The 72,089-nt window shown below is 35.8% G+C and overlaps 3 protein-coding genes and 3 pseudogenes across 3 annotated transcripts; 1 reads left to right on the top strand and 5 right to left on the bottom strand.

Annotated features, from left to right (window-relative positions):
* Positions 1-7,223: 7,223 nt before the first annotated feature.
* LOC122424611 (olfactory receptor 4A47-like) lies at positions 7,224-8,141 on the bottom strand. Its single transcript, XM_043442609.1, has one exon. It carries the CDS (start codon positions 8,139-8,141, stop codon positions 7,224-7,226), a length of 918 nt encoding a protein of 305 aa, XP_043298544.1.
* Positions 8,142-10,413: 2,272 nt separating this feature from the next.
* Positions 10,414-10,923, top strand: LOC122424612 (annotated as a pseudogene).
* Positions 10,924-22,626: 11,703 nt separating this feature from the next.
* Positions 22,627-23,532, bottom strand: LOC122424448 (annotated as a pseudogene).
* Positions 23,533-31,612: 8,080 nt separating this feature from the next.
* LOC122424814 (olfactory receptor 4A15-like) lies at positions 31,613-32,530 on the bottom strand. Its single transcript, XM_043443020.1, has one exon. It carries the CDS (start codon positions 32,528-32,530, stop codon positions 31,613-31,615), a length of 918 nt encoding a protein of 305 aa, XP_043298955.1.
* A 9,285-nt stretch (positions 32,531-41,815) lies between these two features.
* Positions 41,816-42,742, bottom strand: LOC122424406 (putative olfactory receptor 4A4). Its single transcript, XM_043442146.1, has one exon. The coding sequence runs from the start codon at positions 42,740-42,742 to the stop codon at positions 41,816-41,818; it is 927 nt and encodes a 308-aa protein (XP_043298081.1).
* A 21,272-nt stretch (positions 42,743-64,014) lies between these two features.
* Positions 64,015-64,916, bottom strand: LOC122424272 (annotated as a pseudogene).
* Between the last annotated feature and the right edge of the window lie 7,173 nt (positions 64,917-72,089).

Here is a 72,089-nt window from a genome sequence, read left to right as displayed (position 1 = left end):
CAATCCCTCCTAGCCTCAAGGTCTTTTCCAATGAGTCAACTCTTCTCATGAGGTGGTCAAAGGATTGGAGTTTCAGCTTCAACATCAATTCCTCCAATGAACACCCAGGACTGATCTCCTTAGGATGGACTGGTTGGATCTCTTTGCAGTCCCAGGGACTCTCAAGAGTCTTCTCCAACACAGACATACAAATCAAAATTACAATGAGGTATTGCCTCACACTGGTCAGAATGGCCGTCACTGTAAATCTATTCATGTGGGATAAGGGTTCACTGTGCCAGAACAACTAAAGAAGCATGGTATCTGGGAAAGCATCCTAGAGAGAACAACGCTTCTCTGAGTTTCAAAGGAGAAATGAGAAAACAAGAGAAGATAAAAAATGATTCCATAAAGAAAAATGCCCATGTATAGTCACAAAAGTGTAATATCTGATTGAATAATCATTTCAGTTAATTTATCCATTCAAAGCAAGGGTAACAATTTTAGAATTCATCTGTATTCAGCTTTTTTTTTTTTTTTTGGTGTTAGTTCTAGAAGGTCTTGTAGATCTTCATAGAACCATTTGATTTCAGCTTCTTCAGCATTAGTGGTTGGGGCATAGACTTGGATTATTGTAATGCTGAATGATTTGCCTTGGAAACTAACAGAGATCATCTGTGGTTTTTGAAATTGAACCCAAGTACTGTCTTTCAGGCTCTTTTGTTGACTATGAAGTTTACTCCATTTCTTCTAAGGGATTCTTGCCTACAGTAGTAGGTATAGTGAAGTCGCTCAGTCATGTCTAACTCTTTGCAACACCATGGACTGTAACATCCCAGTCTCCTCTGTCCATGGGATTTCCCAGGCAAGGGTACTGGTGTGGATTGCCATTTCCTTCTCCAGAGGATCTTCCCGACCCAGGGATCAAACCTGGGTCTCCAATATTGCAGGCAGACACTTCACCATCTGAGCCACCAGGGACGTGTCCATCTAAATTAAATTTGCCCGCTCCATCCATTTGAGTTCATTGATTCCTAAGACATTGATGCTCACTCTTCCCATCACCTGTTTAACCATGCTACCTAATTCATATCTCCAAATATTTATCAATTTAACATTTATTAAAATTATTTTTAAAATTTCACAAATAACATTATTCCTTCCTAGATGTTCTCCATCTCAATATATGGTATAAAAGTGTTTAATGAAAGAAAATATTATCATTGCAAGAAGAGCACCTATCATTTATTGTGCAAAATTGTATGCAGAAACTGTATCCATATAACATTAATTATATATATATATGCATTTTTAGATACACCTATATACATACACACACACACACACACACACACACACATACACATAATCACATTTAATGTATAGCATTCTTTACAGTAACAAGTATTATGATACTTATGTTATAACTGAAGAGACAGCTAAGAATATTTAATTTTCTTAAATCACACATTTCTGAAGGACTAATTAAAAACTATTTGACTTCAAAACTCCTGTGATTCCAGAAGTTTGTCAGCTTTTATAAACTTGAGTTTAAAATAATTTCCTACATGATGAAGCAACTTACACATTTGAAAAACTTGCCTTCTATTATTAACTATTATAGATTTACCTTTCAGAGACTTGTAAACAGTCAGCAAAAATGTCTCTTCAATCCGAATGTGACCATCAAAGACAGAAATCTGCATTGTTTCTTAAAGACATATTTGATGTCAGATGAATATGTCTGTCCATTACAAAGTATTTCAAATATTTTTTAAACAGTTATTATTATCATGGTAGCTCTGACTTTAAAGGAATTCTATGATTTAAACAGGAAAAAAAAATCCATATTAGAGTAATCCATCAAAACGGCAAAGCTATATCACATAAGAGGTTAGTAACTATTTAAAAGAATTATTCCCTGTAATTAACTTATTTTGTAGTAACTTCAAAAAGGAAAATTTTCCACTTTTTTTCTGTGTATCTCATTATTCTGGGAAAATATGGCAAAACTAACTGTACTGAGCTTTTGAGAGGCATACTTGAAACAGCTATTGCACCTCCTGAAAAAGTTATGACATTTCTGAAGAGTATACCGTCTTCTCCCTAGAGAAACAAAGATCATGGGACATTTTATATCTTCCAACCAGATATGTCATAAAGTCACACAATCAGAGTCCACCCAAGGCAGATTCTTACTTCATTATATTTAATGTGATTTTCCACCAAATTTAAGAATGACATCTGCATGTAATGATACTATTAGACTAATCATATAGTTAGGGACAAAAAGATGTAACAAAGGGAAAAAACAAAGCTTCAGAAACATTATGGAACATTTGCTGACAGAGAATAAACTATTAGTCCTGTCATTTTGTTCCAAGGTAAATGAATTTACTACTTATTTCCCCACTTAGGTATAAAAATATTTTATTTCCTTTTGTCTAATCCTTAATTGTTTCTGCCTATAACTCTGGGTTAAACTTTTTTATTTTTTTTAGTTAAAAAAGCACCCATTTCATAAATATCTCAAAATTAAGGTGTGTGTGTGTGTGTGTGTGTGTGTGTTAGTCACTCAGTCATATCTGACGCTTTGTGACTGCATGAACTGGAGCCCACCCTGTTTACTTCTGTCTATGGAATTCTTCAAGCAAGAATACTGCAGTGGGTTTCCATTCCCTTCTCCAGGAGATCTTCCAAACCAAGGGACTGAACCCTGGTCTCCTGCATTGCAGGCAGACTCTTTACCATCTGAGCCTCCAGGGAAGATGATACCATATCATACGAGGTAACAACTCAAAATTAGTTCCTTGAGAAATGCTATCAAATCATGTGCTATAAGATGGTAGTGCCAGGACGTAAAGGATTCTTCTGTCCATTTATGTTTCTATGCCAGCAATAAACACAGTTACCACACAGCAGGTATTCAGTAAAAATAATGACTATATGAGTAACCGTTTATGGTATCTATAATTTTCCTCTGAGGCCTGGCATGCCACAGTCTATGAGATCACAAAGAGTTGGACAGAACTTGATGACTGAATAACAAAAACATCCCCAACCGTAGTGAACACTGGAAGTGCATGACTACCCAAAACTCTTCAACACAACTTGCATAAGCTATTAGTCTCCAAACTTTAAACCTACTTTCCTAATCTAAAATCCAAAGAGTTATGTTTCCCTACTACCCTGCGAATTGGATGAAGATATGTGATTTGAGTTTTGACAACCAGGAACATTTGTGCAAGTCTTTGAGCAGATATTGCCTTCTCCAACTGTGGTGTTGGAGAAGACTCCTAAGAGTCCCTTGGACTGCAAGGAGATCCAACCAGTACACCCTAAAGGAAATCAGTCCTGAATATTCATTGGAAGCTCCAATACTTTGGCCACCTGATGAGAAGAACTGACTCACTGGAAAAGACCCTGATGCTGGGAAAGATTGAAGGCAGAAGGAGAAGGGGATGATAGAGGGTGAGATGGTTGGATGGCATTGCCTACTTGATGAACACGAGTTTGAGTAAACTCCGGGAGTTTGTGATGGACAGGGAGGTCTGGCGTGCTGCAGTCCATGGGGTCACAAAGAGTCGAACATGACTGAGTGACTGAACTGAACTGAACTTGAGTGGATATTAGATATCTTAAGCTAAGTAATTCTGAGAATCAGAGTGGTTCTGAGAGTGCTCAAAAATAGGACCTCAGTACCCAAATTCCAAAATCCAGCACATTTGAGGGAAAAATCCAAACTTGGTGTGGGAAAGCATGTAATGTATCATTTTCTATATGTCTCAATCTGCTCATTGGAAAAAAAAAAAAAAAAGGAGGATAGAGTTAGACAGATTCAGAACCCTTTCAAGTCTATCTGTGATACTTTTTGTGCATCCTTGCATTTTTTTTATAATTAAGTAACAATTTTCAAGCATATCACTGCTACATGGAAAACATCATGCAGTGGTAAGAGGATTGGATAATTACAGGGACCAAATTATCACCACAAGTTTCTCAGTCAGTGTGCTCCTGTTTAAGACTCAAAACATCCTTGGAGAGAGAGCAGAGCACAGTGGTGGATAATGTTTGCTCTGGAAATTGACTGTCTGTGTTCAATTCCAACATCATCATTTATTATCTAGGTGGCCTTGGTCAACTTAAGAAACATCTCTGTGCCTCAGTTTCATTATTATTAGGATAAGGATACTAATAGTTTCTTTGGGTTTTCCAGGTGGTGCAGTTGTAAAGAATATGGCTTCCAATGCAGGAGACCCAGGAGATGTGAGTTCAATCCCTGGGTCAAGAAGATTACCTGGAGTAGGAAAGTGGCAATCCACTCCAGTATTCTTGCCTGGAAAATCCCATGGATGGAGGAATCTGGTGGGCTACATTCCATGTGGTCACAAAGACTCGAAAACGACTGAGCAACTGAGCACACACAGATGCACTAATAGTGTCTATCTCTTAGGACTGCTGTTTTATGGCAAATAAAGTACTTAAAATTTCCTTGACATCTCAAAGGTTGATAAACAATGTTGCTAATTAACTTTTTGGAGTGTTTCACTATGAAACAGAAGGTTCGGATTTTGCTAATTTAATACAAAGCTAGTGAAGGTAATTCTAGTTGAGCTATTCCAAATTCTTAAAGATGATGCTCTGAAAGTGTTGCACTCAATAGGCCAGCAAATTTTGAAAATGCAGCAGTAGGCACAGGACTGGAAAATGTCAGTCTTCATTCCAATCCCAAAGAAAAGCAATGCCGAAGAATGTTCAAACTACTGCACAATTGCATTCATCTCACACGCTAGCAAAGTAATGCTCAAAATTCTCCAAGCCAGGCTTGAACAATACATGAACTGTGAACTTCCAGATGTTCAAGCTGGTTTTAGAAAAAGCAGAGGAACCAGAGATCAAATTGCTAACATCCGTTGGATTACTGAAAAAGCAAGAGAGTTCCAGAAAAACATATATTTCTGCTTTATTGACTATGCCAAAGCTTTTGTCTACGTGGATCAACACAAACTGTGCAAAATTCTGAAAGAGATGGGAATACCAGACCACCTGACCTGCCTCTTGAGAAACCTGTATGCAAGTCAAGAAGCAGCAGTTAGAACTGAACATGGAACAACAGACTGGTTCCAAATAGGTAAAGGAGTATGTCAAGGCTGTATATTGTCACCCTGCTTATTTAACTTATATGCAGAATACATCATGAGAAACGCTGGGCTGGAGGAAGCACAAGCTGGAATCAAGATTGCTGGGAGAAATATCAATAACCCCAGACAGTCAGATCACACCACACTTATGGCAGAAAGCGAAGAACTAAAGAAACTCTTGATGAAAGTGAAAGAGGAGAGTGAAAAAGCTGGCTTAAAGCGCATCATTCAGAAAACAAAGATCATGGCATCTGGTCCCATCACTTCATGGGAAATAGATGGGGAAACAGTGGAAACAGTGGCAGACTATTTTTTTTTTTGGCCTCCAAAATCACTGCAGATGGTGACTGCAGCCATGAAATTAAAAAACGCCTGTTCCTTGGAAGAAAAGTTATGACCAATCTAGATAACATATTAAAAAGCAGAGACATTACTTTGCCAACAAAGGTCCGTCTAGTCAAGGCTATGATTTTTCCAGTGGTCATATGTGGTTGTGAGAGTTGGACTATAAAGAAAGCTGAGCGCCGAAGAATCAATGCTTTTGAACTGTGGTGTTGGAGAAGACTCTGGAGAGTCCCTTGGACTGCAAGGAGAGCCAACCAGTCCATCCTAAAGGAAATCAGTCCTGAATATTTATTGGAAGGACTGATGTTGAAGTTGAAACTCCAAGACTTTGGCCACCTGATGTGAAGAACTGACTCATTGGAAAAGACCCTGATGCTGGGAAAGATTGAAGGCAGGAGGAGAAGGGGATGCCAGAGGATGAGATGGTTGAGTGGCATCACCAACTCGATGGACATGAGTTTGAGTAAACTCTGGGAGTTTGTGATGGACAGGGAAGTCTGGGGTGCTGCAATCCGTGGGGTCGCAAAGTGTTGGACACGACTGAGCAACTGACCTGAACTGAACTGAACTGCATTAGTACGCACGATGTCAAGGATAGAAGAGAATATCACAACTCACAAATCGCTATTTGGGCATAGGATAAGATTGTCTGCCTTAGGAATGATTTTATTATACATGAGTATAATATTTACCTGTGGTAAAATATTTTGACCTGTAGCAAGAAGAAAAAGAGATTAAAAAGTACAAAAGAATGAAAACACAGAGCACATTATAGTAAAGCAAAGCAAAGCAAATTCAAAAAGAAAACAAAGCATTGATTCCTCAGAGATCCTTCATCTGATGTTAAGGATAAAGTGAAACAAGAGAAAATAATCATACTATGACAGATACAGAACCAAACTTTCAAGTATTAATAATTCATTTCCTGGGAAATTATAGAATCATTAGACGGACCTTTGTTAGCAAAGAAATGTCTCTGCTTTTTACTATGTTCTCTAGGTTGGTCATGGCTTTTCTTCCAAGGAGCAAATGCGTTTTAATTACATGGCTGCAGTCAACTTTTGCAGTGATTTTGGAGACCCCCTAAAGAAAGTCTCTCACTGTTTCCATTGTTTCCCCATCTATTTGCCATGAAGTGATGAGAATGGATGCTCTGATCTTAGTCTTTTGAATATGACAACTCTGACATTAACCTTTTTCAATATTAACAAGCTAAGCAATATGGGCAAAATAATATAAGCATCTTGCAGATAAAAAACAAGACATACACTTTAAATGTTAACTTGAGTCATCCATGAGTGAGGAGGAGTAAACCAAGATTTTATGTCTTATTTCTTGCTTTAGTTTTCTGAAATGTCTATTGAGTACTAAATTCTGAACGATTACATTAATTGAGAGAGAATCATAAGAGTATCTTTCACTAAAAAATAAATGTAACAATTTACTAGTAGCTTAACTCAACATTTAGAATGTAAATCTATAGTCTCAATAGAGATATTTTACACCAAAAACTAAATATATTCTCCTAAGAAACTGTGACAAGTTTGAAAATATACATCAAACAAAATACAGCATAGGAAATTAGGAAAATCTTAAAAATATACTTGGATCATTGAAAGTATTCACATAATAAATGTTTTTTATCATGCCTAAGGTATTAATTCTGAGGAGAAATTTAATACACTTACATAATTAAACATGACTTTCCTTGAAAGAGCAATTCTTCATTAAAAATAGGTCATACATTTCCATGCTGCCTCATTTTCTTTTTCTGATCCAGAGCTTTTTCATGGCACTTTGCATCTCTCCATTTCTCAGAGTGTAGATTAGAGGGTTCAACATAGGGGTCATAATGGTGTAAAACACAGCCAAGGATTTATCAATGGATAAGGTGGAAGGAGGTCTCACATACATAAAAATGCAGGGCACAAAAAAGAGGAGCACAACAGTGATGTGGGAGCCACAGGTGGATAAGGCTTTGCGTTTCCCTTCCTGGCTAAGATTCTTCAGGGAGCGCAGAATGACCCCATAGGAGATGAATAAGAGCACAAAAATGACCACACAGATCGCTCCATCATTGAAAACCACAATGAGGCCAATAATGTAGGTGTCAGTGCAGGCCAGTTTTAACAAAGGGTACATGTCACAGATGAAGTGGTCAATGACATTGGGGCCACAGAAAGGAAGGTTGTAAGCTAAGAGTAGTTGAACTACAGCATGTAAAAACCCACCAACCCAGGCCAACAGCAGCAGCAGAACACACAGCCGCTGATTCATGATTGTCAAATAATGCAAGGGTTTGCAGATGGCCACGTAGCGGTCATAGGCCATGACCACCAGGAGTAAAATTTCAGCCCCACCAAATAAGTGCTCTATAAAAAGCTGAGCCATGCAAGCTTCAAAAGAAATGGTTTTCTTCTCACACACTAAGTCTATAATCATATTTGGAGTGATCGTAGTAGAATAAACAGCATCCATAAATGATAAGTAGCCAAGAAAGAAGTACATAGGGGCATCCAGGGTTGCACTGAACACGACAGTCGTGACAATGAGTAGGTTGCCCACCATGGTCACAATGTAGATGAGCAAGAACACAACAAACAATATTTTCTGACCCTCAGTGCTCTGAGTGAGTCCTACGAGGACAAACTCAGTTACATTGTTTCTTCGTTCCATAGGTTCTTCTTCATTTTATTTCAGAGTTTAAGACAGAATTACTTGTAAATATAATCATTATTAGTGACTTCCTGAAGCCTTAAGTTAATTTGTTTATTTGTTCAAGTAATAAGTAGTATGTTTTATTATGCTCCAGTACTTTCAGACATCATAAGATGAGGCTGATTCATAACTTCAACAATCTTGTACACTAATGGAGAAGCAAGTCATTAAGAGACATGTGTGGGAAAAGAGCACATAATTAAGTAAACGAGTTGCCACAACTACCTTCCCATCTGGAAGCTAATAAAATTGCACATGTAATTAATAACATATAAAAACAAAAATTCATAAAAGTTTAATAAGAAAATTAAAGCAAAATATGTTGCATATTTGCATTCTGGTCAATAAAGGAAATGACTTTCTATATTCTCATGATGAGGGATGCTTCTTAACCAATCACTGATATCCCAAATAGGTATATTTTGACAATTTCAAATTTTTTTAAGGATTTAGGAAGATACCATGATGTCAATAGGTGAAAGTAGTTTGTGGAAATCATTTATATTTTAGAGGATATATGCAGAGTTAATATCTAAAATAGACAAATATCACTAATAAATTAATAAATAAAAGACATAAATATTTAAGAAAAATGTAAACAAATAATTAAAGAAAAACATATTTAAATATCCAAGAAACACATGATAGGATGCTGAAACTCACTTGTGAATAGAAAAATATGAATTGAAGTAACAACTTGCTTACTATAGTATTATCTTGAGGTCGTGAAAGCCACTCAATCAAGTTCTACAGATGTTATGTCATCCTCTAATTTTCAAGCGATTAGTAAATAATGCTTAGAGAACATATCATTTAAACCTAACATGAGACAAGAAATATCTGTTCATTAAAATGTCCTCAGACAGACAATTTCTTAGAATACTTGATGTTAGAGCTATGAGGGAAGCCCTGATGTTAGAGAGGGTAAATTTATTATGAATCTTTATAGTATGAAAATACCCAGATGAGCATTACAGTATTGAATCAATCTCCACACATTTTAGTAGTCACAAAGGATCCCTAAAATTGTTCATTAAGAGAATCACGTAGAAGAAATTTTGAATGTCTTGAATTCATGCACCACCAGTGAACGCATGAAAAGTGTAAAGCTTAATTCAGAAACAAGTATATAAATGCACTTTCTGGATTACCTGCATGAAACCTTCATTTGATCCATGTTCTTTTCTGTGATTCCTTCTCTCTTGTTCTTCAGGCACTGGTTATATCTCCAAGAACAAAGAAAGACAGTTATATGCAGCATCATTGGACACTGAACTTTCTCCACTAGACAAGCTCTTTTGATGCTTGCAGGAAGTTCACTGTCTCTGTCATTCAGAAAAATATTACTTTTCAAATTGCTGGGATTTTCAAAATGAATATGAATACTTTATTATACAAAGAACTATGAATCTTAATTGTGAATAGAAAATAAAAATAGTCATTATTGGCAGGTTTTGTCCTGATGACAAACAAAAGTTAAATCAGCATTTTGGTTGTAGAGAAAACTCCAAATTGTATATGAATACTTACATTTAAATTTTGCTAAATTTCATGCATTTTGAAATAGTGAAATAGCCTCTACAACATTTTGATTTTCAATCAGTTATACTGTCCTATCTTCATATGGTATTGTTGACTTCTGGGTTTCCTGCAGGGTAAATAATAATTTCATAAACATATTTCATTTTATTATTGAATCCATTATTTCAATCTGCAAAGAAGTCTGCCGTGTGATTACAGGTACAAACAAATAACCTCTGAGTAAAGGCAAAGGTGTACAAACCCTTTATCTACATCTAACTGCATCGCATATTACTGAGTTATTCAGTTGGTCCATCTCCAAGGTTGATTCTTCTCTAATTAAATCTTTGGGACCTTCCTCATAATTTTGAGAGTTGACTCTTTACCTCCAGAGATGCCACGAGGATAATCACCACATAGGACATGACTTTCAGATCCCTATCCTCTGGGGGAACTATAATCTTGAGCTACAGTCTCAAGAAGCTAGAAGAAGAAAAGCAAAATAAATCCAGGGACCCTTGTAGAATGGAAATAATACATTGAAAACAGAAGTCACAGAAGTAAATGTAATTGGAAAAACTGAGAAAATACATAAGACCCAGAATTGGTTATTTTAAAATTTAATAAAATTGATTACATCCTAGCAAAACAGACTAAGAAAAACTAAGAACAAATTCCCAGTATCAAAAATAAAGACGGTGGGGTTCTGATGCTCGCTGCCGGGGTGGGAGGCCAGAGCGAGCGTCTCGCGGCCGGAGAAGGAAGACGGCAGCGGAGTCGTGCGTTACCCAGGAGGGAATTAAGGAGCCGGAGAAGCCATCGATCAAAGAAGACCCGCCCGCTGCCCCTCGCGGCTTCACCACCAACAATGGCCGCCCCACCACATGGATGAGGTCTCCCGCAGAAATGTGCCTTCTGCGAGCTGCAGGTCTACACTCGGATGGATGCAACCTTGAAAGAATTGACTAGTTTGGTAAAAGAAGTATACCCAGAAGCCAGATGAAAAGGCACACGCTTCAATTTTGCAGTTGTCTTTACAGATCTTAAACGTCCTGGCTATAGAGTAAAGCAGATTGGCAGCACCATGTCTGGGGGAAAGGGGACTTATGACTCCCTGACCCTGCCCTTGCAGAAGTTCCAAATGGGAGACTATCTGGACATGGCGATCACCCCTGCACATCGGGCACTGCCTCCTTCAGAGCGCATGAGGCCCCATTAAATTGTACTTACTCTTCCCAGTCAATTCTGTAAAATAAACTTTCACTTCTTCCTCCCCTCCTTATTGCCATTAAGCCTTTAAACTCTGTAAACAAATTGTAATGCATCTATTTAGAAATTAGATTTGGCTTTTCTATGGTATGACGATTAATAGAAAATCCATATGTTTCAAGTTCTGTAAAATATGAAAAGTGCTCTTAGCATTCTATGTAAAACTGGAGTGTTAAATTTATCTTGCAATCACCCTGAGTATGAAAGTTAATGGGGCCTGGGTTCCAGGTTTAATATAGTACTGGTTGTTTAGGCCATGAATGGAGTTGGTATGTTTCAGCCCAGATGAGGCAGAACAAGAAAGCCATGTTATATTAAATGGAACAGGGATTTGTCACCTAGATGCTTTATGGACTTGGGAAGAGAACCTGTGGGAATGAGGGGGTGCAGCTTCCCTGTTTTGGAACAGTCTGAGATGATGCAAGTTGAAGAAGCTGTCTGTGTTTAAAGAGAGTGGCCTGCCTGAATCAAGGTGTGATGACAAGTTAGAGAAAAAGTGCCACAGTGAAGACTTTGTATACTTTGAAAATGGGGAGAATAGAGCATTTTGAGGGCAGGGAGCAGGATAGAGGAACAAGGATTAGAACTCAGGAAAAGGATAGAAAGATTTACCTTGAAGATCTGACAATGCAGGGAGAAGGAAAGAGGAACCTTAAGAGCAAGGGAAAAGGTTGGGGATGAGGTCAAGTTGAGTAAGCAGAGATGTTCATACACGATCTTCAGTGCTAGGGCTGATTCATGTCTGATTTGAGGCAGTATACAGAGTGGTTAAAACCAAGTGGGCTGAACATTTAAATCCTGTTTATACTAGGAACACCTTGGACAAGTTATCTGAATTTGTTTTTGTTTAAAATTTGTAAAATAGAAGTGACAGCCCACAGGACTGTGAAGACTAATGACAACATTAGACATGAAGTAGGACTTCTAGAAAACATAGACTGTATGGGTGCCATCTTTTCCACAGAAGAGTTGCAGTCTCAGTGTGCAGTATGTGATTAAGGCCTATTACCTTCAGTCTGTTGCATGGAAAACTTTAAAAGTGTGTATCCCCAAATTGTGACTGTTGATTGTGACAATCACTACAGAACTGAATGCATTTGGTCAAAAATTGCAGAAAGTAGACTCAAAGGACAAACAATGCACTGTGAAAATTATACGATACTACTCTGTAAAATGGAAAACAAAAAAGTTTCTGTATTGAAATAACAGACACTCCAACAATATCATTAAAGATGGTATTTATAATATCAGCAAGAAAACCTAAATTTACAAGGAAACATACTAGATCTGTATGAACATAATAGAAAACAAGTAGAAAGACATATCCAGTTTGTGGATAAGAACTCTCAGTTTTCCAAGAAAAGATATAAATTTTCTAAAGCAAATCTCATGGACAATACTAACTAAATTTAGTTCTTCTTAGATTAGCTTATTGAATTTTAATTTTAAAATATAAATATGCAAGAGTAGACATCACTTTGATAAGGAATAATAATGAAGGAGCCTATCAGGTATCAAAGTGTATTTTAAATTAAATGCAATTACATCATATGATACATGGCACAAGAATAAAGAGATCAATGGATGATGATAGAGGCCTAAATTTGATTCAACTACATGCTATCTTTTGGAATATAAAACTAGAATATCAAAGCCATGGAGAAAAATAATTATGTGTGGAGAAAAATAATTATGTGTGTACAAAAATGGTCATCTAGAAAAAAAATAGTTAAAATATAATACATGTATATGTATGGCTGAGTATCTTGGCTATTCAGCTGAAACTATCACAACATTGTTAATTGGCTGTACCCCAATACAAAATAAAAGATTCAAAAGAAGCAAAAAAAAAAAAAGTAGTACCCACCCACTGGGCTTCCCAGGTGGCTCAGTGTTAAAGAGTCCACCTGCCAATGCAAGAGACGCAGAAGATACAGGTTCAAATTTGACCTCTGGTCTGGGAAGATCCCCTGGAGTAGGACATGGCAATCCACTCTAGTATTCTTGCCTGGAAAATTCCATGGACAGAGGATCCTGGCTAGAGATTGCAAAAAATCTGAAATGAAAAGTGCTCAGTGAACCACTGAGCACACATTCGATGCCTACTTTACTTCTTACAACAAAATATAGATGATTTTAAAAGATATGAAACAACAAAAAGACAAAGAATTAAATGTTGAAAAATAAGGAACAATATTTTAGCATCATCGTCAAAATAGGAAAATTCTAAGCAAGGTGTAAAATCCAAAGGAAATACTTATAGATTTAACTATGTAAATGTAAAAGTTTTTTTACATGACCAAATACTCTGCACTGAACAAGTACATCAAAAACAAATCATAATCTGGAAATTCAATAATTCCACATAGATGATAAATGGGATAATTTCTATAATATGTAATCAAGTCATAAAAATCAATATGGAAAATATCAGCAATCAAACAAAATATGAAAAATTTACTAATAAAAAATTCATGTAAAAGGAATACAGATCAATTTAAACACCTAAATAGATACCCAAATTCAATTAACTTGAATATTTATAAATAAAGTAGATAAGTGAAATATAACTTCTTTACTCAGATGTCAGATACCACAAATATTTATCACATGCTGATTGTTCAGAATGTATTCAAATGTATTTTTCAGAATTAGGAGAGTGTGGATTTGGTACAAGCTCATGGATAGCATTTCGGCAATAACTATGAACATCAACATTTAAATACATGTACTAAATGAATAAAATATTCAATTTCTTAGACTGACCTAAAAAATTTCAAAAAGACTTCATAAAAAAGATGGGAAAAACTTTAAGAGGCCTGGATACCTAAATTTCAGTCTTTATAAAAGTTATGCAATATGATGAACCTAGAATGCGTTAGATCTTTATAGTTTGGTATGTAAAGATCTTCAGGAGGCTAAGTAAAATTGAAACTTCTATACAGAGACATACACACACACATATGAAAACATGCTTACATTTTAAATATTATTTCTCAAAGATATTCAAGAAAAGAATACAGTGAGAACATCTGAAAGGATTGGAAGGCTGTGGTATGAGACATATAAGAGCCTTATTCTGCATTATTCCATTGTGCATAGGCTCAACTTTCATATTACTTATTATATATCATACTTCAAATTTTTATTTTAAAATTAAAATATTACTTTAAAATTTCATAACTAAGGTAAACAAAATTCATTAAAAAGGATAGTTTAATATGTATATTATAATATACATATTATATTATGTATAATATAATTGTGGACTTCAACATTTTAAATTGAGCAATAAGAAGAACAAAGAGTAAAGACAGGACTCAGACTTAAAACAGCAATAAGAAAATAAAAGTAAACACAGAAACTACTTAAAAATCAGCTTTACTCTATAAAATGTATTATTTAGTCATTACATATTACTTATTGATTTCATACTGTCAATGCATTCCACCATTCTAGGTGCAGTGATGAACCACCCATCATACGGTTTACATTCTAATGGGGAGATTGTCAAATGGTAGAATGAACATGCAGTTCATTCTTTAATTATATTTGTCTTAATTGCTTGAAATTGAAAGAAAGTTTGCATCAGATTTATGAAGATCTTCATATTGTGGAAGATTGCTCCTAATGCTAAATTACTACTTTCCTGATGAATAATGCACTTATTTAATACTTAATCTGACATTTTTTTCTCCAGAGCTGATTCATAGCATTAGTCGTCTCAGAATTCCTTAAGATTAATGGTTTTAACATGGGGGTTTTGATTGTATAAAACACAGTCAATGATTTTTCAGTATGGAAGGTTGTGCCAGGTCTTACATATATGAAAATACAGGGAACAAAGAAGCAGGCAACCACAGTGATGTGAGAAACACAGGTCTGGAGGGTTTTCCTCCTCCCTTCCTAACTCAGGTTCTTCAGAGAGTGCAGGATGACTCCACAGGAGACGAGTAAGAGCAGAAACACAATCGTGCAGATCAGTCCTCCATTGACCACGACTAAGATGCCAGTGACAAAGGTGTCAGTAGAGATGAGTTTCAGTAAGGGGTACCTACCACACGTAAAGTGATCAGTGATATTGGGGCAGCAGAATGGGAGCCCAGAAATAGTGCTAATTTGAATAACTGAGTGCAAAAAGTCTCCAACACAGGACACCACCAGAACCACAACACACACCCTTTGCCTCATGATAACCAAGTAATGCAAGGGCTTTACAGATGGCCACATAGCAGTCACAGGCCATGACCAGCAGAAGGAAGACCTCTGATCCACCAAAAAAGTGCTCTGTGAATAGCTGGGTCATGAATGATTCAAAGGATATGATATTTTCCCCAAATAACAAGTCTGAAATCAATCTGGGCACAATAGGAGAGGAATAATCTACATCCATAATTGATAAGAAAGTAAGGAAAAAGTACATCAGTAAATTCAGTGTCCTACTGATATCATATCAAAATAATGAGCAGGTTGCCCACCACAGTCAAAATGTAGAAGAGCAAGAATATAACAGAAAAGGACTTTCTGCTCCTTTGGGTTCTGTGTGAGTCCTGGGAGGACAAAATAAGTTACACTGTTCCTTGGTTCCGTCTAGTCTGGAAAGTAGCTGACCTCGCATATTAGACGCAGCTTACCTAGAAAACAAGAGGGACACATTTAAATTCACCATAAGTTTTCTATTTGTCCATTCAATTAAAAAATGTGCATGCAGAATCAATTTTTGTCCAGTAGTTCATAGAAATATACCCAAGTTGCAGAAGTCATACTTCCCTTCCCTCAGTGATATGACACAAAATGAAGGATCAGAAAATTCCAGACCTAATAACTAATAACTAATAAGTGCCATGAGAAGGATATTCACATAATGCTAAATATCACAGAGTCTGAATATATTAATCAGACTGGAATCAGAGAAGGCTTCCCAGAAGAAGCAATAATTTAGCTTAACTTTAAAGAAAAAATGAAAGTACAGGAAAAGATAGGATGGAAATTCCAGGAAAATGCATATCATTTGCAATGTCATAAAAGTGTAACACTTTAGATCCACTTAAACTAACATACTCCCTGTTAATAAATCAAACTATGAATAGAAGGTCACTGCCCTGTATTGTCTCAGAACAACCTGGAATTTCTTTCTTAGAGTGTCAAGGAAAAGATTCCTCCTTCTCCTGATCAATAAATAGTGAGTCAGTTCAATTTTGTCGACTTTATCTCTACCCTCACTTTAACATAAACAACACTTCCACTTTTAGACATCTATAGTTGGATATCAATTTAGTACATACAACAAAAAAATTAAAATTTTCCACATATATAAAAGGTGTTCCCCATATCGTTAAATTGCACCATCTTCAATGTAATTGCTCACAAAAAAAAAAGAAAGAAAAATCACATCTTATTATTCATTCCCTTTTTGCTATCATATTATTTCCTGATAACTATGGAATATTGGCCTTCCCCAGTTGACTCAACAGTAAAAAACCCATCTTCAGTGCAGAACACAGGATATGCAGGTTGAATCCCTGGGTCAGGAAGATCCCCTGGAGGAGAGTATGGTAACCCACTTCAGTATTCTTGCCTGGAGAATCCTATAGACAGAAGAGCCTGGAAGGCTACAGTCCATAGGGTTGCAAAGAGTCAGACATGACTGAAATGATTGAGCATGCATGCACTTGTATTGCATACTGTTGTCTCTACTTTCAAAATATATAACATATTTTTGATCATTTTCTTCCTGTCCCAGGGAAGTAGTTTCCTGCCAAGTCTCTCACTTTCTTTTGAACTCCAACAATTTATTCTCCAGAAACAGCTCAAATTATACTCTTTAAATCTTGTTCTGATTACCACTGAACAGCTCAAAACTCTTATTCCAATCATGCTATCATAATTTAATACATAACAATTAATATTTGTAGAACAAGTACTGTAATCACCTTCACCTTTTTCCAGTTGGAGAAGCTATACCTAAGAATTGCTTATAATTTTCCAAGGGCACATATTTTTAAGTGATAGTAATAGAATTGGAACCTAAATTTAACATGTTTCAAAATGATTTAATTTATTGCAAAATAAAGTCCACAATTGTGAATCATGATTCCCACCATTTAATATTAGTCTTTCATTGGGGGAACATGTTCACAATAAGAAGGAAAAATTTTTAAATTACTTAAAAATACCTGATTTTTTTTCCTTTAATCCAATATGATGATAGAGGCCAAAAGGTTGCAATATTGTCTGAAGATATATTTAATTTAATTTATCTGTCTCTTCATTTCTTTCATGGATTCTTCTGTTTATTTAGAACAATGTGATTTGCACTATAGATTGTTTAAAAGAAATCCCATCATATACATTTAGCAGAAATTAACATGGATTTTATTTATATATATATAAATATAGCAACAAGATATTTTCCAGGAAAATTGTCTCTGGTAATTTATTTTTAACTTCAAAATAGAAAAATACTATTGAATTGTTCAGCCCTTCTCATTTTGTAACATCAGTACAGCCAAACTAGTTGACTTTGGATTTTGAGAAAAATTCTGTTTTCCTTGCCATTTTTTTAATGCAATGCTTTCAGCCTGACAAAGGATCTCCTGAAATGTTTATATCAGCTCTTAAAAGAAAATAATCTATTTTTTTTCAACAGATGCAAAGATGACTTTTATGATTCCAAACCCCATTTATCACTGAGATTTAGAAACTGTGTTCAAGGTTGACTTTCTGCCTAATTAAATTCACTGGGACTTCCCACTAAATTTTGCAAGTACATCTGTATGTGAAAAGTGAAAGTGTTAGTCACTCAATTGTGTCTGACTCTTTGTGACCCCCTGGACTATAGCCCGCCAGGCTCCCCTGTCCATGGTATTCTCCAGGCAAGCATACTGGAGTGGGTTGCCATTCACTTCTCCAGTGGATCCTCTTGACCCAGGGATTGAAACCAGGTCTCCTGCATTGCAGATGAATTCTTTATTGTCTGAGCCACTAGGGAGTCCCCCCATGTGGTCACACAGATTCACATGAGGTTGGATATAGATCTGAGTGTGTGGTGGGACACAAACTTATGTATTGTGGGGTACAGACCTATGCACATTTGCATACAGACATATACTTGTGGCTTTGAGAACTAAGCTGTAAAACATGCCAGCAAAAGACACCAAACACTTTCTGAGCAGCTCATACAAAGTGTGAATCAAAAGAAAATAAGAGAATCTTATCTTTCTATAAGAAGACAAAAAGCAAGGTTTATGTACACTCTACAGAGATGATGACAAATCTTTATTGAGTCATCAATCAGTTCTTCACAATGCTTATCTTTTCCTAGATTGGAAAATAAGATATTAAGACATGCCATCTTCTTCAAAGTAAATATGTGAATGACATTCTAAATGTACTTTCATTGTTTCTAGGAACAGAGAACACAAATACAATTAATTCCCCTGATTCATGGAGCTTATAAAACAATGAACATAGACAATTAACAAAGTATCTTATCTCATGACTTGAAAAATACTATAATAATTTTATAATTAACTAAATTTCTGCCTTGCTCTGTTTGGGCTGCTATTACAAAATTCTAAGGATAGTGGTGTGGCTTAAAAATTAAGGATTTATTTTTCACAGTAATAGATATTCAAAAGTCCAAGACAGAGTGGTCTGCAGATTCCACGTATCATGAGGGTCTGTTTTATAGTTGATGGTCTTCACATGGCAGAAGCATCAATTGACTATAGGATGTCTTTCATAAGGTCATTAATCCCATCCTTGAGGGATCCTTCTTGGACTAATCGCATCCTGAAGGACCAACTCCAAATAACAACATACTATAAAGGGTTAACTTGAAATTTTGGAAGGAGATTCAAACTTTCAGTTTATAACAACAACCAAAAGTTGAGAAGTTAATTATGTAAATTTTGATAAATGCAAATGTTTGATGTTATTTGGTGAGTAGTATTGTGCTTGAGAATACTTTGAGATGATGGCAGAAAGCAAAGAGGAACTAAACCACCTCTTGGGTACCATTACACTACAGTCAGGATGGCTGCTATCCAAAAGTCTACAAGCAATAAATGCTGGAGAGGGTGTGGAGAAAAGGGAATCCTCTTACACTGTTGGTGGGAATGCAAACTAGTACAGCCGCTATGGAGAACATTGTGGAGATTTCTTTAAAAACTGGAAATAGAACTGCCATATGACCCAGCAATCCCACTTCTGGGCATACACACTGAGGAAACCAGATCTGAAAGAGACACAGGCACCCCAATGTTCATCGCAGCACTGTTTATAATAGCCAGGACATGGAAGCAACCTAGATGCCCATCAGCAGATGAATGGATAAGGAAGCTGTGGTACATATACACCATGGAATATTACTCAGCCATTAAAAAGAATTCATTTGAACCAGTTCTAATGAGATGGGTGAAACTGGAGCCCATTATACAGAGTGAAGTAAACCAGAAAGATAAAGACCATTACAGTATACTAACGCATATTTATGGAATTTAGAAAGATGGTAATGATAACCCTATATGCAAAACAGAGAAAGAGACACAGATGTACAGAACAGACTTTTAGACTCTGTGGGAGAAGGCGAGGGTGGGGTGTTTTGGGAGAACAGCATCGGAACATGTATATTATCTAGGGTGAAACAGATCACCAGCCCAGGTTGGATGCGTGAAACAAGTGCTCAGGCCTGGTGCACTGGGAAGACCCAGAGGGATTGGGTAGAGAGGGAGGTAGGAGGGGGGATCAGGATGGGGAATACATGTAAATCCATGGCTGATTCATGTCAATGTATGACAAAAACCACTACATTATTGTAAAGTGATTAGCCTCCAACTAATAAAAATAAATGAAAAAAAAAATAAGAATTGGACTGCTATATAAAAAAGTAAAAAAAGTTTAAAAAAAAAAAAAAACACCTCTTGATAAAAGTGAAAGAGGAGAATGAAAAAGTTGGCTTAAAACTCAACATTCAAAAAACTAAGATCATGACATCTGGTCCCATCACTTCAAGGCAAATAGATGGGGTAACAATGGAAACAGTGATAGTTTCTTTTCTTTTTTTTTTAGGTTTTATTTATTTATTTATTTTTCATTTATTTTTATTAGTTGGAGGCTGATTACTTTACAATATTGTAGTGGTTTTTGCCATACATTGACCTTTCTCTGTGACTGCAGCCCTGAAAGATGCTTGTTCCTTGGAAGGAAAGCTATGACAAACATTGACAGCATATTAAAAAGCAGAAATATCACTTTGCTGACAAACTCATCATAGTGAAAGCTCTGCTTTTTCCAGTAGTTACATATGGATGTGACAGTTAGACCATAAAGAAGGCTGAACACTGAAGAATTTATGCTTTCAAAATGTGGTGCTGGAGAAAACTCTTGAGAGTGGAATCAAGATTGCCTGGAGAAATATCAATAATCTCAGATATGCAGATGACACCACCCTTATGGCAGAAAGCAAAGAAGAACTAAAGAGCCTCTTAATGAAAGTGAAAGATGAGAGTGAAAAATTGGCTTAAAACTTAACATTCAATAACCTAAGATCATGGCTTCTGGTCCCGTCAATTCATGGCAAATACTTAGGGAAACAATGGAAACAGTCAGACTTTTTTTGGTGGGGTCCACAAATGGTGACTGCAGCCGTGAAATTAAAAGATGCTTACTCCTTGGAAGAAAAGTTATGACCAATCTAGACAGCATATTAAAAAAGCAGAGACATTACTTTGTCAACAGGTCCATCTAGTCAAAGCTATGGTTTTTCCAGTAGTCATGTATGGATGTGAGAGTTGGACTATAAAGAAAGCTGAGCACCGAAGAACTGATGCTTTTGAACTGTGGTGTTAGAGAAGACTCTTGAGACTCCCTTGGACTGCAAAGAGATCCAACCAGTCCATCCTAAAGGAAAGTAACTCTGAATATTCATTGGAAGGATTGATGCTGAAACTGAGGCAACAGTACTTTGGCTACCTGATGCAAAGAGCCAACTCATTGGAAAAGACCCTGATGTTGGGAAAGATTGAGGGTGGAAGAAGAAGAGGGTGACAGAAGATGAGATGTTTGGTTGGCATCAGTGGTTCAACAGACATGAGGTTGAGCAAACTCTGGGAAATAGTAAAGGACAGAGAAGTTTAGAGTGCTGCAGTCCATGGGGTTGAAAAGAGTCAGACACAATTTGGCACCTGAACAACAAGAAATCTTGAGGTATTAAATAGGGATAAAATTTCATACAGTGTGATTTACTAGTAAAAAAAAATCCATTGTCACATAGCCTTATGCCCCTCATGAATCCGACTAAATAAGCGATGCAAAATAATGTTTCTTTGACCACATGTTTCCAACCACATTAGAGGCAGATAATACTTAGTTTCAAGTCTAATTCAGACACAGAGACAGAGAGAGGATGTTATGAATGATGTCTCTGCCCAATAAAACAATATATTCTGGCCTCTTTATTACATAATAATCTGTATTTCACCAATAAGAGCAATCAGAATGGCATACATGCAGTATGTTTTTTTTTTTTCTTTTTTTTTTTTCTTTTATTTTATTTTATTTATTTTTTTTTTCCAGTGGGTTTTGTCATACATTGATATGAATCAGCCATGGATTTACATGTATTCCCAATCCCGATCCCCCCTCCCACCTCCCTCTCCACCCGATTCCTCTGGGTCTTCCCAGTGCACCAGGCCCGAGCACTTGTCTCATGCATCCCAGCAGTATGTTTTTTTAACAAGGATAATGCTCAAGTTCTGTGGTACATATTTGAAATGCATGGATTATGGATTACACTAAATTTACTCATGAAAGGCAGAGACTGGTCTCTACAGAAGGCTATAAACACTGTAAATGAACAAGAGTAAGGGGATACTGAAAAATAGCAGAGGTTCAGTCATATATTCTAAACTACCTGGAAGAGGAAGTGATTATCTTTATGAAAATATAACACTAACAAAGCTGGAAAACTTGAGATAATATGACTTCCCACTTGGGAAAATAAGTACAGTTTAGTTATTTTCTGCATGTCTACCTTGTTCATGCATATTATTTTCACATAGTATCCTTATGATTAATACTGTAACTCTGAAAAATCACTATTCTTTGACATTAATATGCTAAATAATATGAACAAAATAATTGTTAGTAAAGTATCTTATGGATACAAAAATAAGCTACATACTTAAAATATTAATATGGGCTGTCTTTGTTTAAAGAGGAGTGAATCAATTTTCTACTTCTTATTTCATATTTCCTTTTTCTGAAATCTATTATGAGTCATATTAACTCTGAAAAAATGAATTATTTAAGATAGAAACATGAGAAACCCTGCACTTTCACAGTATTAACTATAGGATAACTCATTACATAGAACATATGTATATAGTCTAACAGAGATAATTTTACACCTAAAAGCTCTGTATATTTTCCTAAGAAATTGCAAAAGTTTTCTAAATATATATATATATACTTACAAAATATGAGAAGCTTAAAGTATATTTTGGTCACTGAAAGTATTCATATAATAAATGTTTTTAATCTGCCAACTTTATTAAATCTGAGGGAAATTTACTACAGTTAAATAAGCATACATATCTTATGTGAAAACAGCAGTATTTCACTGAAAACAGGTGATACATATTCCAATGCTTCATTTTCTTTTTCTGATCCACAGCTTTCTCATGGCATTTTTTATCTCTCCATTCCTCAGAGTATATATTAGAGGGTTCAGCATAGAACTGATAATGATATAAAACACAGTCAAGGATTTATCAATGGGTAAAGTGGAAGGAGGTCTCACATACATAAAAAGACAGGGCACAAAGAAGAGGTGATGTGGGAGCCACGGGTAGACAAGGTTTTGCGCCTCCCTTCCTGACTAATATTCTTCAGGGAGTGCAGAATGGCCCCGTAGGAGATGAGTAAGAGTTGAAGATGACCACACGGATGGCCCCATCAATGGCCAGCACTGTGAGGCCAATAATGTAGGTGTCAGTGCAGGCAAGTTTGAACAAGAGGTACATGTCACAGATGAAGTGGTCAATGACATTGGGGCTACAGAAGGGAAGGCTGTAAACAAGAGAAGTTGAACTACAGCATGTGAAAACCCACCAACCCAGGCCAACAGCAGTAGCAGAACACACAGCCACTGATTCATGATTGTCAAATAGTGCAAGGGTTTGCAGATGGCCACGTAGCGGTCATAGGCCATGACCACCAGGAGCAAAACTTCCATACCAGCAAATAAGTGCTCTATAAAAAGCTGGGTCGTGCAAGCTTGGAAGGAGAAGGTTTTCTTCTCATAAAGTAAGTTTATAATCATTTTTGGGGTGACAGTAGTAGAATAAACAGCATCCAGAAATTATAAGTAGCCAAGAAAGAAGCACATAGGGGAATTCAGAGTTGAACTGAACACCACAGTCAGGACAATGAGTAGGATGTCCACCATGGTCACAAAGTAGATGAGCAAGAAGATGACAAATAGTATTTTCTGACCCTGGACACTCTCAATCATCCCCAAGAGGACAAATTCGGTTACATTGTTCCTTGGTTTCATCAAGTCTGTATAAGAGCTCAGTTCATATATTAGAAGCAGTTTACCTACAACTCAAAGGGGAAAACTTTTAAATTCAGTCTAAGTTGTATCTCTTATGTATTCATTCATTTAAAATCAGTAGTATGGAGTATCTATATGATCCCAATGTATTATAGACATTGTGTTAATCAAGTTGAACACAGGGTAAATGATCAAACAATTCCAGATCCATGTGTGTATGTGCTCGGTCATGTCTGACTGTTTGCATCCCCATGGACTGCAACCTGCCAGGCTCCCCTGTTCATGGTATTTTTCCAGGCCAGAATATTGGAGTGGGGTGACATTTCCTCCTCTAAGGGAACTTCCTGCCCCAGGAATTGAACTCATGTCTCTTGCATCTCCTGAATTGGCAGGTGGATTCTTTACCACTAATGTCACCTGGGAAGCCCAGACAAATGTAAAAAGTGACATTATAAGCATTTGACAGAATCCTAAGGGAAGATGAGAAGGGAATTCCATGAATATGTAAACCATGTATAAACTTACAAAGGTGTAATACTTGAGACAAACTTAAACTAATGTCCATATTCAGTAAGAGTAAATGGAGCTATGAATATAAGTTCCCCTGGGCTGTCTCAGAACTCACTGAGGCTTCTTTCTGAGGGTCTTATTTGGATATTCCACATTTTCCTGTCAAATGAATACTGAAACAGTCCCAATTTTGTCTCAAGACCCTATTCCTACTCTAATTTTAATGTTTGTATATGCAAAACCTCCAGTTTTGTACATTTGAATTTGAATAACAATTTAGTATTTATGAAACAAAATTAAGAATTTTTCACAATATAAAAGTTGTTCTCCATCTCATTCCAACATACCACCTTCAATGCCGTTGCTCAGACAATAAAGCTTACAGTGTTCACTCCTCTACTGGTCTTCTATGACTTATTCATACCTTTAAGAAATTCTGCTGTCTCTATTTTCAAAATGTATTACAAATTTAATCATCCCTACTCCGTTTCCTTCCAGGCCACTGCAGCAGCCTCCTGCCAGCTATGTCCACTTCTATTCTGGCCTGTAACAACTTGTTATTAACCCATATGATTCTCTTTCATCCTGTTCTGATTATATTCCTTCACTGCTCAAAACTCCCACAGTGGATTCCAATCACGTAACCACAGTTTAATGGATCACATCTAGTATTTATGGTAACAAGAACAGGAATCCTCATATTATGTTTTAAGATACTAAAGCTGAGAACATTTCATTCATTTCCCCAAGATTGTGCATTTTTAGTTTTACTGGTAAAACTAGAACTGGAATGTAATTTTGAGTTATTTCAATATGATTTAATGTCTTACATAATAAAGAATGTCACACAATTGTGAAACCTGGTTCCCACTATTTACTGTTAGTCTTACTTTATGGAGGCTTGTTTAGAATCTGAAGGAAGAAATTTTAAGTTATTCACAAAGACCTGGAATTCTTATTTCATCCAGTATGACAACAGAAGGTGAAATCTGCATTATTGTTTGAGAAAATTGTTTTTCATTCAGCTGTCTGTACATTTTCTCCTTAGACTCTTCTCATTATTCAGGCAACTGTTTTTATTTGTATTATAGAGTTTTAAAATAAACTCCAAAGTGCACATCAAAAAAATGAAGTTTACCAGATTAGGATAATTTATCAAAAAGACAAGCAGATCTTTATGTTTACATAGGAATATAGCAACTAAACTTTTCCTAGGGGAATTTATCTAATGTAACCTTTTTTTTTTTTTATCAACTTCAAATAGAAAAATACCATTGAGTTATTTAGCCCTTCTCATTTTGTTATATCTGTATGGCCAGACCAGTTGACTTGAGATTTTGCAAGACATTCTTGTGTTTTGTTTTGTTTTGTTTTTCCTTTTTAGGCACTGCTTTAAGCTAGCAAATAACCTCCCCAAAATTTTAAACCAGTTATTAAAGTGATATCATCTTTTTATCCCTATAGGGATAATACATAACTTCACTACCTCTGTAAATATGTCAGTCTCAGCCAATGGAAAGTAATGCTGTTAAATAGGAATCCTGACTACCCTCTGCGCCTGGTGCTCCCAGGGAACCCCAGTAGAGATCTTTCTAGTCAGAACCAACGCTGTGAGTAGGTGGACTCTTATAGTTCCTATTATGAATGCAAGGTGCACCTCAGCAGCAACCAGCAGGGAAGTCTGAAAGAACAAGGTTTATTACTCAGGGATCATGAAGACTATGCAGCATGCCTGGGACCACACAGGGAAATAATGAGACACAGACATATAGAGATGAGAAAGAGAGAGATGTTGAGGTCAGAAAAAGAGAATCTGAGATTCTGCCTTCACTGGACTCAGGGATGGGGTGCCTATGTTTCCTAGGGTTCACTTTTTATTGGTGAATTTAAAACATAAAAGTGTGGCTAAATCACAGGAGGGAAACTTTGGGGTCCTGTGAACGGTCAGGTATGGATCACCCAGGGCTTTGTGAAAGGTGAACTGCATGGATGGAGAGGTCTGGCTCCGTATCTGGCTGTGTAGCTGTTGATGCTGAAGATGGATGTCTTTGAAACGGTTGCCTGGACAACCAAAAGCATAATGTTAGCCACTTACATTACACTCCAAAAAATGGATTGTCAGGCACTTACACCACAAGACTATTGCTAGATAAATTCACATTCTGAGCCACTGGGGATTAGAACCGCACCACATTTTTTTCTTGGGAGAAACAAAACAAAACAAAACTACATCAAATTTCAAACCGGGGTGAGTGCCTCATGTCCAAAAACTCTTCATTCTATAGACAGGTTTTTAAGCGTAGTTTTCTTTTTTTAGTTATGTGAAACATAAGTCAAACATATTTAAAACCAATAAAATTTTATTTAAGGAATTTCACATGTTGTGATTTCTTCCACTGCACATCAAGGTTATTTTAGTTCCCCTAAAGTAAGGTAGTGCTTTTAAAAAGATCCTAGGCTTTTTTTTTTTCATTTATTTTTATTAGTTGGAGGCTAATTACTTTAAAATATTGTAGTGGGTTTTGTCATACATTGACATGAATCAGCCATGGATTTACATGTATTCTCCATCCCGATCCCCCCTCCCATCTCCCTCTCTACCCGATCCCTCTGGGTCTTCCCAGTGCCCCAGGCCCGAACACTTGTCTCATGCATCTAACCTGGGCTGGTGACCTGTTTCACCCTAGATAATATACAGGTTTCGATGTTTAAATTGAACTATATTAGACATGTAACGCTGTGGAAGTTTAAGGTGTACAACCTGTTAATTTGATGCGTTTATAGACTATAGTAGGGCTTCATTAGTGGCTCAGATGGTAAAGAATCTTCCAACAATGTGGAAAACCCGGGTGTGATCCGTGGTTCAGGAAGATCTGGAGAAGGAATTGGCTAGCCACTCCAATAAATCTTGTCTGCAGAATTCCACAGACAGAAGAGCCTGAGAGGCTAAAGTCCATGGGGTCTCAAAGAGTCGAACATGACTAACACTTCACTTAACTTCATAGAGTATATTATGATTATCATCACAAGAATATACAACAGAGAAAAGACAATCTCTCTAACAAGTGGTGCTGAGAAAACTGGTCAACCACCTATAAAAGAATGATGCTAGAACACTTTCTAACACCATATAAAAAAATAAACTCAAAATGGATTAAATATCTAAATGTAAGACCAGAAACTATAAAACAAAGGCAAAACACTCTCTGACATAAATCACAGCAGGATTCTCTATGACCCATTTCCCAAAGTAATGGAAATAAAAGCAAAAATAAACAAATAGGACCTAATTAAACTTAAAACTTTTTGCACAATGAAGGAAACTTTAAGCAAGGTGAAAAGACAGCCCTCAGATTGGGAGAAAATAATAGCAAATGAAGCAACTGACAAATAACTAATCTCAAAAATATATAAGCAGCTCACACAGCTCAATTCCAGAAAAATAAATGACCCAATCAAAAAATGGGCCAAAGAACTAAACAGACATTTCTCCAAAGAAGACATACAGATGGCTAACAAACACATGAAAAGATGCTCAACATCACTCATTATCAGAGAAATGCAAATCAAAACCACAATGGGGTACCAGCTCACAACGATCAGAATGGCTGCTATCAAAAAGTCTGCAAACAATAAATACTGGAGAGGATGTGGAGAAAAGGGAACCCTCTTACACTGTTGGTGGGAGTGCAAACTAATACAGCCACTATGGAGGACAGTGTGGTGACTCCTTAAAAAATTAAATAGAACTGTCATACGACCCAGCAATCCCACTGCTGGGCATACATACCAAGGAAACCAGAACTGAAAGAGACAAGTGTACCCCAATGTTCATCACAGCACTGTTTACAATGGCCAGTACATGGAAGCAACTTAAATGTTCATCGGCAGGTGAATGGTTAAGAAAGCTGTGTTACATATACACAATGGTATATTACTCTGCTACTAAAAAGAACACATTTGAATCAGCTCCAATAAGGTGGATGAAACTGGAGCCTATTATATAGAGTGAAATAAGTCTGAAAGAAAAAAACCAATACAATATATTAACACATATATATGAAATTTAGAAAGATGGTCACGATGACCCTATATGCAAGACAGCAAAAGAGACACAGACATAAAGAACAGATTTTTGGACTCTGTGGGAAAAGGTGAGGGTGGGATGATTTGAGAGAATAGCACTGAAACCTGTATATTACCATACGTGAAATAGATGACCGGTAGAAGTTTGATGCATGAAACAGGGCACTCAAAGACGGTGCACTGGGACAACCCTGAGGGATGCGATGGGGAGGGAGGTGGGCGGGGGGTTCAGGATGGGGGACATGCTGATTTATGTCACTGTATGGCAAAAACTACTACAATATTGTAAAGTCATTAGCCTCCAATTAAAATAAACTATTTAATTAAAACAATATGATTGCCATCAATAAAAAGAAAAGAAACTTGCAAGTTGTGTTGGAAGTTACATTTATTCTGCAAGGCAGGTGAAGCAGGTTTAAAAGCACTGGTAATAAAGATATTTTTGAAAACATTAAAAAAAAATTCTCAATTGTCCTATCAGTCAGTTCACAATTCTTTTAACTGGACTCTTTTATATGCACTGAACATGGACATACTAGTATCATGCTTCCCAAATCCCCTTCCTGGAAACTTTGGGATCTAAGTCCTCTAAATGTTAATTAAGTTCAAATCCTTTTCACTCCTAAGCTACCACACCCCAGAATAACAGAATTTGTTAAGACATTGTCACTACCTACAATCAAAGAAAAAGTGGACTATTCAATCTTCCACATGTTAGTATCTATGTCTTGTCATTCTTTGCCACAGATCTAATAGTTGGTTCTGTAAGTAAAGCAAAATACATAGTTACTCTATGAGGCATTTTCAATGATGTGAGTCTACATTAAAACCCTTTATTGTTTGGACTTTCCTGTGACTTGACCCTGGTTAGCTGTTTGGAAGCAGTAAGGGATAAAGGAGGAAGTTCATGAGAAGAATAAACATCTTGACATGACAGTGCTTTTTTTTTCTTTTTTTCAAATGAGGCAGTAATGTAGTGTGTAGGCTAGAGAACACTGCTCTTTCCTCTCAAGAAAGAGGAAACTACTTATGTGAATATTTGTACACTCACAGTTCTTATTGATCTTCATACAAATGTGTCTGTTCTAGATGTCAGAGTCCCACTCCTTACCAGAGCACTGGTAAACAAACATTCCCCATGAGGTTGCACATTCAGATTTCTATAAGGTTCTACAGTATTTATCATAAAACCCTGGACAGGAATTAGATCTTATTCTCTGTCTGCAAGAGATGTGGTGACAATGGTAAAAAGGAACTCTGTATTCAAAGCATGTCCAGAAGACATACTAGATAGAGTATATTTGAGGAAGTACCTAAATTAGACACAGTATGCAGCCTTTTTCAAAGGAAAATAATATTCCTTTTCCTGAAGTAGAAGACTTCAATTAAAACTCTGCCACCTGCCCGGAATTTACTACTGTGAAAATCTCATAGGAACAGAATCCAACTGTAGCAGCTATGATTTACTTTTACTTAAGGTAAATCACTTAAAAAGATTAGCCTTAAATTTAACCAAAGCTAAAATCAAAACTAAATATACATATACATATATATATATATATATTCCTAGTTGTATAATTCACATATCTCCATTTTCAAATGCAGAAATAGATAATATTTTCCTTGAGCCAAAGCATTTCCAAAGTTCTTGGTAAAATAAAATTACTACAAATTTAGTAATTATATATGCTTTAGTAATTTATAAATAGAAAAAGAAGTTCCAAATAAACAAAAATAGGCACACTGAATTTCTTACATAGATAGAAATACAAATAAGAAAGAAAATCAAAATCAGAAAGACTCTTCATGACCATTTAATCAGACTGTAATATTGGTAAATGATGACAAAAGGTGATATACGTCTCTACTGCATAAATATAATTTTCATCCGAATATCTCAGTGTTTCTTAAGCTACTCTCTTTTCTTAATTCTATCAAAACTCACTAAAATAATTCATACTTGTGGTGTAACTATTTGTCTTTCAAATCCTAAAAACTCTCCTCTGGCTTATAACATTCTTTTTTACTTAATTATTATTTTTAAACTGCCTATTGTCAACTAAATGTACTCTTTTCTTCTAGCTCACATAAATTCATCTACCTCAGTGATGACCAAACTAGACAGCATATTAAAAAGCAGAGACATTCCTTTGTCAACAAATGTTCATCTAGTCAATCTGCGGTTTTTGCACTAGTCATGTATGGATGTGAGAGTTGGACTGTGAAAAAAGCTGAGCCCCGAAAAACTGATGCTTTTGAACTGTGGTGTTGGAGAAGACCCTTGAGAGTCCTTTGGACTGCAAGGAGATCCAACCAGTCCATACTAAAGGAGATCGGTCCTGGGTGTTCATTGGAAGGACTGATGTTGAAACTGAACCTCCAATACTTTGGCCACCTGATGCAAAGAACTGACTCATTTGAAAAGACCCTGATGCTGGGAAAGGTTGAGGGCAGGAAGAGAACGGGACAGCAGAGGATGAGATAGTTAGTTAGATGGCATCACCAACTCAATGGACATGAGTTTGGGTAGGCTCCAGGAGTTGCTGATGGACAGGGATGCCTGGTGTGCTTCAGTTCATGGGGTCGCAAAGAGTCGTACATGACTGAGCGACTGCACTGAACTGAACAGACTAATGAGCAAAGGTAATTAGCAAATATTTTTAACTCATCATTTAAAATATCTCTACAAATTAGAAGATTAAATTTCTGTCTTTGATCATTTTGACTGCAAAACAAAGCTTCTCAACTTAAGGCAATAATACACTTGCCCAATTGGCAAAATAACTATGATTTGATTATTTTCTGCATATATACATTTTCATTCAGATTATTTTTGTACACTTAACCTCCTTGTGCTTAGTATTATATTGTCTGAAACACTACTCTTCTTCAATGTTAAGATACTAGGCTATATAAAAAATAAGATATGAAAACTATCTGACAAATACAAATGTAAAATATCTACTTCAAATATTTATGTGGGCTGTGTTTGAGTGGAGAGATGTGAATCAAGATGTTATGTCTTTTTTTTTTTTATTATTATTGCAAGCTCTGTAAGAGACTTTATTAATTCCAGAAAGATTACATTACTTAAGACAGAAAGATAAAAAAAATCTTCCACTAACTTAAATAAATTACAGTATTAACTAAAGCTTTACACAGAACATCAATGTATAGTATCAGCAGAGATATTTTGCACCCCAAATCTATACATATTTTCATGGTAAATGGTGACAATCTTGAAAATGTATTTAAAATAAGATACATTTAAATACAAAGTACAGTTTGAAATATTAAACTAGGAAATTAGGAAAATCTTAAAAGTGTATTTTGATCATTGGAGGTATTCATACAGTAAAATATTTCAATTATGCCCAAGCTATTAAACCTAAGACAAAATTTACTACAGCTTAAAAAATTATACAAGGCTTTCATGGAAAGAGCAATTTTTCATTGAAAATAGGTGATACACTTTCCTGTTGCCTCATTTTCTTTTACTAGTCCAGAGCTTTTTCATGGCATTTTTCATCTCAGCATTTCTCAGAGTATAGATTAGAGGGTTCAACATAGGAGTGATAATTGTGTAAAACACAGTCAAGGATTTATCAATTGGTAAGGTGGAAGGAGGTCTCACATACATAAAAATACAGGGCACAAAAAAGAGGACCACCACGGTAATGTGGGAACCACAAGTGGACAAGGCTTTGCGCCTCCCTTCCTGACTAAGATTCTTCAGGGAGTGCAGGATGACCCCATAGGAGATGAGCAAAAGCATGAAGATGACCACACAGATCGCCCCATCATTGGCGACCACTGTGAGGCCAATAACGTAGGTGTCAGTACACGCAAGTTTCAACAAGGGATACATGTCACAGATGAAGTGGTCAATGACATTGGGCCCACAGAAAGGAAGGCTATAAACAAAGAGAAGCTGAACTACAGCATGTAAAAACCCACCAACCCAGGCCAGGAGAAGAAGCATAACACACACTCGCTGATTCATGATTGTCAAATAATGCAAAGGTTTGCAGATGGCCACATAGCGGTCATAGGCCATGACCACCAGGAGTAAAATCTCAGCACCACCAAATAAGTGTCCTATAAAAAGCTGGGTCATGCAAGCTTGGAAGGAAATGGTTTTATTTTCATAGAGTAAGTCTATGATCATATTTGGGGTGACTGTAGTAGAATAAACAGCATCCATAAATGATAAGTAGCCTAGAAAGAAGTACATAGGGGCATCCAGGGTTGCACTGGACACCACAGTCAGGACAATGAGTAGGTTGCCCACCATGGTCACAACGTAGATGAGCAAGAACACAACAAATAATATTTTCTGACCTTGGACACTCTGAGTGAGTCCCAAGAGGACAAACTCAGTTACATTTCTCCTTTGTTCCATAGATTTTTCTATATGTCATATTTCAGAGCTCAGGACAGAATTAGCTGTAAAGATAATTCTTACACATGGCTGCCTGAAAAATTAAGATAATGCATTTACTTATTGAACCAATAGGCAGTATGGTTATTATGCTCTAATACTTTCAGAGATTATAATACCAGCCTGATTAAAATATCCTCCCTAACTTCAACAATATTATAAGGAGGAGGCAAGTGATTAGATAAGTCAGTGAAGTTCTACAGGTACTTTATCATCTTCTCATGTTTAACATATTAACAAACAATGCTTAGAGAACATTATCAATTGAACCTATCAATTTAGAGATTTAGAAATACCTACCCTTTAAAATATCCCCAGATATAGATATTTGAAGTTGGTTTCCAGAAACACTTCATATTAGAGAAGTTTAGTCTATTCTGGATCTTTATAATTTTATTTTTATTTTATTTATTTATTTTTTATTCTGGATCTTTATAATTTTTAACTATGTGGAAAAAAGGATACATTACAAAAGAGTTTCCACAACTAGAACTAGCTTTCAATTTGGAAGCTAATTAAATTGTACATATAAATAATACCTTACACAAAAATAAAAATTGATTAAAGACTCAATTAAAAAAGTAAATCAAGATTTACTTCATAATTACGTTACAGCTAGTAAAGAAGATTATTTTCTCCATTCTAATGGTGGAAGAATCTTCTTAATGAATCACTGAAATTCCAAATAGATGTCTTAGAAATTTTCCATTATTTTAAAGGATTTAGGAAAAGATACCACAACATCAATAGACATAGTACTTACTGGAAATCATTTACATTTTATAAGATATAATTGGAAATAATATCTAAAATAGACAAAGATCTCTAAAGAATTCACTAATAAAATATAAATTAAATATAAAATAAATGAATTAAAAACAAGCAATTAAAAAAGAACACATCTAAATGGCAAACACAGTTATGGTTGGAAGCTGAAGTTCACCTGTGAAGAGAAAAATAGGAATTGAAGTGATAGCTTGCTTACAACAGTATTACTTTGGGTTCTTTAAAGCCACTTGATCATGTTCTACAGATGCTATATCATCTTCTAATTTTTAACATGTTAACAAGCAATGCTTAGAGGACATTATCAATTGAACTTATCATGAGATTTAGAAGTATCTGTCCTTTAAAATACCCCCAGATAGATAAATTTGAAGTTACTTTCTAGGTACACTTGATGTTAGACGAGGTAAATCTATTCTGGATCTTTATAATTTGAAAGTATTCTAAAAGAGTATTACATAATAACACTGATCCAACATATTTTAGTAATAGCAAAGGACTCCTGATTTGGCTGACCATGAGAATCAGATTGGAGAACTTTTAAAGGACTGAATTCTCACCCCACCAGTGTACTGTTGCAAAATGGAAAACCTAGTTCAGAATCTTGTTTCTCAATACACTTCCTGAGTTACCTGCATAAGGAGAAAGACTTTCAGTCAATGTTCTGGGGTCTGGTGGCTTCTTCTTTGTCCTTGAGGCACTGATGCCATCTCTGGGAACACAGAGAGTAAGATACACGCAGCATCACTGGACCTTGAACTAGACATTTTTCATGTTTGTAGAAAATCAGATTATTTTCAGTCTTTCAGAAAAATATTACTCTTCAAATTGCTGGAATTTTCAGAATGAATCTAAATGTCCTGTTGCCCAAAGAAATTTGATTCTTGATTGTGAGCAGAGATTTAAAATATTCATTGCTGGCAGAATTTTTCCTTTTAAAAAGCAAATGTTAAAGCAACATTTTCACTAGAGAGAAAATTGTAAATTCTGTGTGGATTGTCAAATAAAAATTGCTCTTTTTGTTTTATAACAATAAAAGTGAAACAGAGAAATAGCATTTACCACATTTTCATTCTTGATTAATTATACTATTCTGTCTTCATTCAGTATTGTTGAATTTTGGGTTTTCTGAAAGATGGATAATAATTTCATATACATACTTTATTTATATGTATGTATTTATTATATTTTTGAGTCCATCATTTTAATGCATGAATAATTCAGTTATGTGAGCACTGGTATAGGCTAATACTCTCAGAGGTAAGGCAAATGTCTGTAAACACTTTATCTACCTTTAAACCACACCACATATAATTGAGGCATTTAACTGGTGCATCTCCAAGAGTGATTCTTTTCTAATTATATTCATTGGGACCTTAATCAGAATTTTGACAATACACTCTACCTCCAGAGATGCCACCAGATCACCAAGTGGATCTGGACTTAGAGAACTCTTTTGGGGAAAAAGCATAAAAGAACAAACTGAGGTCAAGCCACCAAAAGGGAAAAGTCCAATCTGGATAGAAATGAAATATGTGGAAACTTTCTCTTTTAAATCATAACCTCAAAGTCATCAAATCTGTTGAAGTTCATTCTTTGTCTTTGCACATGACATCTGATCTGATTTCCAGAAATGATGAATGCTAACTTCGGAACAAGTCATTTAAAACTTGTTTCTATTGCAGATAAAATTAGATAAAATTGTCGATAGAATTTGTATTTGTGTGAGAGTGAAGAAAGAAAAAAAGAACAACATTTGTGGGACTCTTCTATTTATCTCAAAGTGCTGCTCATGGAGACTCAATTCAGCAATATAAACAGCACATGAGGGCTGAGTCATTCAGTTGTGTGTGACTCTTTGCCACTCTTTGGACCATAGCCCATCAGGCTGCTCTGTACACGGGATTCTCCAGGCAAGAATACTGAAATGGGTTGCCATGTCTTTCTCCAGGGGATCTTCCTGTCCCAGGGGCCAAACCTACTTCTCTTATGTCTCCTGCATTGGCAGGCAGGTTCTTTACCACTAGTGTCATCTGGGAAGCCACAGAAAACATACATATATATAATTCAATTGAAAGTTGATAGCTAAAACATAACATTTTCCAGCTACTTACAAATTAAAAAATACTAATATCTAAATATTATATAATATTTATTAGATATTATTTATTATTAAATGATACATTGAACATAATTAAATAAATAATATAAATATTTATATTTATTTTATAATATTTATAATTTTAAATTTAATATTTTAAATATTAATTAATAAATTAATTAGTTTTAAGTGATTTAATTACATATAAAATTATATATAAATTATAATTTATAATAAATATATAAATTATATAAATTATAAATTTAATTAATTAATTTTAAATTAAATTTAAATTAAATTTAAATTTAAATTTAAATATTAAATTATAACATAATTTATAATAATTATAATTATATAAATAATGTAATTAAATAAATATTATTAGATAATATTTATTTAGATATTAATAATATCTAAATAATATCTAATATCTAAATAGCTAGTGTATAATTTTGAAAAATGCAATTTAAATAAGAATATAATGGCATACATGTATAAAATATATATGTAAGATATTTATGAAGAATATATAAACTATATGCTATATTATATTATATATATATATGAATTGACTGGAGGCAGCTAAAGAAGTGGTTAGACATTTATAGCTTTAACGGCAAGTATTAGAAGACAAGATATATTAAGAATTGAACTAAGTTTCATTGTCAGGAAACTAGATAAAGAAAAGCAGAATATGCATAGAAAATGGAAACAATAAACATTAGACAGAAATCATTGAAATAAATATTAATAGAAAAATAGGGAAAATCTGTGAATGCAGAAATTGTTTCTTTGAAAGTTTGATAAAATTGATAAGCTCCTAGCAAAATGAGTTAAGAGAAAAATAATAGGAAGAACAAAATATCAATTGTTTGAAATTGAATTGAAATTCAATCAACTGAATTGAAAATGAAAAGACTGTCCTCACTGCAGATTTTACTGATCTTAGGAAATGAGAGAAAATATGATAAATGAGCTTATGACAGTATACTTGCCAACTAAAAGAAAATGGGTCACTGCTATGAAAAACACAACTTTCTCAAAACAGTAAGAAAAACAATGAAAAACAGGAATAATCTAATACTCCAGAAAAATGAGACTTCCCTGATGGCTCAGATGGTAAAGCATCTGCCTGCAATGCGGGAGACCTGGGTTTAATCCCTGGGTTGGGAAGATCTCCTGGAGAAGAAAATGACATTCCACTCCAGTATTCTTGCCTGGAAAATCCCATGGGTGGAGGAGCCTGGTGGGCTACAGTCCATGGCTTCACAGAGTCGGACACGACTGAGCGACTTCACTTTCTTTCCAGAACACTAATTCTTACATTCCTTCCCTTGCCAAAATGAAATTCTATTCTCATGTAGTTTGCAAATAAATTATATATTAAAATTAATCAAGAAATAGCACCAATCCTATATTAATACTTTCAGAGGTGGCCAGAAATTATACTTCCCAAGTCATTTCATGCAGGCAGCATCGCTCTTACACCAGAATGAAGCAAGAGCATCTCAAGGAAAACAATGAGATCAATATCTCACATTAACACAGACACAGAATTCTGAACATAATAATAAGTTTGATTCTTTTGAATGTTTTCTTTTTGGATTATTTTCCTTGCTGTTATGGTTTATGAGGCAACTGCAGAGGAGTGCTCAGTCTCAGGCTTATTATGTCCTACTGCTGCTGCTAAATCATTTCAGTCATGTCCGACTCTGTGCGACCCCATAGACAGCCGGCCCACCAGGCTCCCCAGTCCCTGGGATTCTCCAGGCAAGAACACTGGAGTGGGTTGCCATTTCCTTCTCCTTGTCCTACTACTTCCTTCATATTCATGAAGGATCATATTCATGATGCCCAGCCTCCATCATATTCAACCCACTACACAGGCCCTGTGCATTATGAGGTTTTCCAGCTGGTGAAAATAAGTGCTCTTTCTGGTTCAGAGTGAGCACCAAGCTATCTTCTGTCTAATCCATCTGGATAAGTCTTTCCCCAGCCTGATGTAGTCTCCTCAAATGCATGAATAATTGAGGGAATGCTATCCAGATCTCCAGCATTTCCTTCCTCAGTCTCTCTGATTCTCTCTCACTGTATCCCAGGTCTATCGGTCTATCATTTGCAATATTCTATCATCGAGCCGCCTTTGTCTCCTCAGAGCCTCAGCTTCATTTCTTACACTCAGGGGAACCATTCCACTCCACAGGGTAATCTTCCTGACCCAGGGATCGAAACCCAGTGTCCTGCATTGCGAGCTGATTCTTTACCATCTGAGCCCCAGGGAGGCCCCGACTGTGATAAGTTTGGAATGCTACTCAGTAATGAACTACTGACAAACAGTAATCTGTGTAAATTTCAAATGCATTCTACTGGGCACAAGAAGAGATATTTAAAAGACTAGATGTTAGACATGATCTCACACATAGAAAATCCGAAAATTGCATCAGAAATTATTAGAACTAATAGATAAATTCAAGAAGCTTGAAGGATACAAAATCAACAAACAAAAATTAGCTACATTTGCATATACTAACAATGATTATTGGAGATAATTTAATTTTAATTTTGTATATAATTCCATATACACTAGCATCAGAAAGAATAAAATACTTAGGTATTCATGTGAGGTGATGGATGCATAAATCAACTTCATTTTTGTAATCATATCACAGTGTATAAAAAACTGACTTAAAACTCAGCACTCAAAAACCTTAGATCATGGCATCCAGTCGCATCACTTTATGGCAAATAGATGGGAGAAAAAGTTGAAACAATGACAGATTTTATTTTCTTGAACTCAAAATCACTGTGGATAGTGACCGCAGGCATGAAATTGAAAGACACTTGCTCCTTGGAAGAAAAGCTATGACAAACCCAGGCACTGTATTAAAAAGCAGAGACATTACATTTTGAACAAAAGTCCTTAGGGTCAAAGCTGTGGTTTTTCTAGTAGTCATATATGGATGTGGCAGTTGGACCATAAAGAAGGTGGAGAGCCAAAGAATTGATGCTGCCAAATTGTGATGCTGGAGAAGACATTTGAATGTCCCTTGGACAGTAAGGAGATAAAATCAATCCTAAAGGAAATCAAACCTGACTATCTATTGAGGGACTGATGCTGAAGAGGAAGCTCCAATACTTTGGCCACATGATGTGAAGAGGCAACTTAATGTAAAAGACTCTGATGTTGGGAAAGACTGAGGGCAAGAAGAGAAAGGGGCAACAGAGGATGAGGTGTTTGGATGGCATCAATGACTCAATGGACATGAATTTGAGCAGACTCCTGGAGGTAGTGAAGGACACGGAAGCCTGAAGTACTGTAGACCATGGGATCACTAAGAGTCAGACATGACTTAGAGACTGAAAAACAACAAAAATTATGAAATTGTACAAATTTACATGCAACTCTAATTTACCAATTATACCTCAATAAAGTGGCGGGGGGTGGGGGGGCTAGGACATTCTCAGTTCAGTTCAGTTGCTCAGTCATGTTCAATTCTGTGACCCCATGGACTACAGCATGCTGGGCTTCTTTGTCCATCACCAACTCCCAGAGCTTGCTTAAACTCATGTCCATGGAGTCGGTGATTCCACACAATTTCCAGTGAGTCAGTTCTTCATATCAGGTGGCCAAAGTATTGGAGTTTCAGCTTCAGCATCAGTCTTTCTATTGAATATTCAGGACTGATTTCCTTTAGGATTGACTGGTTTGATCTCCTTGCAGTGCAAGGGACTCTAAAGAGTCTTTTAGAGCACTACAGTTGAAAAGCATCAGTTCTTCAGTGCTCAGCTTTCTTTAGGGTCCAACTCTCACATTATAGAAAAGACAAAGAATGGAAATAGATCAAGGTTTTCCAAGACCTGGAGTGAAAGAAGGAAGTGATACAAAGGGGTATGGGTAAATTTTTATTGATTTAAAATGATAATTTTAAGACATTTTGCATATTTATTGATATTGTATGTATTTGTCAATACTTGGAGAACTTTAACTAAAAAGGATGAATGATATACTATGAAGATTATATCTTATGTAAAAGATTAAATCTTACATAAAATTATATCTTATGTAAAAATGGAAACAAAAAGAATTCTTATGCTGAAACATCAGACAACTGGAAGATGTAATAGAAGACAAAATCCTATTCACAATAGTAGCAAAAAAAAAAAGTAAAAACTCAAAACAATAGTAGTAAAATTCAAAAAGACTAAATCTACAAAGAACATAGAAGAAAACTTGTTAAGTGGAAATATCTACCCAGTTTACAGATAAGAATTCTCTTCTCTAAAGATATGTTTTTTGAATCAAATCTTACTGAAAATGCTATCTAAATGTAGCTTTTACCAGCCTACCTAATTGAACTTTAGCTTAAGACTGTAAGTATGGAAAAATAAGAGCTACCCTGGCAGCTCAGATGGTAAAGAGTCTGCCTGAAATGCTGGAGACTGGGGTTCAATCCCCGGGTCGGAAAGGTCCTCTTGAGAAGGGAATAGCTACCCTCTCAAGTTTTCTTGCTGAAGAATTCCACGGACAGAGGAGCCTGGCAGGCTACAGTCCATAGGGTCAAAAAGAGTCAGACAGGACTGAGCGACCAACACACACACACACACACACACACACACACACACAGAAGAATAAACATAGTTCTGATAAGGAATAGTAATGAATGACTCCTAGGCTTATGAGGCATCACAGTGCATTTTAAATCAAATGCAGTCAAGAAACATGTTAAATGGTATATGAATAAAGAGATCACTGGCAATTAATAGCACCCTGTTTTTTTTTTTTCTTTTTTATTCAATCACTTCACATTGTAGAATACAAAGTTGGAATATCAAGTCATGAGGGAAAATAATTATGCATCTATACAAATGGCCATCATCAAAAATGATTAAAATGTAGTGCCTACTTAGTTCCTTACAGAAAAGTATATGGCTCAAAATTTTAAACATTAAGTACAAAAAAAGACTTAAAAATGTTGAAAAATATGTTGATGTTTTAATAGGAAAGTTCTTTTAGCAAGACATAAAAATTGACAGATTTCATAATATAAATGTAAAAATAATTCTACATGACCCAAAGTATTTTGCACCATATAGAAACAAAAAATCAAATCAAGCAATGATAAATTGGAAAAAAATCATAATCAACATGCATGGTAAATGGGATAACTTCCTTACTATTGCCTTAAATCATGAAAATCAGTATCAAACAAGACCAGTAGTCAAATAAAATGCATAAAATGCATTCACTGACAAGCCATGAAAAGAAATACATGAGGCTAAAAATATGAAGAGGTGCCCAAATTTGAATCTATTTATTTGTAATTAAAATATATGAAAGAAACACAATCTTATTAACCAGACTCTCATAATTAAAAATGTTTAGCCTTTACTGGTGGTTGACAATGTGGTCAAATATATATTTGCCAGAATGAGGGAAGTAGGGAATGTGATTGAAGTCATGGATGGCATTTTGTCAATAAATATAAACATCAACAGTTTAAATACACATACTTATTGACTCAACAATTCCACTTCTAGGAACTCACATTTAGAAAATTTCATAAAGACTTTATTGCAGAATACTTGCCAGAAGAAAACATGAAGACAATTGGATACATTAATTTTAATGTATGGTATACAAAGGTCTTGAATAGACGTAGTAGTAAAATACACATGTATACAGAGAGACATAATCACAAACACATATGTGAAAATATATGTGTTTGTGCAATGATTTTCACTTGAAGAAACATAGGAATAGAGTAACTATATCTGAAACAACTGGGAGAATCTAGATTGGGATGGGAAAGAGGTTTATCCTACCTATTCCATTTTGCATGGATTCTATTTTTCATATTTACTGTTATCCATTATATCTTTTGTTTCTTACTTAAAGGGTAAAAGACTACATTAAAATGTCCTATGTAACACAAATGAAATTGAATAAAGAGAATGCTCTATATAATGTGAAATATTCTATCTGGTGCAATACAAAAATAAAGATAAATTAAGACTCTAAGAATAAAACTAAAAATGGGAAAATAATAAAAAGTAAATATAGAAGTTAAGTAAATTTTAGTGGAACTGTATAAAAATTTAGTTGATTAGTCCATTGCATCCTATTTAGTGAGTTTCTGTTGTAAATGCATTCTACCTTACTAGGTGCGGTGTTGAAACAAACAATATAGAGTTTACATTCTAGCAGGGAAATTGTTACTAATAGCACAAATACATAGTATATTCTTTAACAACAGCTACCATAAATCTTCAAGGAAGTGAAAGTTTGCATCAGATTTTTTAAAACTTCTGCATTCCAAAACAATTGGCCTTAATGGTAAATCAATCTCTTCAAATTAGATTTACCAATTGATATGAAAATTTTTTCTAAAGAGCCTCTTCATGGCATTAGTCAACTCAGAATTTCTTAGACTGTAGATTAATGGGTTCAACATGGGAGTTATAACTGCATAAAACACACTTAATGATTTGTCAGTGGGGAATGTCTTAGCAGGTCTTGCATACACAAAAATACAGGGAACAAAGAAGCAGACAACCACAGTGATGTGGGAACCACAGGTCTGGAGGGCTTTCCACCTCCCTTCCTGACTCAGGTTCTTCAGAGAGTGCAGAATGACTCCATAGGAGATGAGTAAGAGCAGAAAAAAAATAATGCACATCAGTCCACCATTGGCCACAACTAAGATGCCAATGACATAGGTGTTAGTACAGGCCAGCTTCAATAATGGGTGCATGTCACACATAAAGTGATCAATGACATTGGGGCCACAGAACGGGAGCCCATAAACAGTACTAAGTTGAATTACTGAGTGCAGGAAACCTCCAGAACAGGACACCAGCAGCAGCACAACACACATCCTCTGCCTCATGATCATCAAATAATGAAGGGGCTTACAGATGGCCACATAGCGGTCATAGGCCATCACCAGCAGAAGGATGATCTCTGATCCACCTAAAAGGTGCTCAGTAAAAAGCTGGATCATACAGGATTGGAAAGATATGGTATTTTCCCCAAGGAGCAAGTCTGAAATCAATCTGGGGGAAATTGAAGAGGAATAAATTAAATCTATAAAAGATAAACAAGCAAGAAAAAAGTACATTGGTGAGTTCAGGGTTTTACTGACAGTTATAGTCACAACAATGAGCAGGTTTCCCACCACGGTCAAAATGTAGAAGAACAAGAACATAACAAAAAGCACTTTCTGCTCCTTTGGATTCTGTGTGAGGCCAAGTAGGATAAAGTAAGTTACATTGTTCCTTGGTTCCATCCGGGCAGATCAGGAGCTGAGTTCATGTGTTAAAAGCAGTTCACCTACAAAATAAGGGGACATTTTTTAAATGCATAAGTTTTACCTTTTTCATTCATTCACCTAAAATGTGTATGGAATATCTACTTGTGTCCAATGTCAGTGATGGGTCAGTTTTCATTCCAATCCCAAAGAAAGGAAATGCCAAAGAATGTTCAAACTACTGCACAATTACACTAATTTCACACCTAGCAAAGTCATGTTCAAAATTTTCCAAGTCAGGGCTTCAACAGTACATGAACAATGAACTTCCAGATGTTCAAGTTGGATTTAGAAAAGACAGAGGAATCAGAAATCAAATTGCTAACATCAGTTGGATCATCGAAAAAGCAAGAGAGTTCCAGAAAATCATCTACTTCTGCTTTATTGACTACATCAAAGACTTTGACTGTGTGGATCACAACGAACTGTGGAAAATTCTTCAAGGGATGGGAATTCCATATCATCTTATTGGACTCTTGAGAAATCGGTATGCAGGTCAAGAAGCAACAGTTAGAACTGGACATGGAACAACAGAATGGTCCCAAATAGGGAAAGGAGTATGTCAAGGCTGTATATTGTCACTGTGCTTATTTAAATTATATGCAGAGTACATTATGCAAAATTCCAGGCTATATGAAGCACAAGCTGGAATCAAGATTGTTGGGAGAAATATCAATAACCTCAGATACATAGATGGCACCACCCCTATGGCAGAAAGTGAAGAAGTATTAAAAAGCGCCTCTTAAAGAAAGTGAAAGAGGAGAGTGAAAAAGTTAGTTTAAAACTCAACATTCAGAAAATTAAAATTGTGGAAGGAGATCCAACCAGTCCATCCTAAAGGAAATCAGTACTGAATATTCATTGGAAGGACTGATGCTGAAGCTGAAACTCCAATACTTTGGCTACCTGATGCGAAGAGCTGACTCATTTGAAAAGACCCTGATGCTGGGAAAGATTGAAGATGGGAGGAGAAGGGGACAACAGAAGATGAGATGATTGGATAGCATCACCGACTCAATGGACATGAGTTTGAGCAAACTCCGGGAGTTGGTGATGGACAGGGAGGCCTGATGTGCTGCAGTCCATGGGGTCGCATAGAGTTGGACACGACTGAGCAACTGAACTGAACTGAACTGAATTGAACTGAAGATCATAGCATCCAGTCTCATCACTTCATGGCAAATAGATGGAGAAACGATGGAAACAGAGAGACACCTTATTTTCCTGGGCTCTAAAAATCACTGCAGATGGTGACTGCTGCCATGAAATTAAAGATGAAGGAAAGCTATAACCCACCTAGACAGCATAATTAAAACATTTGCCAACAAAGGTACATCTAGTCAAAGGCTATATTTTTTCCAGTAGTCATGTATGGATGTGAGAGTTGGACTATAAAGAAAGCTGAGTGCCAAAGAATTGATGCTTTTGAACTGTGGTTTTGGAGAAGACCCTTGAGAGTCCTTTGGACTGCAGCAAGAAGATCTAACCAATCAATCATAAAGGATATCAGTCCTGAATATTCATTGGAAGTACTGATGCTGAATCTGATTTAGGGAAAGATTGAAGGCAGGAGGAGAAGGGGATGGCAGAGGATGAGATTGTTTGATGACATCACTGATGCAATGGACATGATTTTGAGCAAGCTCCGGGAGAAGGTGATGAACAGGAAAGCCTGGTATGCTGCAGTCCATGGGGTCGCAAAGAGTTGGACATGACAGAGTAACTAAACTGAATTGAACTGAACTGTGTCATAGATGATCTTATCACCAAGTAGTATAAGGCATAGTTCACTACCTTCAGTGATATGATATAGCAAGGAATAAGAAAATTCCAGACCAATATAATAAATACCATTATAATACCATTCACACAAGCTAATAGTCACACAAGCTAGGAATATATCAAACTGAATTCAGAGAAACCTTCCTAGAGGAAACAATGCTTTCAGTGAGTTCTAAAGGAAAAATGAACAAAAGAAGACAGGAAGTGAATTCTTAAATAGGTATACTTATAAAGTCACAGAGGTTAGTATTTGAGACCATTTAAACTAATTTGCACATCCATTGTGAGTAGCTCAAACTATAAACAGAACATTGTTGTTGTTTAGTAGCTAAGTTGTGCCCAACTCTTTGTGACCCCATGAACTGCAACAAGCCAGGCTTCTCTGTCAATCATTATCTCCCTGAGTTTCTCAAACTCATGTCCATTGAGTCAGTGATGAAATCCAACCATTTCATTTTATGTCACTCCCCACATTCTTGCTCTCAATTTTTCCCAGCATCAGGGCCTTTTCCAATGAGTCATCTCTTTGCATCAGGTAGCCAAAATATTGGACCTTCAGCTTTAGCATCAGCCCTTCCAATGAGTATTCAGGACTGATTTCCATTAGAAATGACTGGTTTGATCTCCTTGCTGTCCAAGGGATTTGCAAGAGTCTTCTCCAGCACTGCAATTTGATAGCATCAATTCTTTGGTGTTCAGCCTTCTTTACAGTCCAACTCTCACATCCATACATGACTACTGGAAAAACCATAGCTTTGATTGTATGGAACTTTGTCTGCAAAAAAGTGATATCTCTGCTTTTGAAAACACTGTCTAGGTTTGATATAGCTATTCTTCCAAAGAGAAAGTGTCTTTTAATTACTGTCCTTAATTGTTTCAAGTCACATTGAGAATCCTTAAGGTCTTTAGGTAGATATTCCTCCTTTTCTAGACAAATAAATGTTAGAGCACTTCCGTGTTTTATCTCAAGCACTTATCCCCCCACTTATTTCTAACCTTGTGTGGGAAACATCTCCAATTTAGTACACCAACAGTTGGATGCCAATTTAGTAAATATAAAAATACATGTTAAAACTTCCACAAGAGATGTTTCCCATCTCATTAAATGGTACCACCTTCCATGAAATTGCTCAGATGAAAATCCTCACAATGTTCTTCACTCCCTTATTGTTGTCATATTATTTATTGATCCCTTAAACAAATCCTGTTGTCTCTACTTTCAAAATATATCACAAATCTCATCATTTCCTAACTGCCCTGCTCCTGCTTTTTTCTCTGTGCAAAGAAATAGCCTCCTGCCCACATTTTTCAACTTTTATTTTAATCTCAAAAACTTGTTCTCCTAAAGCAGCCCATATGATCCTCTTTAATTTTCTTCTGATTATATCACTCCATTTCTTAAAACGACTACAGTGGACTCTTATCACACCTTCACAATTCAGTATGTCACAGGTAAATTTTGATATCAAGAAATTCAGTCCCCATTTCACAGTTGAAGAAACTAAGGCTCAGAACATATAATTAATTTTACCACATTTTAAGTGACAAAACTAGAATTGAATCTAAGTTTGATTTATTTCAGAGAAATTTAATTTCTTACAAAATAAATTTGCACATTGGTAAAGTCTGTTTTTCACTTTTTTCTTAGTCTTACCTTCTGGAGGCTTGTTCACAAAATGAAGGAAGACAATTTAACTCACTCGCAGGAACCTGAAATTCCTCTTTCATCCAGTTTGATACTGGAAGGCAAAAGACTGCATCATTACTTGAGATAGTATTTTATTTCATTTGACAGTCTGTCCATTTTCTCCATAGATTTTTCTGATTATTCAGAAGATTGTTATTTGCACTGTAATTAAAAAAAAGAAAATTCCATGGTGCATACACATACACAATTTACCAGCTAGAAATCACTTATAAAAAAGACAAGCAAAGCTTTTGTTGATATAGGAAGATAGCAACTAGGCATTTGTAGGTAAATTGTCTCTAGTAACTTCTTTTCCTACTAACATTAAAATAGAAAAATTTCATTTAATTGTTTGGTCCTTCTCATTATATCATGTTGTAGGGCCAGACTAACTTGGGGTTTTGAGAGTGATTTTTCTGCTTTTTCTCTTTTAATGTAATGCTTGAAGCCTAACAAAAGAATTCATGAAATATTTTTATCAGTTCTTAAAAGGATAACGTATTTTTCCTGATATTGACAGAATCACTGGATGTTTTATCCCTTCTAGCCACATTTATCATTACATCTTAGTATTGGAATGTGTCCAAGACTAATTCTTACTTAAGTAATTACACTGGGATTTTCCACAAAGCATTAACAGTATGTGTACATGAAAAGATATTATTAACTCAAAAACATAATTAGGATAAAAAAAGTGTAACATAGAGCTACAAAAAAGTAGCTTTAGAACCATTATGAAGTTATTGCAACTCAAGAATAAAATATCTATTTCACTTATGATAATATACATGTTTCAATGCTATTCTCTCAAATCATCCCACCTTCATCTTCTCCCATAGAGTCCAAAATTCTGTTCTTTACATCTGTGTCTCTTTTGTTGTCTCACATATAGGGTCATCATTACCATCTTTCTAAATTATATATGTATACATTAATGTACTGTATTGGTGTTTTTCTTTCTGACTTACTTCACTCTCTATAATGGGCTGCAGTTTCATCCACCTCATTAGAACTGATTCAAATGCATTCTTTTTAATAGCTGAGTAATATTCCATTGTGTATATGTTTCACAGCTTTCTTATCCATTCATCTGCTGATGGACATCTAGGTTGCTTCCATGTCCTGGCTATTGTAAACAGTGCTGTGATGAACACTGGGGTACACGTGTGTCAGGGAACGTTTAACAGGAGTATGCCTGTGTGCTGTTTCTCATAAACCCTCTGTTCCTTATCAGTTCCTGGCAACAGGAATGAGTGGAATGGCTCCTAGGACTGAGGTCATAAGATGAAACACATGCATGGATTTCCTTCAGTAAACATTGTCTTTACGACAAAACTGCTTACTCATGGCCCTCTTTCTTGAGATATGGATTGTCTTCTGTTAATTCCTTGTTCCCTTGATGATGGTTGCTGTAAGTTTGGTTTTCTGATCTTTATCATTGTCAAAAGAAATTCCTTGTACAACAGTCTATATATACTCACAGCAAGATCCTTAAAGCACCCTTTCTCCATCAAAGCTTGGGTCCCCGCATCTTCCTCTCTCTCTCTCTCTCTCTCTCTCTCTCTCTCTTTCCCTCTCACCCTCTGGCTAATTCTCTGGAGCATGGGAACCTCCTGAGCTCACTCTCCTGCCCTGGCTTTCAAGACCTCTTCGAGAGGGTGCCCTGTGCCTCCGTGAGTAGTACTAGCCTTATCCTAGGGCTTTATTGGTTCTTTGCATAACCCAGAAAATATTAGCTTCTTTCTCTTTCACTTTATTATCATCAACTCCGGACCACCAGGTTCCGGTCCATTAAAAGACCCAAACAAGTGGAGTCTGAAACAGGGACCTGATATACGTGGCATTGCAGATGGAGTGACTCAGGACCTATTGAGGTCGGTAAGTACTAAGACATGGGTCTTAGTAAGTACTTTTTTACTTAGTAAGTACTTAGTAAGTACTAAGACATGGCTCTTCGATGGAAAGCCCCATCATTTCTCTACTTTACTTCACCTTTTGTTTAAAGTTCAGAGACTTTTGGTTTCGTGCCAACGAATAGAGGCTTGCCTTTAAACAGTGGTTGAATGTAATCCTTGGTTCCCTGATAAAGAGAGTTTTGATTTAGAATTTTGGCATCAGGTCAAAAAAAATGTTGAAAAGCTGCCAGACGGAAAAAAAATTTTCCAGTTGATTTCTGGCCCCTGTGGGCTCTCATTAAAGCTGTAATTCTGCCATTTCAAGGTAATTCTAGCCCTCCCAATATTTGACAACAGACAGAACACTTATTACATGAATATAAATTAGATGATAAAACTTTACAAAGGCCCAATTAGAACAATATAAAATATTTCAGAATTTTCCAACAAGCCCTGCCCTGGCTGCTCCAAATGCTCCTCCTCTGCTAGCAGGCATGAATCCAAAAGTCTCCCCTTTGCTAGAACCTAAGGTTAAAGCATCTGCCTGGAATGCGAAAGACCCGGGTTTGATCCCTGAGTTGGGAAGATCCCCTGGAGAGGGAAATGGCAACCCACTCCAGTACTCTTGCCTGGAGAATCCCATGGAGGGAAGAGCCTGGTAGGCTACAGTCTATGGGGTCTCAAAGAGTCGGACACGACTGAGAAACCTCACTTCACTTCACTAATGATTCTGACAACGACTCTCCTGAGACACTTTTTGACACCAAAACTGGCAATACTTTTCTGGATAATAATGATAATATAATTCATAATATAAATTAAATATAATATAATTACAATAAAAATATGATGTTGATAATAATATATAATTATAAACAATAATTAGATATTATATGTAATTATATATTATATAATTATAAAATATTAATGGTATAATTATATATTTATATTATAAATATATAGTTATAAATTTATAAAATAAATTTTAAGATAAATTTATATTTATATGTATATAAACAAATATATATTGTTTATTATATATGCTATATATAATATATTGTACTGTATGTTATATATTATATGATATATGTTATATGTATTATAATATTGCATAACATATATAATATATTTTAATATTAATAAATATATACAATATATGAAAATAACTCACAGAATATAATATATATTATAGTAATGTGTTATATATAATATAATATACAATGTTACTTAATTATATATTTGTATTTTTAATTTATTTTTATATTTAGAATTTATATTTTATATAAATATTTATATATATTACATATATATTTATATTTCATATAAATATTTATATTTATACATTTTATATTTATATTTTACATATATATCACATATGCAAATATATAATATATATTATAAACATAATGTATGAATAATAGATGTATATGATATATAATATATATGATGTATGTTAGAAAAATACTTTTATAATAATAGAAAAAAACTTAAGCAAGGATTCAAAACCTTTTTATGATGAAAACTGAAAAATGCTGCTGAAAGATACTACGTAAGACACACATTGACAAAAAACATTCATGAATTGGAATATTGAGGTGTCAATACTACCAAAATGGATCTACATAGTCAATTCAATCCTTTTTAAAATTTCAAAAATGTTGTTTAAAGCATTAGAAAAATCCATATTGATATTTATGTGAAATCTCAAGAGAATCCAAATAGCCAAACAAGAGGAACAAATTTAAGGGTTTCCTACTACTGGTTCTAAAACATACTACAGAACGGTGGTAATCAAAGCAGTGTAGGTCTAGCATAAAGACGTACACGTAGGAGGAAGTGGCAAACACCGAAGCTTAGAAAGACCCTGAGCTCACTTCCTCCCATGGGGACACCCAAGTTACAACCGTTTGCAGAGAAACTACTGATGAGATCAACTTGAAGACTAGAAGAAAAGCTCCTGTACAGCAAAAGGATAGGAATACTCAAGAGAAGACACAGAATAGTAAGACCCTTACTCCCAAGTGGGTGGCCCACAAATGGTAGGATAACTGCAATTGCTGAGATTCTACCTAAGAAATCAGGGGTCCAAGATTCACATCTAGCTCCACAGGCAGTAAGACAATAAGCCCTGCACCAGGATGACTAACTTCCAAAATATTACAGTACTCTTGATCCAAATGACATATTAAATTGTGTTTCAATATATTAGCATTAATAACATTTGGAAAACCGAAACAACTCATTTACCTTTTACAAAAACATCTTTATGAGAAAAGCCCTGCAGGAAAAATGCAAGTCTTTTAAAAACTCCTAAGTAGATATATATCATGTTCAGGAATTAGAAGACTCAATCATGTTAAAAAGCTATTCATTCTTAGGCCATCTATAGACTCAATCATAATAAAAATTCTGATCCTGCCCTTTAGAGATGTGGACAATTGTGTTTCCCAGAAATGAACACAACAGTATCTCCCATTCCATGTGCTCTTACACAATGTGACTGCCACTTTACCATCAAACAATGTCATCTATTTCTCCACCACCTCAAGTCTGGACAGGACATGTGATCACTTTAAGTAACAGAGGATGGTGAAAATGGGAGCAAGCTAATTTTGGAAATAGCTCTTAACTGCCATGACTTTCTCCTCAGTAGACTTTCTTCTACTTTCTTCCCCTGAGTTCCCTGAGCCTTGTGTCAAAAGTCTGATGTTCTACTGAAGAGAACTTGCTGACCTGCATCCTAAATGGGTAGGGGGAGGAACCACATGAGTCCCTTCCATCCATCACTTCCAAGATACCACACATGTGAATTAAATTGTCTTGCGTCCTACAGGACACTATGAGATGAATAACACAGAGTGACTTCAGTCCATGCCACCTGAAGCAGAAGAAATATCCAGCCAATATCTGCCTGAATTGCTGGCCCACAAATTATGAGATAAATAAAACGATTGTTTTAAGTAAAAAAAGAATGTAGAGTCTCACGTGTGTAGCAAAAGATAATCAGAGCAAAAAGGGGAACCTGGAAATGTAACGCTTCCATAACAAAAATTTAAAGCATATGGCATTGTCTTTGGTACCAGGACACTGATGGCAGCTGGAAGGGCTTTGAAGATCTGTTTGTAATTAAAGGCTTAAAAGGAACTGTTATCTTGTCCTGGAAAAGTTTGACAATACCAACACCCAGAGTAACTAGAAAAAAGAAAATATACTTGAGTGAATACATATTTTGATTAAGATAGCCAACTAGAGTATTGAAAGTGCCACTTGTTTCTTTTATCAGCGTATACTGTGATAAATGGGCTTCCCAGGTGCCTCACTGGTTAAAAAAAATAAAAAAATACCCACCTGCCAATGCAGGAGGTACAGGTTCTTTTCCTAGGTTGGGAAGATGCCCTGGAGGAGGAAATGGCAACCCACTCCAATATTCTTGCCTCAAAAACCCTGTGGACAGAGAGGCCTGGAGGGTTCTTGGGGTCATAAAGAGTGGAACATGACTGAGCATGCATGCACACTGTGATAAATAATGGATAAACAGTGATGCATCAAAAAAGTCACTGTTAAGTTTTCAAGCAGAATTCAGGAAAATCATAAAAGAGCCTGAACTTACTGTTTCCTGCAAATGAAACTGGTTCACAGTCTCAGCAGATCCAAAGAGGAAAAATTTCTCAGAATTAGAAATGGCATCATAATAACTGTGATCTCAATGTTACAGATCTAAGACCCTTTGTTAAGATATCAGGAAGATTCAAGGTGTGTCTAATAAATCCATGAACTACACAAAAGTATTTCTAATAAGCTTACGGATTTATCCCACTGCACACAGTTGTTTTTCTTGGTCTGTCGCTAAGTCGTGTCTGACTCTGTGACCCCATGGACTGCAGCACGCCAGGCTTCCTTTTCTTTCACTACCTCCCAGAGTTTCTCAATTCATACACTCAGACTTTAGTTGAAATCTGAGAAGGGCTATTCTCAAGATATTGGTGGATCTGATCCTTGTATAATGAAGTAAACTCCAACTTAAAACAAAAGATAGAGGAAGGTTTACAAAACTTTTAAGAGGACTGCAGTAAAAGCAGCAGGATAGCCTTCCTCTGTGAATAACAATATCTATTATGGCTATCTTGCTCTCTCCAAAATAAAGTGTGTGAAGGCATGTGAAAGAAATTGCACAACCATATTTCATAGACTTTCCTTTTTTATTATATATATATATATATATATATATATATAACATTGTATAAGCTTAAGGAATACAACAATGATAATTTGATATACATATATATTGTGAAAAGATTACCACAATAAAGTTAGTTAACATATACATCACCTCACATAATTATAATCTCTGTGTATGAGGTGAGAACACTTAACAACTATTCTCTTAGCAATTTTCAGTATATGTTGCAATATTGTTAGCTAGTGTCACCACACAGAAATTCTTCATCTTATAAGTGAAAGTTTGTCCCATTTAAACAACAGCCAATTTCCCCTAATCACTAGCCCTTGGCAATTAACATTCTACTCTCTGCTTCTCTTTGTTTTAAATTCCACCTAAAACTGAAGTCATATAGTATCAATATTTGTCTTTCTATTTCTGTTTATTTCACATAGCAAATGCTCTCAAAATCCTTCCATATCGTCAGGAATAACAGGCTTTCCTTTTTTACATTGCTGAATGATATTCAAATGTCTTCATCCATATTTCTTTATCCATTCATTAATGGACATTTGAGTTGTTTCTGTATCACGTATTCTAAACAATAGTTCAATAAACACTGGAGTATGAATAGCTGTTCAGGTTTTTTATTTCATATAATGGATGTATACACAGAAGTGGGATTCCTGAATCATATGGTAGTTTTATTTTTATTTTTTGTGAAACCTTCATAATGTTTTCCATAGTAGTTTAACACATTTATATTCCCATCATCAGTGTAGTAGGGTTCCTTTATCTCTATATTCCACAAACATTTATTAACTTCTATATATCCATATAGCCATCCTAACAGGTATGAGATTACATATCATTTTTGTTATGGTTTGCATTTCCCTGATGATTAGTGATGTGAGCACTTGAGTACCTTCTTATGTTACCATTAGCCATTTCTATGTCTACTTTGGAAAAATATCTATTCAAGTTCTTTGTCTATTTTTTTAAATTGGGTTATCTGATTTTTGCTATCGAGTGATAGAAGTTCCTTATACATTTTAGATATTAACTGTTTATGAGATACCTGTTTTGCTAATATTTTTTCCCATTCCGTAGGTTAGCTTTGCATGTCATCATTTCCGTTGATGTGAAGAGTTGTCTGGATTAAGTTCCTGAGATTAAATACCTGGATTTTAGACTGATGTGAAGATGGGATGAGACTTAACTGACCTGATAGCTTTCGCCTCCTCCCTCTGGAAGCCCTGAGCTGGCTTGTACAAGTCTGACAACCTCACTGGACAGACACTGTCTACATAACCCTGTATCTACATGGAGAAGAGACCAGAAGAGCCTGGGCTTCCATCCATCCTTGCCAAGGCACCATTCATGTAAGCGAAATCATCTTGGACCTTCCTGAAAACCCAGAAATCAGCTGAATAGCAGAGAGTGACTTCAGTCCATGTCACTTGAAACAGAACAGCTGTTCATCGAGAGTCTAACTAAATTCATATATGTTCAGATACAGACCTGTGTATGGTAAATTTTAGCCCTGTGTATAGAAAGATACAGGCCTGTATATGATCAAACATAGCTGTGCATGACAAGATACAGACCTGTATGTGTAGATGGATAAAATCTGTGTGTGATCAATAAATATATTTGCATATACTTATACAAATGTGTTCATGTCAGTAGTCAAGATACTGATCTGTGTGTTTTCAGATCCATATGTTCACATATACACACACACATGTGAATGGACAGAGACCCACATATCATTGATAATGTAGATACATGTGATCATACATCTTACAGGAAGTTAGATAAGATCTGAATGTGTGATGGGACACATATGTGTATGTTTTGGACACAGGCCTATGAATATTTGCATACAGACATGCACCCATGGCTTTGGCGTTATTCTGTAATTCATATCAGAATAAGAGATTAAGCCCTTTCTGACAAGCTCACTAAAAATATGAATCAAATGTAAATAAGAGAGTTCTCCTTTTAAATAAGAAAACCAAAAACCAAGATTAATGTACATTCTATGGAGAGGAATGAAATTTTTTTACTTAAATATCAATCAATCTTTCACAGCATTTTTTTCTGGAGAGGAAAAAGACATATGACCCAGCAATCCCACTCTGGGCATACACACTGAGGAAACCAGATCTGAAAGAGACACGTGCACCCCAATGTTCATCGCAGCACTGTTTATAATAGCCAGGACATGGAAGCAACCTAGATGACCATCAGCAGACGAACGGATAAGGAAGCTGTGGTACATATACACCATGGAATATTACCCAGCCATTAAAAAGAATTCATTTGAATCAGTTCTAATGAGATGGATGAAACTGGAGCCCATTATACAGAGTGAAGTTGGCCAGAAAGATAAAGACCAACACAGTATACTAATGCATATATATGGAATTTAGAAAGATGGTAACGATAACCCTATATGCAAAACAGAAAAAGAGACACAGAAGTACAGAACAGAATTTTGGACTCTGTGGGAGAAGGCGAGGGTGGGATGTTTCGAGAGAACAGCATCAAAACATGTATATTATCAAGGGTGAAACAGATCACCAGCCCAGGCTGGATGCATGAGACAAGTGTTCGGGCCTGGTGCACTGGGAAGACCCAGAGGAATCGGATGGAGAGGGAGGTGGGAGGGGGGATCGAGATGGGGAATACATGTCAATCCATGGCTGATTCATGTCAATGTATGACAAAAACCACTACAATATTGTAAAGTAATTAGCCTCCAACTAATAAAAATAAATGAAAAAAAATGTCATTTCCCTCAAAATAAATGTGTAGAATCATGACATTCTAAATATATCTTTATGGGATGTATATAAACTTTTCAAAATGAACTTAAAGATTATGGAGGGTAGGGAGGTAGAGGAGAAAGAGAAAGAGAAGAAAGAAATACATCAGAATTTAACCTTCTAGATGGTGTAAAAGCTGATATACTAAATAGAAAACATTCAAATTAACTGAATTAATAATTATGTTGACAGATTATGTCACCTGTTTAGGGGAAAATAGTCATAGATATTTCCACATCATGAATGAAATTCTAGCTAGGTTAATTAATAAAATGCTTTGAAAAGTTATTTTAAAAGAAAAGAGGTTAAAATTTATAAAATCAGTGGAAGCAAATGGATTTTCGAAGAGTGATATGAGTGATGAAATCAAAAAGTGAAAAAAAAGCATATTTATATAAAAACTCATTATTATACATAAATAACAAATATTTATAGCAAATGTATAAGAACAGTAAATATTTGTAGCAAATACACACACACACACACACACACACATATATATATATATTTCATGTGTAAAAAGTGAATCAAGATCTGCCAATGAAAATTCTCACTTCAGTAGATCAAGAATTCAAGTAATTGACAAGTTTGATAGAGTGGATTTTATGTCTCATATATTGTGTAAAGTACAGGAAACACAAAGATAGTTAGCAACTTTTCCTGTCTTCAGGGAGCATATAGACCAATGAACATAGACCATGAGCAAATATTTGTATCTCATAACTTGAAATAACTATATCAGTTTAAAGAATAGCCAAGTTTCTGTCTTTGACCACTTGGACTGCTATTACACAATATCATGGACTGGATGGCTTAAAACATAAAAACATTTGTTTTTCACAGTTAAGGCATTCAGAGGTCCAAGTCTGAGATGCTGGCAGATTTCATGTCTGGGGTGGTTCCCTTCTTAGTTCATAGAGAACCATATCTTGCTGTGTCTGCACATGGTAAAAGGATCAAGTGAGATCTCTGCCATCTCTTTTGTAAGGACATTAATCTAATTCATAAGAGTCTCACCTCCAGGACGTAGTCATTTCCCAAAGCGTCCTCCACCAAATGCCAACACACTATAAAGCATTTAACTCTTTAATTTGGAGGAGAAAGAAACTTTGTCTTTAGAAACATCCAAAAGGGGAAGAATTAGTTGCACGAAGATCAATTCAAATGCTTGATGTTATTTGGTGAATGCTATAATGTTTGGGAAAATTGAGATAATATAAGAAATTCCATTTTATAACAATAGTAATAAAAATCAGAACATAAGGTTTATTCAGACAGTGCAATTGACCAGTGAAAAACAGTCATTAACCAAATTAAATTCATAGTATTAATGGTAGCTTAACTCAACACATAGAACATAAATTGATAGTCTCAACAAAGATATTTTACACCCTAAAACAATATATATTTTCATAAGAAAATGTAAAATCTTAAAAATATATTAAGATAAGATACAGAATTTTACTTAGGAAATTATGAAAAACTTAAAATTATATTTTGGTCATTGGAACCATTCACCTAATAAATGTTTATGTCATGACCCAGTTATTAAACCTGAGGAGAAATATAATATAGTTAAAAAACCACACATAGCTTTCCTAGAAAGAGCAACTTCTCACTAAAAATAGGTGATCATTTCCTGACTTCCTCACTGCTTTTTTCAGTCCAGAGCTTTCTCATGGCATTTTTCATCTCTCCATTTCTCAGAGTAGAGATTAGAGGGTTCAACATAGGCGTGATTATGGTGTAAAACACTGCTAAGGACTTATCAATGGGTAGAGTGGAAGGAGGTCAACATACAAAAAAACACAGGGTATAAAGAAGAGAACCATCACAGTAACGTGGGAGCCACAGGTGGATAAGACTGTGCCTCCCTTCTTGACTAACATTCTTCAGGGAGTGCAGAATGACCCCGTAGGGGTTGAGTAAGAGGATAAACATAAACACACAGATTGTCCCATCATTGGCAACCACTGTGAGGCCAATAATGTAGGTGTCAGTGCAGGCCAGTTTTAAAATGGGGTACATGTCACAGATGAAGTGGTCAATGACATTGGGGCCACAGAAGGGAAGTTTGCAAACAAAGAGAAGTTGAACTACAGCATGTAAAAAACCAGCAACCCCAACCAACAGAAGCAGGGGAACACCCACTCGCTGATTCATGACTGTCAAATAATGCAAGGGTTTGCAGATGGCCACATAGCGGTCATAAGCCATGATCACTAGGAGTAAAATCTCAGCACCACCAACAAAGTGCACTATGAAAAGTTGGGTCATGCAAGCTTGGAAAGAAATGGTTTTCTTCTCATAAAGTAAGTTAATAATCATTTTGGGGGTGACTGTAAAACAGCATCCGTAAATGATAAGTAATAAGGAAGTACATAGGGGAATCCAAGGTTGGGCTGAATACAACAATCACAACAATAAGTAGGTTTCCCACCATTGTCACAATGTAGATAAGCAAGAAGATGATATTTTCTAACCCCGGACACTCTGAGTGAGCCCTAACATAAAAAAACTCAGTTACGTTTCTCCTTTGATCCATAGATTCTTCTGTATATCTTATTCCAGAGATCAGGACAGAATTAGCTCTAAATATAATTGTTACTAGTGACTTTCTAAAAAATAATGTGTACACTTATTGAACCAATAGGCAGTATGGTTATCATGTTCCAGCACTTCAAGGTATTATAATACAAGGGTAATTAAAAGATAATTGCTAATCTCAAAAATATAGACCAATGGCAAGGCAAGTGATTAAGAAATATAAATGTGAAAAGGACACATTATTAAATAAATGAGTTGTCACAACCATTGGAAGCTAATAAAACTGTTTACAGAGCTAACATCTTACACAATAATAAAAGTATGGTTATCATGTTCCAGCACTTCAAGATATTATAATACAAGGGTAATTAAAAGATAATTGCTAATCTCAAAAATATAGACCAATGGCAAGGCAAGTGATTAAGAAATATAAATGTGAAAAGGACACATTATTAAATAAATGAGTTGTCACAACCATTGGAAGCTAATAAAACTGTTTACAGAGCTAACATCTTACACAATAATAAAAGTTGATAAAAGATTTAATAGAAAGTAAAGCAATATTTATTTCTTATTTTCTTTACAGTTAATAAAGGAAGTGACTTTCTCCATTCTAGGGGTAGAAGAACCTTCTTTAACCAATCACTGAAATCGCAAATAGAAACCTTTGACAATTTCAAATTTTTTTAAAGATTTAGGAAAAGATACCAGAACATCAATAGACAAAATTAGTTTGTGTAAATAATTTATATTATTGAGGCTATCCACATAGTTAATATCTATGATAGGAAAAAATGGTAATAAACTAACCAATAAAGTATAAACAATTATGGAAGAATATAGCCAAATGACCAATAAACATAGGACGTTGAAACTCATGTATGAACAGAAATATAGGAATCAAAGTAACATCTTGCTTACTACAGCATTACCTCAGGATTTTGAAAGTCACTCAGTGAAATTCTACAGATGCTGCATCATCTACATTTTAACAAGCAATGGTTACAGAACATTTAAATTGAACCTACAAAGAGCTTTAGAAATTTCTGTCCATTAAAATATCCTCAGACAGATATATTTGAAATTAGTTTCTAGGTGCATGATGCTCACTTCAGTTCAGTTCAGTCACTCAGTGGTGTCTGACTCTTTGTGACCCCATGAATTGCAGCACTCCAGGCCTCCCTGTCCATCACCAACTCCCGGAGTCCACCCAAACTCATGTCCATCGAGGCAGTGATGCCATCCAGCCATCTCATCCTCTGTCATCCCCTTCTCCTCCTGCCCCCAATCCCTCCCAGCATCAGGGTCTTTTCCAATGAGTCAACTCTTCGCATGAGGTGGCCAAAGGATTGGAGTTTCAGCTTCAGCATCAGTCCTTCCAATGAACACCCAGGACTGATCTCCTTGAGGATGGACTGGTTGGATCTCCTTGCTGTCCAAGGGACTCTCAAGAGTCCCAACACCACAGTTCAAAAGTATCAATTCTTTGGTGCTCAGCTTTCTTCACAGTTCAACTCTCACATCCACACATGACCACTGGAAAACCCATAGCCTTGACTAGATGGAAAAAGTAATGTCTCTGCTTCTTAATATGCTATTTAGGTTGGTCATAACTTTCCTTCCAAGGAGTAAATGTCTTTTAATTTCATGGCTGCAATCACCATCTGCAGTGATTTGGGAGACCCAAAAAATAAAGCCTGCCACTGTTTCCACTGTTTCCCCATCTATTTGCCATGAAGTGATGGGACCAGATGCCATGATCTTAGTTTTCTGAATGTTGAGCTTTAAGCAAACTTTTTCACTCTCCTCTTTCACTTGCATTAAGAGGCTTTTTAGTTCCTCTTCACTTTCTGCCATAAGGGTGGTGTCATCTGCATATCTGAGGTTATTGATATTTCTCCCAGCAATCTTGATTCCACCTTGTGCTTCCTCCAGCCCAGCATTTCTCATGCTGTACTCTGTATATAAGTTAAATAAGCTAGGTGACAATATGCAGCCTTGACGTACTCCTTTTCCTATTTGGAACCAGTCTGTTGTTCCATGTCCAGTTCTAAATGTTGCTTCCTGAACTGCATACAGGTTTCTCAAGAGGCAAGTCAGGTGGTCTGGTATCCCCATCTCTTTCAGAATTTTCCACAGTTTATTGTCATCTACAGTCAAAGGCTTTGGCATAGTCAATAAAGCGGAAATAGATGTTTTCCTGGAACTCTCTTGCTTTGTTGATGATTCAGCAGATGTTGGCAATTTGATCTCTGATTCCTCTGCCTTTTCTAAAACCAGCTTGAACATCTGGAAGTTCACGGTTCACGTATTGCTGAATCCTGGCTTCAAGAATTTTGAGCATTACTTTACTAGCGTGTGAGATAAGTGCGATTGTGTGGTAGTTTGAGCATTCTTTGGCATTGCCTTTCTTTGGGATTGGAATGAAAACTGACCTTTTCCAGTCCTGTGGCCACTGCTGAGTTTTCCAAATTTGCTGACCTATTGAGTGCAGCACTTTCACAGCAGATTTGAAAATAGCTCAACTGGAATTCCATCACCTCCACTAGCTTTGTTCCTAGTGATGTTTTCTAAGGCCCACTTGACTTCACATTCCAGGATGTCTGGCTCCAGGTGAGTGATCACACCATCGTGCTTATCTGGATCATGAAGGTCTTTTTTGTACAGTTCTTCTGTGTATTCTTGCCACCTCTTCTTAATATCTTCTGCTTCTGTTCGGTCCATACCATTTCTGTCCTTTATCGAGCCCATCTTTGCATGAAATGTTCCCTTGGTATCTCTGATTTTCTTGAAGAGACCTCTAGTCTTTCCCATTCTGTTGTTTTCCTCTAATTTCCACTAATTATTAGAGAATTACAAATCAAAGCTACACTGAGGTATCACCTCACACCAGTCAGAATGGCTATTATCAAAAAATCAAAAAACAATAAATGCTGGAGAGGGTGTGGAGAAAAGGGAACCCTTCTTGCATTGTTGTTGGGAATGTAAATTGATACAGCCACATGAAGAACAGTATGGAGTTTCCTTAAAGTACTAAAAATAAAACTACCCAGCAGTCCCACCATTGGGCATAAACTCTAAGAAGACCATAATTCAAAAAGACATATATACCCCATTGTTCATTGCAACAATATTTACAATAGCCAGGAGAAAAATGCAAGCTAAACACCTGTTGACCGGTGAATGATAAAGATGATGTGGTACATATACACAATGGAATATTTCTTGGCCATAAATAGGAACAAATTTGGGCCATTTTCAGAGATGTGGATGGACCTAGAGTCTGTCATACAGAATGAAGTAAGTCAGAAAGAAAAAATGAAATACTGTATATTAACCCATATATATGGAATCTAGGAAAATGGTACAGATGGACCCATCTGCAGGGCAGGAATACAGATGAAGACATAGAGAATGGACATGTGGACACAAAGGCAGAAGGTGAATGGGGGATGAGTTAGGATTGGCAGACATCCATCACCATGTGTAAACTGCATAGCTAATGGGAATCTGCTATGAGCACAAGGAGCTTAGCTCAGTGCTCTGTGATGATGTAGAGGCGTGAGAGGGAGATCCAAGCAGGAGTTTGAATATAGCAGATTCATTTCTTCGTACCACAGAGACTAACAAAACATTGCGGGAGGAGAAGGTGACGACAGAGGATGAGATGGTTGGATGGCATCACCAATTCTATGGATGTGAGTTTGGGTAGACTCCAGGAGCTGGTGATGGACAGGGAATCTGGGCATGCTGCAGTCCATGGGGTTGCAGAGTGAGACATGACTGAGCAACTGAACTGAACTGAATATATATACAGTTCAGTTTAATATATACAAATTTTAATATATACAAATACCTGTATACTGAATAATATGGTGGTTACTCAACAGCATGTATTTTTCAATACTTGCAGAACTCTGACTAAAAAGATGAATGACAAACTATGAAGTTACATTTTATGTAAAAATGGAAAACAAAAAGATTTACTACATTGAAACATCAAACAATTGGAAGATGCAATAGAAGACAAGATCCTAGGTACAACAGAAGCAAAAAAAGAAAAAGAAAATCTCAAAAAGGTGAAATCTTCAAAGAAACATACTAGATCTATGTGTACATAAAAGAAGATTTGTTAAATGGAAATACCTTCTCAGTGTGTGGACAAGAATTCTCAATTCTCTGAAGATACAAATACTTTCTCAGTCAAATCTTATTGAAAATACTAATTACTCGCTTCCACTAGACTACTTTATTGAAATTTAATTTTAATATATAAATATGCAAGAATAAATGTAATTCTGATAAGCAAAATAATGAAGGAGTGCCAGGCTTTTGAGATATTAGAGGGTATTTTAAATCAAATGTCATCACATCATGTGTTAAGTGATAAATGAATAAAGAAATCATTGGAATTTAATTGTGGCCTGATTTTAATTCAAACATATATCATATTTTAGAATACAAAGTTCAGATATCAAGTCATGAGGAAAAAGGCTTTTGCATCTATAAAAATGGCCTTCTTCACAAATGACTAATATATATTCCCTACTTAACTCTTTACACATTTACATTTACATTATAAATGGTTCAAAAATTTAAATGTAAAATGTAAAACAACAAAAGTTACCTGATATTAAACATTGAAGAAATGTGGGAGAATATTTTGATAACATTGAAATATGGAAATTCATAGCAAGATACTAAAGATGCAAAATATTGATGAATTTAATTATACAAATATAAAAATAATTCTACATGATCCAATGTATTCTGAACAGTATAGAAATAAAAAATAATAATAAACTGGAAAATTTCATTTAATTCCACATACATGGTAAAATGGATAATGTCTTTAGTAATTAATTAAATCATAAAATTAGTATGAAAAAAACAATTAATGTCACACAATTCATCAATAGACATTTTATGAAGAGGAATACAAATCATTTATAATATGTGAATAGATGTCCAAATTAAATTGTATTTATTTTCAATTAAAGTGTGCAAATGAAATACAGTATCATTAGACTGTCAAACACCAAAAATGTTCATCAATCACTGATTGCAGATGATGTGTCAAAACATCAGATATTTTCCAGAATGAGGGGAACAATGGGTTTAGCTGAAGGTTATGGATGACATTTTGGTCATAAATATAAGCATCAACATTTTAAACACATATACCAATTGACTCAACAATTCCACTTCTAGGAACTCACTTTTAGAAAATTTTGTAAAGAATTTTTTGCAGAATTACTTCTCATAGAAAAAGAGGGAAACAGGAAAAGACCTGATACATTAATTCTAATGTATCTTTATCTAAAGTTAAGAAGTATGAGGAGGTGTATACAGACTGGTATGTAAAGATCTTCAGAAGACTGAGTAGTAAAATGCAACATTTATATACAGAGACATAATTGCAAACACTCCTATGAAAATATACTTGCTTTGCAAAGAGTATTACTTGAAGAATCTTAGGAACAGAATAACTACATCTGGAACACCTGGGAAAATACAGTTAGTGATGAGGAGGGAACTTATTCTACATATTCCATTGTGCATGGACTCTATTCTTAGTATTAATTATTATCCATTATACTTCCAATTTCTTATTTTAAAGCACAAAATATCACACTAAAATGTCATATGTGACAGAAATGCAATTAAATAAAGACCCAATCTGTATAATATTAAATATTTTAACTAATAAAATAAAAATAATAAAGATAAGTGGCAAGACTCAAAATAAAACTAAGTGAGAAAATAATAAAAGTAAATGAAGAAATTAAGTAAAAATGTGGGGAAATCCATAAAAATGTCACCAGGTAATTCATTCCATATTGTTTGTCAACATCATCATCTCAGTCACTAAGTCGTATCTGACTCGGCAACCCCATGACCTGTAGCCCACCAGGCTCCTCTGTCTAGAGAACGTTCCAGGCAAGAATACTGGAGCAGGTTGCCATTTCCTTCTCCTGGGGATCTTCCTGACCCAGGGATCAAATCTATGTCTCTTGCATCTCCTGCATTGGCAGGTGGATTCTTTACCATTGCAACACCTGGGAAGACCACATATTATTGACTCCCTTTTGCAAAGGTATCCTACCCTTCTAGTTCAATGTTAGAGAAACGGACATCATAGAGTTTACATTCTAACAGAGAAGCTGCTACTAATAGCAAAAACATGTAGTTTATTCTTTAATTTTAAACATTATAAATCCTTTATGGAAAAGGAAGGCTTGCATCAGATTTCTGTAGATATTTACATTCCAAGAAGATTGGACCTAATAATGAATTACTTCCTTCTTGTTGAATAAAGTATTTATTTACCACTTGATATGATATTTTTTTCTAAAAAGCTTCTTCATAACATTACTCAACTCATAATTTCTTAGACTGTAGATTAATGGGTTCAGCATGGAAGTTATGACTGTATAAAACACACTCAATGATTTGTCAATGGGGAAGGTCTTAGCAGGTCTTACATACATGAAAATACAGGGAACAAAGAAACAGACAACCACAGTGACATGGGAACCACAAGTCTGGAGGGCTTTCCGCCTCCATTCCTGACTCAGGTTCTTCAGAGAGTGCAAGATGACTCCATAGGAGACGAGTAAGAGCAGAAAGATGATAAAGCAGATCAGTCCTCCATTGGCCAGCACTAAGATGCCAATGACATAGGTGTCAGTACACACGAGTTTCAATAAGGGACACATGTCACATGTAAAGTGATCAATGACATTGGGGCCACAGAATGGGAGCCCATAAACAGTGCCAAGTTGAATTACTGAGTGCAGAAAATCACCGACAAATGACAACAGCAGCAGCATAACACACACCCTCTGCCTCATGATCACCAAATAGTGCAAGGGCTCACAGACAGCCACGTAGTGGTCACAGGCCATCACCAGCAGAAGGAAGACCCCTGATGCAGCAAACAAGTGCTCTGTAAAGAGCTGGGTCAGACAAGTTTGGAAGGATATGGTATTTTCCCCAAAGTACAAGTCTGAAATCAATCTAGGGGAAATAGAAGAGGCATACATTAGATCTGTAAATGATAAGCAAGCAAGAAAAAAGCACAGCGGTGAGTTCAGGGTCTTACTGACAGTTACAGTCACAACAGTGAGCGGGTTGGCCACCAGAGTGAAATGTAGGAGAGCAAGAACAGAACAAAAAGGACTTTCTGCTCCTTTGGATTCTGTGTGAGGCCCAGGAGGGCAAAGTAAGTTACATTGCTCCGTGGTTCCATCTAGTGTAGACAGGAGCTGAGTTCACGTATTAGAAGTAGTTTACCTTCAAAACAAGATGGGGGGGGGCAGTTTATGCATTATGTTTCATTTTTTTTAGTCAGCCAATTAAAAGAATTTACATGAATTATGTATTTGTGTCTAATGTATCACAGACATTATGAATACGAAGTTAAATAAGGCATAGTTCCCTAGCCTCAGTGAATAGACAATTCCAGAACCATGTAGTAAGTACCTTTATAAGAATATTCACACAAGTTTATAGTCAATATACATATATATTAATCAAGCTAAAGCATAACACCAATCAAGCTCAATATAATATCAATCAAACTGAAGTCAGAGAAGGCTTTACAGAGGAAGTAATTTTTAAAATGTTTTTTAAAGGAAAAATGAAACAAGAATATGAGAAAGGAATTCCTTTAAAAGGTACACAATATATAAAGTCACAAAAGTGTAATACTTGAGATCCATTTAAGCTAATTTCAATATTCACTGTTAGTAGATAAAACTATAAATAGAAGGTCACTGTCCTGAATTGTATCAAACCTCACTGAAACTTCTTTCCTAGGATCTTCATTGGATATTCCTCATTTTCTGATCAGTAAATGCCGACGCACTGTAAGCTTGTCTCCAGGCTCTAGCTTCCCATCTATTTTCAACTTTGTCTTAAAATTCTACATAAATATGTGCAAAGGCTATAAAAACATAACCATTGTTACAAATGGAGCTTTGGAACCTGGCACATGTTACATTTTATTTTTCTGGGCAATAGAAACTACTATGAGACAGCTGTAAAACAATGCAAAACAAAATACATGCAATATCTCCAACTTTGGATGTACAATTGGATATCAATTTAATATATGTAAAAATAAGTTTTAAGTATTCCACGATCAAAAGGGAGTTCCCCATCTTATTAAATACCAACTTCCTTGTAACTGCTCAAACAAACAAAAAGCTTCACCATGTTCTTCAATCCCTATTGTTCTCATTTTACTTAGGGATACCTTTAGCAAACCCTGTTGTCTCTACTTCCAAAATACATCACAAATTGGATCATTCGCTACTTGCATTTTCTTCATGGCCCAAGGCAATGGCCTCCTGCCCTTTTTCTCCACATCTATTCCGGCCTCCAATAAATGTGTTCTCTTAAATCTATTAGTGAATATAATGCAGGAGACCTGGGTTTGATCCCTGGATTGGGAAGATTGTTTGAAGCAAGAAATGGCAAACTGCTCCAGTATTCTTGCCTGGAGAATCCCATGGACAGAGGAGCTTGGTGGGCTACAATCCACAGGGTCACAAGAGTCAGACATGACTGAGTATGTATGCACATAAAGTCAGTTTCAATCACGTGCTCACCATTTAGCATATCACATTTAAATTTATAGTAATGAGAACTGTAATCTCTATTTCTGCAGGGGATCTTCCTGACCCAGGGATCGAACCCAGTTCTCCTGTATTGCAGGGAGATTCTTTAGCAATTAATAAAACAGGAATAGATCGTGTAAAATTTCCTTCCTAGTAGTGAGTACGGGCATACTTGTCTTGTTCCTGACTTTAATGGGATAGCTTTTAACCTTTCAATGTTGAGTATTATGTGAGCTGTGAATCTGTCATATACAGCCTTTTTATTTAGTTGGAGTACACTCCTTCTATACTCAATTTGTTTAGAGGGTGGTTCTACCATGAAAGAATGTTGAATTGTTATAATATCAATTAACAACTCAAATATCAAACTAGGAAAATTTCATTTACAATAAATAACCTGAAGAAAAATAAACTTAAACCAGGAGGCAAAAGCCTTGTATGTTGAAAACTGCAAAATGTTGCTGAAAGATGTTGCAAAAGACACACATTAATTTTAAAAAGTTGGAATACTGAGAATATTGAGATGTCAATACTACCTAAAGTGATCTACATATTTAATGCAACTCCAGTCAAAACCTCAAAAATGTTTTCCATAGAGGAAACGAAAAAAATCCTTCTTAAAATTTACACGAAATCTCAAGGGAATCCACATAGCCAAAACAATCTTGACAAAGAATAAACTCAGGCAGGGATTCCCATTCTTGATTCTAAAGCATACTGCAAAACTATGGTCATCAAAGCAGTGTGGTTCTGGCATGAACACAGATGTAGGAGAGAGGAGGCAACGTGGCCGCTCAGCATGACCTGGAGCTCACCTTCTTCCATGAGTACACCACAGTTGCAACTGTCTACAGAGCAACTACTGGTGAGAACAGCCTGAAGACTCCCATAAATGATCTGCTACAACAAAAGATATAGAGAAGGAACTGCAACAAAACAAGTAGGAAGAGTGGAGATACATTAATAGTATACTCAAGAGCCATACTCCTGGGACTTCTCTGGTGGTCCAGTAGTTAAGGCTCTGTGCTTTCACTGCAGGGGGCATGGGTTCAATCTTTGGTTGGGGAACAAAGATCTTGCATGCTCTGTTCTGTGTCCAAAAAATAATAAAAAATCACTGGGGAAAGGAAAACCCCAGCAGGTGTATCTGTGAGGTGTTAAAAAAATAAAATAAGTTCAAACTCTCAAGCAAGTGACCCATAAACAAGATGATAATTACCATTGCAGAGTTTATTTCCAAGAAGTGAGGAGTCCAAGCCCCACATAAAGTTACCTACACGAAGAACCCTGCACCATGAAGATAAGACCACAAATTAATCTGGCTTTGAGGGCTAGCAGGGCTTACTTGGGGGAGAATTGAAAGATGACTTTGAGAAATAAACCTCAAAGAATGCACACAAAACCATACATTCTCTAACACCTAGTGCAGAAACAGTAATTTACAAAAAGCTTGGGTCAGACTAACTGGCTGATCTCAGAGAGTTTCTTGGAGAGGCAGGAAGCAATTGGAACCCACCTTGGGGAGATAGATGCTGAAAGCAACTATTTGGGGAAGAATACTGGAAAAAACATAGCTTTGGCCATATGAACCTTTATCAACAAAGTGATGGCTTTGCTTTTTAATACACTATCTAGGTACACCATCCCTCTGGGTCATCCCAGTGCACCAGCCCTGAGCACCCTGTCTCATGCATTGAACCTGAACTGGTGATTCATTTCACATATGATAATAGACATGTTTCAATGCCATCCTCCCAAATCATCCCACCCTCGCCCTCTCCCACGGAGTCCAAAGGACTGTTCTATACATCTGTGTCTCTTTTGCTGAGACAGCAGATTTTAAAAGGTCTATGAAATGGCAACCCACTCCAGTATTCTTGCCTGGAGACCTCCATGGACAGAGGAGCCTGGTGGGCCACAGTTCATGGGGTCACCAAGAGTCTGACACGAATGAGTGACTAACACACACCAAAAAAAAACAAAAAAACCTAGGGATTGAACCCGAATCTCCCGCATTGTAGGCAGATGCTTTACCATCTGAGCCACCAGGGAAGCCTATTAAGTAATAGATGTGCTTATTCACTTGACCTTGGTAATCACTTGAATACTGGGGAGGGTAGCCATTCCCTTCTCCAGGGGATCTTCCAGACCCAGGCACTGAACCCAGGTCTTCTGCATGGCGGGAAGATTCTTTACTGTCTGAGTCACCAGGGAAGAGCTGGTAATCACTTTATATGTATATAAAATCATCACATTGTACACATGAAATATACAAAGTTTTAACTCGTCAAGTATACCTTAATAAATCTGGAAGAAAGAGACTATATACTGTATGATTCAATTTATTTGGCATTCTGAAAAATGACAGCACTGATAAATTGGAAATTGATCAGTGTTTCCCAGGACCTGGAGATGCAGCCAAGAGGTGATTACAAAGGTTAGTGGGGAAACATTTTGGTGAAATGTACTGAAATGACACGGAAATGATGAAACATTCAGCATATTGGCTGTAGTGGTGATTACACAGCTTGTGTATTTGTCAAAACTTGTAAAATGCAAACTAAAGAGTATGAAGGATGTACCATGAAGATTGCATCTTATTATTTTTTTTTTTAAATTCCTATATTGAAAGCACAGATACTTGGAGAAGGTAATAGAACACAAGATCCAGTTTCAAGTCGTGACATAAAAAGAAAAATTCAAAAAGACTAAAGTTACATGCAAGAAACTTTATAGGCCTGATGAGCATAAAATAAGACTTAATTAGAAAGACCTACTCAGATTATGGATAATAATTCTCAGTTATTCAAAGGTACAAAATCTTTTTCTAGCTCTTTAAAATAAATTAAATCTTATTCAAAATACTAAGTAAATGTAGATTTTTACCAGATTAGCTTATTGAAATTTAACTTTAAAATATAAATATATATGAATAAACCTAGTTCTGCTAAGAAATAATAATGAAGGAGTCCTAGACTAACCAGATATCAAAGTGTATTTTAATTACAATTACATCTTGTGTTAAATTGCATGTGAATAAAGAGACCAATTGAAGATAACAGAGTTCTGAATTGGAGAAAAACACATGCCATATTTTAGAATGCATAGTTGGGATACTAAAGCCATGGGGGAAAATAATTATGTTCTATAAAAATAATTAAACTTTGATTCCCTACTTAACTCCTTACATCTAAATGAAGTGAGGATGGTTTTAAATTTAAATATAAAACAGCAAACAGACTTAAAATATTAATGTTGAAAAAAATGTGGGAAATATTTTGGTAACACTGAAATAGGAAAATTCTAAGCAAGACATAAAAAACATAAAATAGTGATAAATATAATTATATAAATGTAAAAATATTTCTATATGGCCAAAAATATTCTGTCCAATATAGAAACATAAAAAGCAAATCACAAGCTGAAAAAATAATAATTCCACATATTTGTTAAATGGGATAATTTCCTTAGTATATAATTCCTTAGTATAAAAATTAGTTTGAAAAAGACTGGCAATCAAATAAAACACATACAATCCATTAATAAGCAATTCATGAAAGGATAAGACATCGTTTTAAATTTGTGATTAATTGACGAAATTCTACAAAACTTATTTATTTGTAATTGAATTATACAACAATTTGTATTTCTCTTATAGTTACTGTGGTGATGTTGAGCATCTTCTTATGAGTTTTTTGACCATCTTTATGTTTTCTTTGAGGACTGTCTATTTAGATCTTCTGCCTATTTTTCTATTGGGTTGTCAGTTGTTTCATTTGCAGATATTTTATCCCATTTTGTGGGCTATCTTTTCATTTTGTTTATGGTTTCTTTTGCTGTGCAAAAGCTTTTCAGTTTAATTAGGTCCCATGTATTTATCTTTTCTTTCATCTTCATTACTCTAGAAGGTGAATCAAAAATGTATGCTGTTGCAATTTATGTCAAAGAGTGTTCTGCCTACATTTTCCTCTAAATGTTTATAGTGTCTGACCTTACATTTACATCTTTGATCCATTTTGAGTTTATTTTTGTCTATGGTGTTGAAGAATGTTCTAATTGCATTCATTTACACTACTATATATGAGATAGAAAATCAACTACTGCATAACACAGTGGGAGGGTAACAGGCAGGAAGGCCAGAGGTCTCCAAGTGGAGAAAATAGGCTGCAAGTGCCATACATTTTTATCTCTCTTAAGCAGCAGGAAGAAACAAACTAGTGATATTTTTTTCCTTCTCTATACAAATTTAAAAGGAGGTTTCTCTTAAAATGCTGTGTTGCCATGACACCTGGTTTCACCTGAAGCTAACTATTCTCAAACCTTGAGTTAACCAATACATTTTTTTCTTATGGAAATGTTTGTCTTAAGCTATGTTAATGTACCTGTCTTCAAGTTCCACCAAATGACTCAGAACCTACTTGACAAACCAGTATGTTATACTCAGATATTGTTCCCCTAATCTATGTAAATGAAACTATTTGTATGGTAATCTGCCCTTCTACAAGATTCAAGTCAATCGTTTTATGGCCTGGGGTGAATCCTCTGGTGCCAGGATTATCACAAAGTGCAATTTATGGATGAGGGGCCTGGCACCATTCTGAGTTTTAAGACATTCCTTTCTAATTCTTCCTCAGTATATTGTGACTTTTCCTGTTCCACAGGACCCGTCCAGATAAAAGGCATCTGTGGTGAAGGGGTTTCATAAAGTGCAGCTTTTCTGGCTTGAGAGTCAGCTGACTGGTTACCTGTGGCTATTTTACTCCCATTCCTGCTTTGCCCTTTGCAATGCATAACCACCACTTCTTTAGGACAATATATAGCAGTTAAAAGTCCCTGGATCTCTCTGAAATGTTTAATAGGTTCTCCTGTTGCTGTTTTAAACTGTCTTTCTTTCCAAATTGCAGCATGAACATGCAAAGTCAAATAAGCATACTTAGAATCAGTGTAGATATTTACTCGCTGCCCTTTGCTTAACTCTAGAGCTCGGGTCAGAGCCACAAGCTCCGCTAACTGAGCACCGGTTCCCTGGGGGAGAGATTTTGTTTCTAAAACCTGTTCAGCCATCACCACAGCATAACCTGCTTTATGCTTTCCATCCCGAACAAAAGAACTGCCATCTGTAAATATTTCCATATCAGGATTGTCTTGTGGGGTATCCATTAAATCCTCCCGAGCTGAATAGTTTAAAGTTAGAAATTGGGGACAATCGTGACAAGGTGTTTCATTTTCCTTATCAGGAAGGAAAGTGGAAGGATTTAAATTTCCACAACCTTTCAGCTTAGTTACTGGTCCTTCTAACAACAATGACTGATATTTAAGAAGTCTGCCGTCTGTCATCCAAATATTAACCTTAGAATTTAAGATTCCGCTTACATCATGAGGAGTCAGTACAGTAAGGTTTTGTCCATTAATTATTTTTAAAGCTTCAGGTGCTAATAAAGCCGCTGCCCCAATTACTCTTAGGCAGTGGGGCCACCCACGTGAAATTACATCTAATTCTCTGCTTAGATAAGCAATAGGTTGCTGGTGAGGCCCTCAGGGTTGTGTCAAAACTCCCAAGGCCGTACCTTTTCTTTCAGTGACAAACAAGTTTAATTCTGACCCTGTGGGCAAGCTCAAAGCTGGAGCTTGCAGGAGAGCAGCCTGAAGAACCTTAAAAGCCTTTTGAGTATCTGGAGACCAAACCAGTTTGTCGGTTTGGGCCTGCTGGGTTTCAGCTATAAGTTTATATAAAGGCTGGGCAACTTCCCCATAACCCAGAATCCAAATAGGACAGTAGACTGTGATTCCCAAAAATCATC

Source organism: Cervus canadensis, chromosome 22 (assembly GCF_019320065.1).
Source record: "Cervus canadensis isolate Bull #8, Minnesota chromosome 22, ASM1932006v1, whole genome shotgun sequence".
Classification (NCBI taxonomy): Eukaryota; Metazoa; Chordata; class Mammalia; order Artiodactyla; family Cervidae; genus Cervus; species Cervus canadensis.
The sequence above is the reverse complement of the archived record's forward strand: the minus strand, read 5'-3'. Positions and strand labels throughout refer to the sequence as shown.

What these genes read in the sequence shown, in the direction of transcription:
- LOC122424611 (XM_043442609.1), bottom strand. Translation starts at nt 8,141, where the DNA reads ATGGAACGAAGAAACAATGTAACTGAGTTTGTCCTCGTAGGACTCACT.
- LOC122424814 (XM_043443020.1), bottom strand. Translation starts at nt 32,530, where the DNA reads ATGGAACAAAGGAGAAATGTAACTGAGTTTGTCCTCTTGGGACTCACT.
- LOC122424406 (XM_043442146.1), bottom strand. Translation starts at nt 42,742, where the DNA reads ATGGAACCAAGGAACAATGTAACTTACTTTATCCTACTTGGCCTCACA.